Source organism: Peromyscus californicus, unplaced genomic scaffold (genome assembly GCF_007827085.1).
Source record: "Peromyscus californicus insignis strain IS unplaced genomic scaffold, ASM782708v3 Scaffold_13__1_contigs__length_99412109, whole genome shotgun sequence".
In the NCBI taxonomy this organism is placed as follows: Eukaryota; Metazoa; Chordata; class Mammalia; order Rodentia; family Cricetidae; genus Peromyscus; species Peromyscus californicus.
The window spans coordinates 3,068,768-3,131,373 of record NW_026294424.1 but is presented as its reverse complement, the minus strand read 5'-3'; the positions used below and the strand labels follow the sequence as shown (position 1 = coordinate 3,131,373).

At 53.4% G+C, this 62,606-nt stretch overlaps 1 protein-coding gene across 2 annotated transcripts; it reads right to left on the bottom strand.

The window, feature by feature from the left end:
* Window positions 1–33,170: 33,170 nt before the first annotated feature.
* Window positions 33,171–62,350, bottom strand: Htra3 (HtrA serine peptidase 3). 2 transcript variants are annotated; one of them, XM_052736125.1, is made up of 9 exons: window positions 61,821–62,348; window positions 52,721–52,820; window positions 49,443–49,665; window positions 47,108–47,302; window positions 46,471–46,503; window positions 44,934–45,048; window positions 36,482–36,530; window positions 35,096–35,191; window positions 33,171–34,237 (listed from the first exon to the last, which is right to left on the bottom strand). In XM_052736125.1, the coding sequence occupies exons 1-9, from the start codon at window positions 62,221–62,223 to the stop codon at window positions 34,072–34,074; spliced, it is 1,380 nt and encodes a 459-aa protein (XP_052592085.1). In that variant the 5' UTR covers window positions 62,224–62,348; the 3' UTR covers window positions 33,171–34,071. The 2 variants fall into 2 exon arrangements, with proteins under 2 accessions (XP_052592085.1, XP_052592086.1); XM_052736126.1 differs by lacking the exons at window positions 33,171–34,237; window positions 35,096–35,191; window positions 36,482–36,530 and adding an exon at window positions 42,742–43,433 and having other exon boundaries at window positions 61,821–62,350.
* Between the last annotated feature and the right edge of the window lie 256 nt (window positions 62,351–62,606).

Sequence of the window (62,606 nt, the reverse complement as noted above, 5' to 3'; positions counted from 1 at the left end):
CTCAAAAAGCTGTGACGCCAAGCTCAGGCCTGGGGACAAGGGTCCTTTGTCTGCAGCAGGAACCCAACAGCCTTCAGCCAGCTGTTGGCTTCTGGTGTGTCTGGTCTCTATTTATGCACCTCCCGACAGAGATGCCTGCGGACCCCCTACTGTGGGGAGAGTTTCCTTCCCTGTCCTGCTCCAAATGCTGGTGTTTGCCACAGACCTGGCCCCGGCCTGCATACCACTTTCCCTGAGTGACCCCATGAGAAGGCTGTGGGAGCTAAAACCCTGGTTTCCCCTCCCTCAGCCCCTGCCACCCAGTTCCTACCCCCCTCAGTCCACCCTTACCCCCAGTCCCCTCTCTCACTCTGTTCAGTATGTGACATTTACACAGGAGGGGGCCCAGAGCTACTCAGCTCACAGTCTCCAGAGTTGAGCATTCCCTGTAGGGAAAGACTGTCCTCTTGGCTTCTCTAGTCAGCGCTTGGCCCTGGCGACTGGTCTGTACAGGCTGACATTGCTGTCAGCAGTGTGTAGTGTGTGGTCTTGTCTTCTCCTTCCCCCTGGTCGTCATGTGATGCTGGGTGGCAGAACTCTTGCTCTCTGGCTGTACCATCTCACGGTGTACCCATAGAGCCATTGGTCAGCCCTGCTTCTGCTGGTGGGTGTCAGGTTCCCATACCGTGCTGTGGGGCCTATCAGGTCAGTCAGCACTTGGCCTCCCTGTACATGTTGACTGGGCCTCAGTGTCCCATACATACATTAAGCAAACCTTTCCTGGCGGCCTGCCTGCCACACCAGTCGGCCCCTTCCCAGCACCTCTGTACCCCAAATGCTTTTCCTTCATAGCCTCAGGCAACATTCTCCCCTACCCCCAATGTGACCCAGTTTCCCCATGTACTGAATAAGGCATTTGCACTCACAGCTCTGGGACCAGCATCTAGCTGTAGCCATTTCAACACGGCTTCGTTTTCAAATCTTAGAGTAAGTGCTTTATGTAAAATGCCAAAGTCAAGACAAACAGTCCCTTCCAGATGCTCACTCCAGACAGAAAAGCTTGTCTTTGTGTGGACGTTTCACTCCAGGGTTTTTCCCAGGTGACTTCCCTACTCCTGCAGAAGCTCCTGGTAGGGCAGAGACTTGTGCCACCGCAAGAGCATCTCCAAGGGTAGGAGTCTTCTACCCACAACTACATAAAGTCCAACTACCTCCCCTTTGAAAGCAGGGAATGTGAGCAGACTGTCTCCACCTTTGTCTCCCGAGACCAGATTTGAATAAACCATCTCCTGCACCACCACTGTCCCGGGATTTGTTCCAGTTAGAGGTTGAGAGTCATAGGACCATATGACTTGGTTACAGGACCCATGAGAAAATGTCAAGTCCATACTATGTGCTCAGTAAACTGCAGCTGCTGCAATTGCCATGCGGGGACTCTATGGAGACAGACTGGTACAGGGAGGGGACCCAAGAGCTGGTGAGGTAAACCTCACTCTTGGCATAAGCTCAGGGTGGCAGGAATCCTAGTGGGGACAGCCAGGTCTGTCTGCCTGTCTGGTTGGGGGGTGGTGGTGAGGATTCATTAAGGTCTGATCCGCCTGTCTAGTATGACCAGGCCTGCGGGCCACGTACAGCTGTATCTGCAGGCCAGATACTGCTTGGTCTTCCTCCCCAATGTGGCCGCGTCTGCCTGCCTAATATGACTAGGTCTGTGGGCCCAGAGGAGCTAGATGTGCCTCCCAGTATGGACAGGTCTTTCTACCTCACATAGCTGAGTCTATGGGCCCTGTACTTCCCACAGCCTCCAGGCTTGCCTGTCTCATATGACCAGGTGTGCCGGTCCAGTAAGGCTGAGTTTGCCTGCCAAATATGGCCGGGTCTGCCTCTCCAGCACTACCAGGTCTTCCTGCCTACCACAGCCAGGGCCAGCTCTACAGGTCTAGTATGGCTGGATCTGCTGGGCCAGTGTGGCCAAGTCTGTCTGCCTAGTAAGGCTGGGCCTACAGACCTGGTAAGACTGACTAGTACAGCTGGGTCTGCAGGCCTGGTGTGGCTTAGTGTGCATCCAGTCCAGATAGAGCGTCCTGTCTAGTGCAGCTGGGTTTATGGACCTGGTACACCTGGGACCCTGCACAGCCATGTATTCTTATTGAGTGTGGCTAAGTATACAGACTCTGTACAGTTGTGTCTGTCTGTCTGTCTGTCTTCCCACTACAGCCAAGCCTGCCTGCCAACCATTGCCATGTCTGTGGGCACAGTAAAGCCAGGCCTACAGGCTCTGCAGAGCCAGCTTGTGGGCTTGGTACCTGCAGAGATCAAGCTTCCTGGCTTGCCTGAGCCTGCAGAGGCCACTGGCATTACGCAGGTTGGGGTTCTGTATCTGGCCCAGAGGTGAGGCAGCCTGGACCAGCCTGTGTAGAACCCAGGGGTTTGTAGTGAGTCTTTCTCTGTCCAGCCAGCCAGCTTCCAAATAATGTCATGGAGATGGCTTAATTATGAAAGCTCAGCCTAGAGGCTTGTTCCTCACCAGCTCTTATAACTTACATTAACCCATTTATATTCATCTCTATTTTGCCTCATGGTTTTCTAACTTTTTGTTCATTCTGTATGCCCGACTCTCTGTTTCTTGTTGGCGTCCCTTGCACCCCCAGATCTATCCCCTACTTCCTCTTTCTCTGCCCTGAAGTCCCACCTACACCTCCTGCCTAGCTATTGGCCAGTCAGCTCTTTATTAAACCAATCACAGCAGTACATTCTCACACAGTGTAGACAAATGCCCCACAACAGTGGTTGGCTCTGCTTGTGGGAGTGTTGAGAGGCCTCATCCAAAGTTTGCAAGTTGGACTGTGATATCGGAAGTTTCTCAAAACATCCCTTCTCTCAGCCTCACAGCTGTTTTTCTTTAATGCACATATGTGGGTGTGTACACACACACACACACACACACACACACACACACACACCACACACACACACTCACGCCCCAAACCAAAACAAGAGGCCAGGACTTAGACGCCTCCAGTTGCCCCACCCCCGCCGGCACACACTTGCCAACAGCTGCTCTGAGACACCTCAGCCAGAGAGCCCTGCCTCCCCCTTGGCTTGACTTCACTGTGCAAAGGGTGAGGCCATGTCTCTACCCTGAAATCCCATAAGGTCCTTCCCCAACAGAGCAGCAGCTGGGCCGGTTCAGAACCTTTGCACAGAGTGTTGCTTACTTCTATCATGGCTCTTGCCTCTGTTCACCACCCCCCCCCCTCTTCCCATCCTAAACTGTTCCCTGTCCAACCCCTGGGCCACATCTCCATGCCTCTTTAACCAGAGTCTACAGTAGTTCTTGAGGCTTGGTAATGAGTTGGTAGTCCCTGCCCTCTTCCTCCAGGGAGCCCTCCAGAGCCATTCAGTAATGGGGCCTCCTTTGCGTCCTGGTCAGAGCATTGCTGGAGTATCTGCTCTTCCTCTGCCATTCCCCTATGTGGGCACCGGCTCAAGACCCTCCCAGTTCAGTCAGCTTGAATCTCCATCACTAGTAGCCCCATCCTCACATCATGATGGTTAATATTGGCTGCCAACCCGACAAGATCTAGAATCATCCATGAGACAAGCCTTAGGGCATGCCTATGAGGGATTTTCTTGACTAGGTTACTTGAAAGAGGAAGACACACCCTGGGACAGGGGTGGTGCCTTCTGTCAGTGGCCCAGATGTAAGGAGATCTGAGGGAAAAGCTACTGGGTGCTGATGTTCCTGCTTCTCTGGAGTGTTCATCTGCCTTGGTTACTACTCCTGCTGTATCCTTTGCTGACATCAAAACCCGATTTCCTCAGCTGATTCACTTTCCACTAGGAATCTTCAACACCTTCAGCACCAGATTCGGACAGCTGAGATATGCAGCCTGGGGGACTAAGCAAATGCTGGCTTCTCAGCCTCAACACCGTGCAACCCTTGTTGGGCTACCCAGCCCACATCGTGTATATCAATCTAATACATTCCCCTGTGAGATGCATTTATTCTGTGGGTTCCATTCCCCTGGAGAATCCTGGCTAAGACACACGTGCTCTGTGGGCCCCTGCCTGATCTGGCCTGATGTGAATGCCACAAACTAGACTGAAGAAGAGTCCTGCTCTCGTCGAGGCTGCAGGCCAGTGGGCAGCAGGGAGACTTAAGATTAAAAACAAAACAAAACAACAGGAAATGAGGAAATAGACAGAGAAGGGAGGCGGCTGAAGCAGCCAGTGAGGCAGTCCACCAGACCTGCGTGTTGGCTCAGAGCCACAGACATGGTGACAAGGTTCCCAGATCTTCTGCAGGTCCAGCCCTCAGGACTCTGGGACCACAAAAGAAAAGAGTCATCCAGCTGTTCAGCTGGAGCAATTGAAGGGGTGGAGCGGGTAGTGCTTAGATGAGACCACTCCCAGACTGCTGCCCCTTCTGGGATGGATCCACAAGGCATCTGGGAGCACCTTTCAGGTCCTTCACCTCAGGAATAGATGGCTTCCCATACTAGGGTCCCAGATGATGGGATGAAACCCTTCTCTCCACCCTTCCTACTCAGAAGCTTCTGGGATGCCTCTATTTATCTGCCTGCAGACCTCAGGGCAGCACCCTCCCACCCCACGCTGCCCAAGCCCAAGTCTGATTTTTGCTTTTTATCAACATCCCCCCCTCCTGCTGGGTAATAGTGTTCCAGTGGGTGACTCACTAAAGGGCACCGGCATGTCAGACTGGGAAGGCCTGGTATGGACCTTGTCCACCATGCAGAACTGGGCAGCAGGCCCTGCCCTCCCCCATCTCTCCATCTGCCACAGAGCTTGTTCACAGGGATCCAGTTGCTGCCTGTCTTAGTTAAGGTTCCTATTGCTTTGTTGAAACACTGTGACCAAAGTAAGTTGAGGAGGGAAGCGCATATCACTTTTCATTATTGAAGGAAGTCAGGACAGGAACTCAAACAGGGCAGCATCCTGGAGACAGGAGCTGATGCAGAGGCCATGGAAGGGTGCTGCTTACAGGCTTGCTCTTCATAGCTTGCTCAGCCTGCTTTCATATAGAACCCAGGACCCTCCTGCCCAGGGATGGCACCACCCATAATGGACTGGGCCCTCCCCCATCAATCATTAATTAAAATGCCCTAACAGCTTGCCTACAGCCCAATCTTGTGGAGGTATTTTCTTAAGGTTCCCTCCTCTCGGATGACTTTAAATTGTTTCAAGCTGACCTAAAAAGCACACCACCCAAGGCGGGGAACTTTATGCCACTTTTCTCCATGCTCAGGCTGCCATCTCCTTACCCTTTCTCCTGGTGATTCCAGCTTAGGGGTCTCCTCCTCTAGGGAGGCTTCCTTGAGCATCCCCCACACCCCCTATGCCCTGATCTTTCCTTCAGACTGACCTTGGACTGCATGTCTCTTTCTGTGATGTTCAGTTTAGCAAGTGTCTCAAGCACATAGTGCTGGCCAGGTTCCACTTAGCCACTAAGAAGGACTTATTCTTACTTCCCCAGGGTCTTCCTCACTGCCACCAGAAGTGCAGAGGAGGACAGCTCTGGGTCACACTCCAGCTGTCTGGAGTCAGCTCAGATGGATAACCTGGCTACCGAATCTCATGGCCTCAAGATGGTGACCCTTGCCAGGCCATGCCTGTCTCCGTGGGCCTCTGTCTGCTTGGCTCAAAGGAGAATGGTGTGTGGAATGCAGGATTTCTCCCTGAAGTACGCTACATGGGAGGAAACTGAGGCACAGGCAGTGTGCATGGTCCTTGCCTGTCACTGGAGGCTGAGTCCAGCCTGGAGCTGGCACACACCAAATCCAGTCCTGGCTGCAGCTGTCACTTGGCTGCTGGCTGGTGTGAGGCCATCACCAAGCCTTGCAGCTTTCAGCCTTGCATGAAGATTCAGGTGAGAATTAAGCCCTTGAAGGCAGTGAGTCCAGGCTGTAACATCCCCAGGCATCTGTTCCAATGCAGGTCCAATTTGGTAGATCTGAGGGTGTGACCTGAGAGTCTCCTTTCCAACGAGCTCTGAGGTGACAGAGTGCTGCCAACCTTGGATTCCACCCTGGGAAGCAAGGATGGTCCAAGAAACACCCAGCACGGGCCAAAGGGTTCATGAGCCACATCCCTGACCCTTGAGCCACCGAGGCAGTCAATAGAGACTAATTTTGCACCGACTGGGTCTTTGTCCCACCTTCCTCCAAGAACGGAGAGGGCAGACAGCCAAGGGTCCAGATGGTAGGTGCTTCATTGTCAATTCAGGATTAAGAACCTTAAAGGGGGTGCTGGAGAGATGGCTCAGAGGTCAAGAGCACTGACTGCTCTTCCAGAGGTCCTGAGTTCAATTCCCAGCAACCACACGGTGGCTCACAACCATCCGTAATGAGATCTGGTGCCCTCTTCTGGCCTGCAGGCATACATAAATAAATCTTAAAAAAAAAAAAAAAAAAAAAAAAAAAAGAACCTTAAAGGGGATAAACCAACTTAAAACAGGATTGCCATGCGGGATTAAGTGAAGCAAGTTTGAACTCTTGAAGTCTACAGCTCAAAAATCAGAGGGCCTTGAGTGCCAACCAAGAGCTACCCATGCAGAGCCACGTTGGAAGAGCCGCCTCCTTTATAGTAGCAGGTCTCTGAAGCGGGCGATCTCCAGTCTGGAGGCTGGAATAAATTCCCCTCCACAGCCCAAGTGTGTAGTCACAGAGGCTGAGACAGGCACAAGTCCCCTCAACGTGAAGTCACATCCAGTCCTGGAGGCTAGCAGAAGCCTCAGGTGCTGGAGAGGGGTTGGGGTTTGTCCCTGGTGACTCTTCTTTCCTCCTCCATTGAATTCTAATGTGCCCTGTGCTAGCTGGACCCTGACCGGCCTGAGTGAAGAATAGGACCAACCAGGGAAGAGCCCCGAGATCACCGAAAGTTGCTAAAAGTTAGTTCACAGTCAGGTGGTGGGGTCTGTCTCCGCAGATGCTTGTTAAGTGTTGGCATCATTTTTGGTAGTCCCTACAGACAACCTGCCATGTCCCCCTTCCTTCCTTCCCTTCCTGCTTCCTTCAGCCTGGGATTTTTGAGTCTTCCAGCTGCTGCAGCAACAGTTATCGTTCAGGGCTTGAGCCTGCTGCCTGCCTGTCAGAAAGCTCTGAGGCGTCATCTGTACCTTCCACCAGGGTGTTAGGGAGTAGCGGCTTGTGCTCGCCTGGGAAAGGATCAGGGCAGACATGGAGCTTCGCAAAGAAACTGGATCTGCCTGGGACTCAAGGAGAAAGCAAAGCTGTCAGCCGTTGTCAGAACTGGAGACTCGGCCAGAAATATGGAGGGAACGATGAAGCCAAAGGAAGATGGGCCGAGACAGCGCCCTGCCCCTCCCCCACGCCCAGGGATGTTTATTCCGACCAGGGGACGGGGGGGGGGGGGGGGGGGGGGGGGGGGGGGGGGGACGGACACCAGAATGTTATCTTGTTCTCAGAGTACAAATGGGTCTTGGCCCTCATTCTTGCAGGCTTCGTGCAGAAAAACATCCGTGCTGGCTTCACATCTGGTTGAAAGCAGGACCAAGTCCCCAGCAGAAGGCAGGATGGCCAGTACATCCAGCCAGTGCAGCTGTGCAGGGCTGTGTGCAAAGCCAGAAACACATGGTTGTATCCCGGAGGCTCCCTTAGGATCCATTGATGGAGGCTAGGCCAAGAGGCCGGAACCAGGTCATGCACTCTGTGTAGAGAAAGGTCCCCATCCCCTACCCGGGACTACCATCCCTGCACACTCGGGCCTGACCCTTGGCTCTGGCGTCACTCCCGTCCCAACACACACATGTGTTTCCTTTTAGCTTGTTTTAAACTCCTATTTGCTGTGCAGCCATTCTGAGTCCCAATTCTTTTGTCTTTTAGATTTTTAATTTTATTTTATATGTATGAGTGTTTTGACTGAATATATATATATGTGTACCACTTGAGTGCCTGGTGCCCATGGGGCCCAGAAGAGGACATCAGATCCCTTCAACTGGATTTATAGATGGCTGTGAGCCACCATTTGGGTGGTAGCAATCAAACCCGGGTCCTCCGGAAGAGCAGCAGGTGCTCTAAACCGTGGAGCCATCTCTATAGCCCCTGAGTCCTAGTTCTTTATATGTGACCTCTTCAATCAAAGGAGTTGTACAATCCCCTGTTAGACTGTCCCCCACCCACCTACTCTAATTATCCATCTTGGGGGCAACAGTCCCCTTTAAAATGGAATTATTTGGGAATTTACCTTCATGTTCCTGATAACATCCCTGCGTTTCTGTTAATCAAGTTTGCAGCTTAGCATGCCGATGACTTCCACGTGGTGACCATGACACCCTCTCCTTCCATACCTGCTCCCTACCACTTCACCCCCCCCAACACAAGGACAAGCTGACCCTGTCATCTGCAACAGACTGACCCAATACACTGTGGCTTCTTCTCCTTTCTTAACTTTTTAACTCCATGAAGATTTTTACTTTTACTTACTTAATTATTAATTAATTTAATGCTTATAGTTATTTTATGGTGCTGGTACTGGGTAAGGTGCCTAGGGCTTTGTGCATGCTAGGCAAGTGTTCTACCCCTACAGATGTCAATGACCTTTATGACTTTATTATATGTGTATGTTTAATGCCAGTTCCACTCGGAACTCTGTCTGCTGCCTCCTGTGGACACAGGGTGTGCTCTGCATCTTCCTTGGCTTTGGTGACTCTCCTGTTTTGATGGAGCTCAGCACTGACTCCAGTAAAGGTCAGGGGAGGTGCAATAGCTGTAGCCTGATAATGTGCACGTCCTAGTCTCAGGCTCAATGAACAGTTGGGCTGGGTACAAAATTCTCATTTAGAAATCATGTGCAGGAAAGGGTAGGAGAGGCCCGTCGTGCAGGGGTTTATCCATCACCTTCTCTTGACCATAACTAGTAGCAACTCAAAGCCACTCTAATTCCCAAATCTTTATACATACATGGCCCCTCCTCCTGTTACTATTCTTAGGCAAGCAAGTTGGCTCAGGTAGTAAAAGTGCTTGTCATGCAAGACTGACAACCAAGTTTAATCCCTAGAACCCACAATGGACTCCTAAAAGTTATCTTTTGACTTCCACATGTGTGCTGTGGCACACACACACACACACACACACACACACACACACACACACAATTAGTAATGAATAGAAAAATTTAATATTTTATTTTTAAATTGTGTGTGTGTGTGTATGTGTGCATGTGTGTGTACATTCATACAAGTTCCTGTAGAGATCAAAAGAGGGCATTAGATCTCCCTAGAGCTGAAGTTACATAGATGGATGTGAGCTGCCCAGCTTGGGAGCTGGGAACTGAATTCTGGTCCTCTGCAACAGCCATGTGCTCTCACCTTCTACGACATCTCTCTAGCCCTATAACATTTTTTTAAGGATTAAAATAAACAATGTCTTGAAAAGTCTTATTTAGTGCGCATGTCTGCTTGCTCTGGATGAGAGAAGTTTGACACGTGCTCACTAACAGAACTATGTAGTGGCGTCGTTTACCTTAAAACATCATCCAGTGAAGGGCTGGCGGTGTGTCACTGTGGAAGGGGGGGGGGGTAGATACACAGTTTCTTACTGTCACAGTGTCCTCTGTGTTTGCTGTGAGACTTGGATGAGCTGTAGATGCTAAGCCAAATGCCTGGAGCCCAGCTGGTGCTGCTTCAGGGCTGCCTTCTGCAGCACAGCCCCTTAGCCTGCCTGCAGCAGGTGGTCTTCTCAGTACACCTGCCCCTAGCCCTTCCTGCACCGGCACCCTGGCACCCTCGGTGCTGAACCAGCTCCTGATCCACACAGTAAGAGCGGGCTGGGAGCATCTCTTCCCAGGCCTTTGCTGTCCCCACCCAGAGCTGCTCACTAAATGTTTCCCTGCACAGCACAGAGAGGCACAGAACAGTGCTTCTGAAGCAACAGGGAACAGAAAGCAGGAGGACTGAGCAGGCGCTGGTGGCTGTGCCAAGGAGGCTCAGGTGATGGTGGGCTCCAGTGAAGCCCTGACTGGATTCCTGGTCTTCAGTGTAGGCATCAGAGGGAGAGGGGGAGGGAGAGGGGGAGGGAGAGGGGGAGGGGAGAGCTCATGCTGCAGTACCAAGGGCTTCTGTAAGCTGAGAGCTGGGAACTGGGAAAAGTACTTCCCTTCCTTGGCAGGCTGAGCTCCTGTGTGAGCAGCACCTCACTGTGGGGTGGGGAGACCCTCTTACTGAAGAGCTCCAACTTGAGTGCTCATCTGATTGGCAGGTTCTTCTGCGGTCTGGGGCCCCCTGCTTTGTAGCTCAGGGTTAACATGTGGTGCATGTGGTGAAGAAGCAGCTGGGTCCCTGTACCTTTGGGGCAGGAGCTGAGTCTCTTCCCTCTTTACAATCTCTAGTGACTGGAGAGATCTGTCCCCAGCAGAGCCCCATCTTGTCTTGGAGTGTGGATAGGGGAGATCCAAAGTGACAGAGAGGAATGGCCTCAGCCCAGCTGAATCTCAAGGCTAAATTCACCCCAGATCCTGTGCCTTGCTCTAAGAAACTAGGGGTGCAGGAGGAAGCTGCTAGGGGTCCTCGAGCCTCAGAGGCCTCATGCTGCAGGTCACCCTCTAAGGGGACACAGACTCCTTCCCCCCATCTCCTTTGGGTTTGAAGTGGAGCAGTCCAGTATAAAGGCTCAGGTTACATATAACGTTATCATAAACACACTGGAGACTACCTTGGGGGCTTTGTCACCTAGGGCCTTGGTGACCTTGTCTGTAGGGGGAAAGAGACTGTGAGGATTAAGATGAAATGTGGCTTGATGAACACTCAGTGGCTCCGGGGAGTTTTCATATTTGTTGTCACTCATACCACTAGCTGTCAAGTTGTCTGCAAAGGAACCCAGGCCCATGGTGACCTGGACACAACACACAAATCCCTTGAGTCTCTGCTTGGGGCAGGCTCCAGACTTTCCTCTGAGAATCCAGAGCCCTCTGCAGGCTGCAGGTCCTGTGACACCAGTCTGGCATCAAGACACTATGGGATGCTGGAGAGAGCCTGCCAGGCACCTCTGGTTCTCATTAGGACGCATCGTCTCCCCTGCCATGGCCCTGTCGGGAAGTGTCTCACTTCTCACTGTCCCCTGGGGACCTCACAGCCAAGTCCAGTGTGCTTGCCAGAGTCAAGCGAAGGAGTCCATGGCTTCCAGAAAGGAGGTGGCAAGAAGCCCAACCTGTCTGTTCTGGCTCTCAGAACAGGCATGAACATGGATTTCGGCAATGGAGCTAGGTAGTCTGGACCATACATGCACAGGTGGAGTCGGTGGTGGTGGTGGGGAAATTTCCTCTCCTGTGGACCCCTATGCATAGCTGGAGGGGGACAGCTGATGTGTCAGGATTCCTGGGGAAGGAGACAGCCCTTTTCCCAGAGCCAGTGCTGGGTGGTATTGATTTACTAGATGTGTGGCTGGGGGAGCCAAGGAATCCTGATGGTTTCTGGGTGTCTAGAATGGGATTAATGGATGGAGATTGCTGTCAGGTCACTGGGTACCTAGTGAGGTCTTAGCACTGGCTCTGGGAAAAGGGCTGTCTCCCAAAGGCTGCCTGGGACACCAAGATTGCTCCCTTCACCTCTCCTCTTGGGCTCTTTGCCCTGACTTTCCCTTCCTGAGTATGCTCCAGCTTTGCTTCACCACTTCCAAGGCTCCTGCACTGTGAGCCAATGCGCAGCCTGGTCCTGCATTTTTGGGGGGGTGCTTCTGGGTGCATGCTGGGTCTGTATGAGCTGTGATGAGAGCCAGAGACCGGGTGACTCCACAGCTGTTTGTACTCACAGGTCTGGAGAACAAAGGAGACAGCTGCATGCAGCTGCAGGGGCCTTTCTTCCTGGCTTGCAGGTGGCTGGCTGCATCCTAGTCTTGTCCTGGGCAGAACCAGGGCAAGAATGTGCTGGAGTCTTCTTCCATGGTGCACAGCTGGGCGAACAAGATGGCTCAGTGGGTAGAAGTATGTCCCAGACGCCTGATGACCTGACTTCAATTCCCTGAACCCACACAAAAAGCAGGATGTGGTAGTGTGCACCTGTCATCCCAGCACTCCTACTGTGAAATGGCAAATGGAGACACCTGGAATCACCTGGAAATTCTCAAGCCAGCCAGGAGAACACAGCGTAGCAAATACAGGAAAGATCCTACTTCTACAAGGTAGGAGAGAACTGACTCCCAAAAGTTGGTCTCCATACATGTTGCGTGTCATGTATGTGCCCCCCCACATATATCAATAAATAATAATAATAATAATAATAATAATAATAATAATGTGATGGGGATTGGATAGGACACCAGGGTGGAGTCTCATGATTTCATCTTGGTGGCTTTGTAAGAAGAGGGCACACATACACACACACTGCCATAATATCTTAAGCTACTTCTAGACTTTCCCAACAAGAAGGCCATCACCAGATGTTGCCTTTGACCTTGAGCCAGGACTGAGAACCAAAAAAACAAATAAATCTCTTTTGTAAGTAAGTCTTCAGTCTTGGGTATTTCACTATAATGAGGGAAAACAGGCTAATACAGATGTTTTCCCCATCGTATGGATCCACCCTCATGACCTCACCACCTCCTGTTTTTATTGTCCATTTGACATACTCTAGAGTCAGGTGGGAAGAGAGGGCCTCAATTGAAGATTGGCCTGTGACCATGTTTACGAGAGACTGATTGATGATTAATACAGGCGGGCCCAGCCCACTGTGGGCAGGACCATCCCTAGGCTGGTGGCACTTGGGCTGTAGACAAAAGCTGGTGACGCCTGAGCCAGTTAGCAGTCCTGTAAGCATCGTTCTTCCATGGTTCCCGCTTCCAGGCTCCCGTCTTCAATTCCTGCCTTGACTTTCCTCTTTCCCCAGTGATGGATCGTGACATAGAAGTATAAGCCAAACAAATCCTTTCCTCCCCAAGTTGCTTTTGGTCAGAATGTTCTTTATCACAGCAAATGAAAGCAAACTAGGGCACCCCTAGGTGCCCCACCCCCTAGCACCGTCCCATCCAGAAAGGATGCAACATAAAATTCTAGAGGAACATAGACCTTTTTTTTTTTTTCCCAGACAGGGTTTTTCTGTGTAGTTTTGGTGCTTCTCCTGGATCTCACTCTGTAGACCAGGCTAGCCTCAAACTCACAGAGATCTGCCTGACTCTGCCTCCCCAGTGCTGGAATTAAAGGCGAGCGCCACCACCGCCCGGGGGGATGGAGACTCTTTATCTATAGTGGCAGTTGAACTCAGGGGACCCTGTCTGGCCTAGAGCAGCATACCCTCAGGGATAACAGATGCAACTAGAAGGCACATCATGCAAAAGATGTCCAATGGACTGTTAGCACCCCTCCTCGAAATCAGAAGAAAAGTCGTCAATAAATAGTAATAACAATAATAATAATAATAATAATAATAATAATAATGGTGTCAAAGAAATCCACACCCCCCATGCAGTTCTGCTCAGGTGGGGACTAGTCAGTCACAGGCCAGGAAGGGAAGGCATCCATGGGCCCTCCTGGCATCTTTTGGCTCTGAGCAGGTGGATCCCACTATGATGAGCAAATATGTGGTGGAAAAATGGGAGAGAAAGAGAAGCAGAGTGGTTCATGTGCCGTGGAAAGAGGCCGAAAGGAAGAAATGAAGGTGATGAGGAGTAGGCTGATGTGGGAGGCCTGCTTGTCACCTGGGGCCATGGTGATGTCTGGGCTAGGCTGCTGCCAAGGGCCATGTCTGGGTCCCCAGTCCTACCACAGCCAGTGTCTAAGTCGATGTCTGTGGCTCCTGTTGCAACCTAAAGCCATGTGGTTGCCCAAGGTTTGATCAGCCACCTGGGACCAGGTTAGTGCCCAAGGGCCATGCTGTAGCTGGGACCATACAGATCTGAGTGGCACATACTACTACCAGGTGCCAGGGTGAAATCCAGGCCAGGGCTGCAGCTAGGGGCAATGTCTGGGTCCATGTCCCTATTGCAGCCAGGGTCTGTATTGATGTCTGTGGCCCCTGTTGTCATTGAGGACCATACTGATTCCAGAGGTCTGGGCCACCACCTGGGACCATGTTGGTATCCAGAGGCCATGCTGCCGCTGGGGCTGTGCCAATCTAGGTGGCCTTTGCCACCACCTAGGGCCCTGGTGACATCCAGACCTGGGCTGCTGCTGAGAATGATGTCTGGATCTGTGGTCCTACCTCAGCCAGGGTCTGTGTTGAAGTCCGTGGCCCATGTTGCCACCAAAGGCCACATGGAAGCCTGGAGTCTGGACTGCAACCTGTGGCCTTGGTGTTTGGGGGCCATGCTGCAGCCAGGACCATACAGATCTGGGTGGCCTGTGCTGCCACCCGAGGCCATAGTGTCATCCAGACCCAGGCTGCTGCTGAGGGCCGTGTCTGGGCCCCATAGCAGCCAGGATCTGGGCTGACATATGTGGCTCCTCTTGCCACCAAGGACCATGTGGATGCCCAGGGTCAGGTCAGCCATCTGAGTCCATGTAAGTGTCTGGGGGCCATGATGCAGCTGGGGCCATGCCCATCTGAATGGCCTGCACTGCCACCTGGGGCAATGGTGACATCCAGACCCGGCTGCTGCTGAAGGCCATGTCTGGGTCTGTGGTCCTACTGTGGTTGGGGTCTGTGCTGAAGTCTGAGTCCTATTTTGCCACCAAAGGTCTCACAGAAGCCCAGGGGTTGGGACCACAACCTGTGGCACTGTGGGTGGCCAGGGGCAAAACCGCTGCCAGAGCCATCCTGATCTGAGTAACCAGTGCTTCCACCCGGAGCCAGGATGTCATTTGGGCCCAAGCTGCTGCTGAGGCCATGTCTGGGTCTGTGGTCCAGCTGCAGCTGCGGTCTGTGTTGATGTTTGTGGCCCGTGTCACCTGAGGGGGCCCTCGGAACCGTGTGTGATGAAGTCAGAGGGCCATGCTGAGTCAGGCCTGCCCTTTGCTGGCCCAGGAAAAGCTGGCCCTGCCTCTCGATAAACACTACAGCAAGAAAGCTGGCCCCAACCCTCATAGGAGAGCTGGACCCTGCACTTGGGAAAAATGGCCCCACCCCTCACCACAGGAGATGGAGAACCAGAACTGACCCTGATATCATGGCATTGGGGAGCTGGCTCTACCCCCTTGCCTGAGGCAGGTGGCCCCAGTGGCCCAGACTGACCAGCTCAGCTGCCACCCAGGCCCACAACCAAGTCTTGGGTTGGCCTACCCTAACATCGACCCCATCGAGGACCTGCTGGAGCTCATGAAGGGACTGGTCCTGTGGAATAATACCCACAGGATCCTCATGACTTGGGGCAGCCATGGGATATCCCAGAGAAGTTCTGGTGAGGATCCAGTGATGATGATGTACCAGAAACCAGAGGCCTTGGGCCAGACCAGTGACTGGTTGCAATGAACATTTGCTAGTAAAGCTGATGGGACAGAAGGGTGACACACTGCTCCCAATGCTGCTGGGACGAGTGAAGAGGTGTTGGAGAGGAAGGAAAGAAGAAGTGAAGAGGTTTTTTTGTTTGTTGTTTGTTTATTTTGTTCTTGTTTGCTTTGTTTTATTTTGATTTGTTTTTTGTTTGTTTGTTTGTTTATCGAGACAGGGTTTCTCTGTGTAGTTTTGGTGTCTGTCCTGGATCTCGATCTGTAGACCAGGCTGGCCTTGAACTCACAGAGATCTGCCTGGCTCTGCCTCCTGATTGTTGGGTTTAAAGATGTGTGCCATTGCCGCCTGGCTTGATTTGATTTTTTAAGATTTTCTTTTGGGGGACACTGTGGGGGTGAGGGGAGGATGTGAGGGGACCAGGAGGTAAGTGGAATTGGGGTGCATGATGTGAAATTTCCAAAGAATCAATAAAGAAATTATATTTAAAAAAATAATAGTGTCTATGTAATAGAGGACCGTGCCCATCTTTGTGCCAACACATCTGAAAACCACAATTAAATTTGTTTCAATACAAGGCAGGAAGAGACCTATTGAAACAAAGGAACCTGGGCCCATGAGGCAGCCGTGGGCCTGGGCTAGCAGGAAAGGGAAGAGAAAGAGAGTAAACTCCAGGTGATTCCAGGCCACACAGCTCATTCACACGCCACTATTCCCACAATGCAGAAACTTCTGCCACACCGTGGTCCTCTGATGCAGATCCTTCCATGGTGGCTCTCAGACAAGAACACTGTGACATCTACTGGGTTCATCTGGACTCTTGATCACATGGTCAGAAGGGAAAGAATTGATTCTGTAACCTAGTGTCTGGGTGTGTGTTGATCCTGATTCAGGCATGGCTGGATCCACCGTATTCAGTTATCCACCCCTCAGCACCAGCCCAGCTACAAAAGTGGCAAACACCAGCCCTCCCTGTCTCTGGACACACCTAGTTGGCAGTGGGGAAGACATTTGGTTCCCAGGGCCCACACAGTGGCCATCACTGGGACAACACCCTGGGGAATTCAGTCCTTGACCTTGCCATGTGTGAGCTGGCCCACTGTGTCCTGACAACATTCTGCCAGCCATGGGGCAGGTCTTGGAGACCTCTGCAGAAAGCATCTGTAGTTTTGGGATGGGAGGTGGCTTTAAAAGTCCTGAAGCACCAGGATAGGCCCCAGTGTTCTGTTGAAAGGGACACGAAGTTCTCATTCCTTGTTCTGGACATCGGGGGGGGGGGGGGGGGGGGGGGGGGGGGGGGAGGGGGGGGGGGGGTGGGGGGGGGGGGGGGGGGGGGGGGGGGGGGGGGGTGGGGGGGGGGGGGGGGGGGGGGTGGGGGGGGTGGGGGGGGGGGGTGGGGGGGGGGGGGGGGGGGGGGGGGGGTGGGGGTGGGGGGGGGGGGGGGGGAGGGGGGGGGGGGGGGGGGGGGGGGGGGGGGTGGGGGGGGTGGGGGGGGGGGGGGGGGGGGTGGGGGGTGGTGGGGGGGGGGGAGGGGGGGGGGGGGGGGTGGTGGGGTGGGGGGGGGGGGGGGGGTGGGGGGGGGGGGGGTGGGGGGGGGAGGGGGGGGGGGGGGGGGGGGGGGGGGGGGGGGGTGGGGGGGGGGGTGGGGGGGGGGGGGGTGGGGGGTGGGGGGGGGGGGGGTGGGGGGGGGGGGGGGGGGGGGGTGGGGGGGGTGGTGGTGGGGTGGGGGGGGGGGAGGGGGGGGGGGGGGTGGGGGGGTGGTGGGGGGGGTGGGGGGGGGTGGGGGGGGGGGGGGGGGGGGGGGGGGGGGGGTGGGGGGGGGAGGGGGGGGGGGGGGGGGGGGGGGGGGGGGGGGGGGTGGGGGGGGGGGTGGGGGGGGGGTGGGGGGGGGGGTGGGGGGGTGGGGGTGGGGGGGGGTGGGGGGGGGGGGGGGGGGTGGGGTGGGGGGGGGGGGGGGGGGGGGGGGGGGGGGGGGTGGGGGGGGGGGGGAGAGGCTCAGAGACAGGGAGGAGGAAACATGTTGTCAGTTGGCAACCGGACAGGGCCTGTGCAGGCTACTGGAGAGGTGAGCAATGTGGTTATGTGCATGGGAGACCAGCATGTGTGTGGGAGCATGCAAGTCACAACACAGGACAGTCTTCTTTCAAGGCCTCTGCCAGGACTGCAAGGTGAACCCAGGTCATAGGATGCCCCTGCAGACACCTTCCTTTCTCCCCACATGGGTTCTTTCTATGGATCTTGGTTCTGCAGCCTTCTTGATTTTGTGTCTGCTGGTATCCATGGGAGGTGGAAGCCCATGGTCTCTGGCTCTGCTGCTGCAGCTCTGAAGTCTGCTTGCCTGTGGCCTGGGTGTCTCAGGTTGAGTTTGAGTGCCCATGACACCTCGGACTAGGAGCATTTTGCTGTAACCAAGTGACTTTTAGTGTCCCCATAGTATGACTTTTACTTCCCATAGCTTCCTTGGACTGTCTAGCTGGCAGGATACCAGGTGTGCTGATGGGGTCTGGGGCTCTCCTACCCACATCCTGTCTCACAGCACAGGCCAAGCTGTGTCTTAAGAGGAAGGAGCTGGATGGAGTCTCCTAGGCCCTCTCCATGCTCCTGTCTGGGGAACTGCTTCTCTCCAAGGCTGCTTTCTACACAGCCAGGTTCTGCATCTGTGCCTTGACACAGAGCACCAGCCGCTGCCTCATTGACTCTAGGGACCTTAGCAATGTCCAGCTGGTCAGTCCAGGCAGAGTTCCCATCTGATGGCCATGTTCTGGAACACTAGGAGAGTGTGTGCAGCTGCAGGCAGCCAGCTGTGTGGTTCAGCTGTGGGGCTCCCCGTGGACAGGGAAGAGGAGAAAGTAGAGTATGCAGCCCTGCCTTGCTGAGTGCGGATGTGTGGCATCTGCCCCAGGTGGCCTCGGTGACTGCCGAGATCAGGCTGTGCCCCGAGTTACCCCATATTGGGTAAAACAGCAGTTTCTCAGACTGTGCCCTGCCCCTAGACTCCACTTTACAAGCAGCTTTTGACTCCATTTTGAAGATGGAGGATGACTGGGCATCTGAGTGGACCCACAAATGACATCTCTATCTGGCATCACCTATGCAGCCCAGATTGGTAATTGATTTATTCTTGAGAGTAGGAAGAAACCAAAAAGTTATCAGGGTGAATTGAGACTGTGCAAGCATGGGAATGTGTTAAAATCTCATGGTGGGGAATCAGGCCCAAGAATGTATCAGACACAGAAGATCAAAGAAAGGGTGTAACTCCCTTTTCCGGGCCCCGTAAAGAAGTGGGCACCTAGCATTGCGATGGTAATGACTCCGTACCATCCTCACATGACATCTGTGTGTAGCTCTTAGGCAGAGAACTCCCTGACTGCCCTGGTGGCTTCAGCGCTGCACGTTCCCTGCTGTTCATGCAGCTTGTTCAACCGTCATTCACCCAACCACCTACTCACCTGTCTGGACCTGAACCTACCATTCCTGCTCCAGACGCAGGTCGGGCCTTTCCTAGGTGGACTCAACTCTGCTTCTTCCTCCCAACCTCAGCCCTGCAGTCTACACTCCCCACCTCAGCTCTGCATCTACACTCTCCACCTCAGCCCTGCATCTACACTCCCCACCTCAGCCCTGCAGCCTGGCATCTACAGTAGCAGCTTCCCTGCAGCAGGTTCTAGCCTCGGCTCCTTTGCTCTCTTTCCACATAGAATCCATCTGTGTTTCTGCCAGCCCACTTCTGAAACCTCTTGAGCACTGCCCTAGCCTCTCTACCTTTCATCCATCCTGTACCCCACGGATACACATACAGATAAAGGTTTGTTTACTGAGTGGTGTGTGACATGAGAGCTGATATTAGTAATTAAGATGAGAATAAATAAATGTGGCATTTATGTATGAAATTTCCAAACAATAAAAACATATTGTGAGCAAACAACAAAAGTTGAAGACGAACAAACCTGCATTTCCTTGGTCAGCTTACCAAAGGAGGCAGGATTATCTGCAAACTGCTGTAACTTGGGACTTTGCTATTATTCAATCAATTCTGACATCGTGAGGAGACGTAAATGTGTTTATGTTTCTGGAACTGTGTGCTATGGCAGACTCTCTGGTCCCTGAGCTGTGGATTCCTGGATCCAATGGGTGTGGAAACTGAGGCCTGAGAGATTCATTCAATGCCTCAGGCTACTGAATGGATTTGGGATCAGGCCATGTTCCAGGGAGAGCCAGGCCATGTCCTTCTGTTTCCAGTCATGCCCGCTCTTTTGTGACACCGAGGGTCCCATGACCTCCTGACATCCTGTCAATGACCACTGAGTCTAGAGGAGCCTTTCTCATGGTGAAAAACCCAAGTGGGGCTCCGAGACTGCCTGTCTTGGGTGGCCTGGCAGCCCCAGGTGGAGGCCTGAGCTGAGGCAGCGAGCACCAAGGTGGCACACACTCTTGGGATGACATTGCACTTTTAGCCTGCTTCAAGGTACATATCTGCTGTCCCCAGGTCACTGCTGGGACCTAGCTGCCTGGAGTTCTTAATGAGACAGTGCTGGATGGGGAGCAGAGAACAGGGCTGAGGTCTGGAAGATCAACGCCCTTTTCAAAATGGAGGAGGCGAGCCATCGCTCCCAGGATTCCTGTAGCATCCGCATTCTGGATTCAGACTCCTGCTGACCTGTGCTTCTGAGTTTCACCAGCAGGCTGGCATTCTTATGCTCTTCTGATTTTTAGTGGGGGTTGGGGGCGACAATATTTAGTTAAATACAATTCATTCATTTTTTTTTTTTATGTTAGAAGTAACCTGTTTTCATCTTATATAACTGAACAAGATGGCCGTTGATGTGTGTAAAGCCCATGGCATGGAGCAGGTGTATTTGAGAGACTGCTCCATGTTGCGACAGAGAATTTAGAAAATGAAGACAATGAGAAGCTGTTCCACAGAGGCACGCACCGTGTGACCTGTGGCCTGGGTTTTCAAGTGTCCCACGAGGAGGGACAATTTCAAGGCTGCAGGAGGAGTGTCCCAGTTGGAGATTCTTTTTAAAATTCTAAGACCCCATGGTCCTAGATTCTAAGGATTCCAGGAAATCCATCCCTGCCCTCTGCTCTGCCCCCACCCAGGTATGCTAGGCCATCTGCCACCTCCTGGCTACAAAGGGACAGGACTCCACTGGCCTCAGAAGTCCTGTCACGAGGTTTTCTCTCTCACAGGAGCTCCAGTTTAGTGCATAGTAGTACCCTGCATGGCTTTGGCTTTGGAGGTGGGGGGCCTGAGTCCTTGCCTAGTAGGCCTCAATGGCTAGGCAGATCTCCATTTCCCAGCTCATCCCTCCCACCCCACCATCCTGTTCAACTGGACCTCAACAAAAAAAAAAAAAAGTGTGGGCGGGCTAGGAACAGGAGAGCCCCACCTCAGGGTTTCCCACTTCCAGGAGTGTCCTGAGACTCATGGGTTCAACTGGACCCACGCTGTCTGAGCTGCTGGCTGCCTGGCTTGGGGAAGGGCCACCCTGTGAGCTGCAGAATGTTGAACTTACCTCTTCTCACGGGATGCCAACAGCATCACTGTGTGACAACCAGTCACAGCTCTGGACATCTCCGGGCTTTCCCTGGGGGACATTGCGGCTGCTGAGGAATCTTGACGAGGTCCTCGCATACTGGCTGCTTTTTCCTCTTTGCGATCTGTTCCGGTTCACAGCATGTGTCAAGCATTTGCCAAGCAGCACCTGGGGACCAGTGCTCATCTCCAGGTGTGCTGCAGCCAGCAATGCCTTATTAAAATAACCATAGCTGTATTGGTCAGGCTTCTCGGAAGTAACGGAATTTATAGAATGGATCTCTGTACTGTATATAGTAAGAGGATGTATTAGAACGACTTACAGGCTGCAGTCCAGCTAATCCAGTAATGGCTGGCCAGGAACAGAAAACCCAAGAGTCCAGTAGTTGTTTAGTCCTTGAGGCTGGATGTCTCAGCTGGTCTTTGGTATATGCTGGAATTCCAAAGAAGCAGGCTCTGATGCCGGTGAAGGAACGCACTTGCTAGTGAGGGAAAGAATAAGCAGGCAAAGAGGGAGAGATTCCTCCTTCCGTGTCCTTTATATAGGCTGCCAGCAGAACGGGTGGTCCAGACTAAAGGTGGATCTTCCCACCTCCAAAGATCTGGATTAGGGGTGGATCTTCCTGCCACAAAAGATCCAGATTAGAAGTGGGTCTTCCCGCTCCAAATGACTTAATTAAGAAAAAAAAATCCTTCGCTGGGCAGTGGTAGCGCACACCTTTAATCCTAGCACTGGGGAGGCAGAGGTGGGTGGATCTCTTGGAGTTTGAGGTCAGCCTGGTCTACAGAGCAAGTTCCGGAACAGCCAAGGCTACGCAGAAAAACCTTGTCTTGAAAAAAAAAATTATCCCTCACAGATATGCCCAGTCATTTGGGTTTCAGTTAATTCCAGATATAGTCAGGTTGACAACCAAGAACAGCCATCACAAAAGCAAACGAAGATGAGGTTCTCAGGGCATCTACCAACAGAGCACTGAGGGTGCCAACAGGGGAAACAAGGCCAAAAAAAAGAAGAAAAAAAGCCCCAGGGAAAGCACTGTGAAGCACGATGATAAGACAGACCTGCCCCAGGAGGAAGCTGGCTCTGTGTCCTCGTGCTGGTATTGCATAGGTACAAGGGGCTGCTGCTCCAATCTCATGCATTTAGCTGACTCTTGAGACTCAAGTCCCTTAGTGCCTGGCACCCATAAGGACTGAGCCACGACACTGAGTCAGTGCCAAGCACGTGTGAGATGGTGGCTGGCTGAGTGTTCACCAGCCATCCTCAGAGCTTTTTTTTTTTTAACTGTATTTTATTTGTGTGTGTGTGTGTGTGTGTGTGTGTGTGTGTATGTGTGTGTGTGCATGCATGTAGCTCACAGCACACGTATAGACAACCTGCAAGAGTCAGTTCTCTCCTTCCACAGTGGGCCTGGGGAATCAAACTCAGGTGGTCAGGCTTGACAGCAATCACCTTTACCCCCTGAGCCTTCCTACTGGCCCCATTTTCACTGCACAGGTTTTGAAGTGTCAGGGAACAAGATAGGCATGTTCTCACTGTTCCCATTACTCATGACAAGTGGGGGGGGGATATAAGGCTGGGGAGTGGTTATCTGTGTTGTTATCATATCTGCATGCAATGGAAATCTGGGCATAGCTAACAATGTCTAGGGAGAGATCGAATGTCACATAGTGTATGACAGAGAGCAGGTGAAGCCTGTTTGGATAATGCTCTCAGTGCAACAAGATGCCTATGTAGACAAAACCCTGAGAAATCAAGATGCTATGTAAAGGAAGAGGTATCCCATGTTCATGGACAGAAAGACTTAGTGTCCTCAGACCATCAGCTTGGTCACCTTTACCTGTAGATTCGAGGTTAACCCAGCCAAAGCCCCAGCAAGTTACTGCGTGGCTGTATCAAAGCCACAGACAAGGCAGGCCTGCACTCAGACGGCCCTGTGCATTGTGTGACAGCACACGCCGTTGTTTGTGCCGTTATGAGCAGTCCTAATTTTTTTTTCCTCTGTGCTTATGTGACTTTTATGCCATGAACATGTGTTACTTTTAACATTTGAGAAGAGTAGTAAATGTTATTTTTTTAAGGAAAAAAAAAATGCAGAAAGAACAGAAAGCAGGCCCAAGAGGGGGCCGGGCAGATGAGTTTAGCAGCCGAATCTTTTCAGAGTAGCCTGGATGGGGCCCAGGAGTGTCACTAAGGCGGCTGCCACACGTCTCCTTCCTGGAGTCTGGCAGCCCCTCCTGTCCAGAGTTCTGACAGGGAGGTATCCTGGGGTCCGGGCCCCTCTGTGATTCTCATCTGTGGAGATGGAAGGCCTGGGCAGCTTCCCATTTTCCATGGCCTAGATGGGTTGGGGGGATTATTTCTCCAGCTGGGGTCCTTTATTTTAAAATGCTCATAAGATGAACGATGGAACAGAGATTAAGAAATTCAACTACAATGTCTCAGAGTCATGGCCTCCTGTCTGCAGAGCCCACAGTGGGAAGGCCCTGAGGAGGCCCAGGATGTGCAGGAGATCCTCTCACACTCTGTTCAGTCCTCAACGCCTGGCTTACAAGGGCTACATCTCGCAGGAAGCTGCCTCTGATTTACTGAGCCCACAAAGCTTGCTCCCTCACTAATCTTCCACCTACCCCAACTTGGGTGCCTGGGCTTCTTTTCCCTGGCAGGGAGGTCTGTAAAGGAAGGGGACTGAGCTGGACATGAGGCCAAGTGACTTTTTTGTTGCTTCCTGGTTCTGGAATAGGCTATGAGTAGACTCCCCAAAAGTTGACCAGGGACGAGATGATCCCAGGAAGCCCTAGTTGGGCAGCGAAGTGACTCAGGGAGTGGAAAAGGGCCAGTCACACACAATGTACCTGGGTCTCTCTGGACACTGTGTGGGACACGCCTCTAGTGACCACAGAAGACATCATACACCGTTGTCCACCTGTGACAGAAAGCCACCATGGGCACTGCTTCCCTATCACAGGACATACCCCAGGCTAAGTCTTGCTCCTGTGTCCTCTGACCCCTCAGGAACACTGAACTGTACCCAACATCCTATCGAAAAACAGCATTTGTTGAATGGCCTGCTGAGGAGCCCGGGAGTGACTAGGTAGGTGAGGCCACCCAACTTTTCTCTTTGGGCCCAGAGCAGACACTTGGGGAAGTTGGAAGAAGAGCACAGAGTCAGGGAGATCTGTGTCAGCTCCTCCCAGCCCTGGAGGTGACAAAGGTGTGCATTCATTTATTCAACATGTATTTATTGTCGTCTGCATCTGGCCGTCCCCAAGCAAAGCCAGCCCGAAGCTGGCAAAGGCACAGGAGCCCCAGCTCTAGAGAGAGGCCTCTGCTCATGGTACGGAAGGCCAGGGCTGAGGACAGGTGTGGCCAGTACAACCCGGGCTTTGGAATCCTATAGACTGAGGCTCGAGGTTCAGCTCTGCCATCTTTGTGTTACACACTCAGGAAAGTACCTTTGCCTGAGTGTGTCTCCTCCTTTGTAAAAATAGAAGACAAAAATGGTTCCAGGGTCACTTGAGGATTTGATGATATCATGGACAACAGTGTTTTCAGTACAATGCCTTCCACATGTGAGTGGTCAACACAGCGTTGCCCTGGCAACAGTGGTTAGATGGGCTCCTTGTGCCCAGAATTGGTGTCCCAAAGCAAAGAGTGCTAGATCACCATGCTGAAGGAAGCAGCCAGAAGGTCTCAGGGGTGGGATTAAGAGTGGCTAGGGTGTTCTGTACGTGTCAGCCTTGGCCTCCACTGCCGAGGTAAACATAGCTGTTATGCTTGAGTGGGGACGTTCACACACAGCTGGCTGGCAGCTGAGTGTTTCCTTCCCAGCTTGGAGGAGAGGAGCAGGCAGCGGCCACACCAGGTGCAGTCTCAGCCAGAACCACCCCTCACGTAGTTGAGGCTACAGTCACGAGGTGGTCACGGTAGTCCTTGAAGAGCACAGTGGGGTCAGGTGCCTGTCCAGTGCTCCGCAGTAGACACAGCTTGCTCCAGCAAGGTGGCTGCAGAGAAAGCATGTGGAGGGTGGGATTCCCTGAGCACGAGCCAGAGGGGACAACCAGCTTACCTAAAGTCACCCTCCCCTCCACAGAAACTGAGTCCAGCTGGGCAGGGGCCTGGTTAGCAGCTGGGGACATGTGGCTCCCACTGGCGTGGCTCTTCATGTCTCCGTGAACATGTCTAGGACAGATTCAAGAAACAGGATCGCTAAACCCAAAGGAACAGGTGCAGAAACCCCCTGCAAGGCAAATGGGGTACTCCAAGCAGGGAGGAAGGGTGCCCCATGTGCCCACAGCCAACCATGACAGACAAGGTGTCTCTTCAGGGCCCTGACTTCCCAGTGCAGACTGATCGGCTCAGTGTTGGAACTTTGGTTTCCAAGCTCTGAAAGTGAGATCTCATGCCTTTCACCTTGCAGATGGGGAAACTGGGGCTCAGGAATGGGAACATGGTAGCTACCTCCTTCCTTAGAGTCCCTGCTGGCCCAGTCTGATTGTCTGGCTACTCTGGGTATCTGTACTTGGTGCATGGAAGATGTTCCCATCTTAGGTCAATGGAGGCCAGCGGCAGCACAATAGGAGGATGGGCAGAGTGCAATTTAACAGCCACCCCTGCCCATTTCCATGGTGTAAATGTTCCTGCTACTGCCAGTTCCAAGCTGCCCACTGAATGTCCGGGAGCATGGCATTGGAAAGATACACACAACCTGTGTCTGGTGGGCACCACTCTGAATGTTCTCTCTCTCTCTCTCTCTCTCTCTCTCTCTCTCTCTCTCTCTCTCTCTCTCTCTCTCAACAAACCTTTTTTGTTGTTTTTAATTTTTTTTATTTTTATTTTAGGTGCATTGGTGTTTTGCCATGGATGTCCAGTCCCCTGGAACTGGAGTTACAGACAGTTGTGAGCTGCCATGTGGGTGCTGGGAATTGAACCTGGGTCCTCTGGAAGAGCAGCCAGTGCTCTTTCCCCAGCCCCAATGTCCTCTCTTATAGTAGCCCCACTTGTACTCAACTGTTTCTGTTTTAAAGATAGTAAGAGGGGCCAGGAGTGGTGGCACACACCTTTAATCCCAGCACTTGGGAGACAGAGGCTGGTGGGTCTCTGGGAGTTCTAGGCCGACGTAGTCTACACAGTGAGGTCCAGACCAGCTAGGGTTACACAGAGAGACACTGTCAACAAGACAACAAGCTGGGACACTATGGGTGCCTTACCCCACATGTGGTTCCTCTGGGGTAGTAAACTGTTCACAAAAGGGAGCTTAGGCTGAGTGGGAGCCCCTCTCCATATGTGGTGCCCACTGAGCTCTCTCAGTCTACACCTACCTCACCATTCTCTGGCAAACTTGGGACCTTCACGGAAAACTCTGCAGGCTGTTTTCCTCAGAGGAGAGCTGTGGACCTGCCTGGTGCACAACCTTCAAAGCATCAGGGCGCCTATCACAACTGCCACCGTCTAGGCTCAGTAGGGGACCACCCAGGGTCCCACAGCCAGTTCCAGGCCACTTACTAGAAGCTCAGAATGAGAAATCTGGGTGACTTGTTTCCCATGGCGGCCACTTATTAGGACCCAGTCACAGGATGAGTATGACATCGCCAAGCCTTAGCCCCTTCTAGAAACATAGGGAAGGATGCTATACACCCAGGGTTCATCGTGGTGTAAGTAAACAGGGTGCCATGAGTGGTCCTGTTTTCTTAGAGACACCTCGACACAATGGAGCCAGGAAAGGCATCTGTGGTTAGCTGAGCTGAACCCTATGCCACTCAGGAGAGAAATTTGCTGCAAGACAGGATGAAGAACACATTGTGACTGGAAGCCCTGGGAGGCAAAAGGTGAAGGAATAGGTGGGTAAGATAGTCCTCCAGTGAGGATCCTGTGGGGATTGTACCCTGCTGTGGAGCTCTGGGGTCTTTTAGGCCAGTTGCTGAAATGCTGCTGTGGTGGTTTAGTTATGAACATCCCCACAAGGGTCATGTGCTGAGGGCCTGAACCCCACCTGTGGTGCTACTGAATGGCAGATGGATAATGAGGAAGCTGATCTTCAGTGGAGTCACTAATGGACTAGGCCCTGAGGAGATGGGGGCTGGTTGGATGAAGTAGGTCAATGGAAGCATGACTTTGAAGGGTGTGTCTGTTCCTGGTACTTGGTGGTCGTGATGATGGTGTTGCTGCGGCTGCTGCTGGTACTGATGATAGTGATGATGGGGATGCTGGTTGGTGATGGTGATAATGTGATGGTAACAATGATGGTGATGATAATAGTTATGGTGGTAATGGTAATTGCTAACATTTGGGAACACCAAGAACGAGGCAGCTTGGTTTAATTTCACCTGAATTAGCCCATTTAATCGTTAGAAAAGCCTCTAAGGTGTGCACTTTTATGGCTCCCTACATGAGCCCATCATGTCCAAGTGGTTCCAGGTAGAGAGCAGCTCATGTGGGGAGTTGAGGTTCAGGGGCAGAGAGGAGAGGGTACCTGTATAATCTTACCCTCACTCCCATGAGGCGGGGTTGCTATCTGCTTTCCAGGCCTAAACCCAGACCTAGAGAGAGTGAACAGCTTGCCCGAGATCAGCGGAGACCAGGCAGGACTCAGGTAGGTTCAAACTCAGAGCATTCAAGAACACATAGGCCAAGTGTTGAGGATGCAAAGCTGTCTGATCTGCTGGGGAGACAAATTCACCACATGACCAGTAAAGGACAGGGAAGCCCTCCAGCCAAGGGGTCAAAGGAAGGCCTATTAGAGGAGGTGACATTTAGTCCTGGGGAGAAGAGATCTACATTCAAAGCATGGTTATATGGAAGCCAGTGGGCAGAGCCATGCACACATGTGCGGCTCTCAAGCCCTCATCCAGGTCCTCCAAGCTCCCAGACCCACCACTGGCCAGGCAGGGCTGTGGCCCTGGCAGCTGCCTCACACAGGCCTATTTTTAGGTCAAGTTCAGCAATGAAAGCAAACACATTGTCAAGATTGTGGCCAGCTTGGATCCCACCCACGAGCAAGCCTCTCCATGACACCAAAAGACAAAGTAGGTCTGTGTTGGGGTGACAAGGACTTCTGGCAAAAGCTTCGGCTTTCCAGTGGTTGGAGGCCAGATCCCAGCCCAGCCCTTGGGTGAACCGGAAGCATCAAGGCCTCCTCCACATCCAGTATAAAAATGCACATAAAGAATGTGGCCATTCATCTTGTGAAATGGCCATTTCCCACCGGTGTGACCATGGTGACAGGGGAGTGGGCAGAGAAGCTGGGGTGGGGTGGGGGTGGGGCAGGGATGGGGATGGGTGGGTCCTGCTTGCTGACGTGTGTTTGCTTCAGACCCTTCGATGCTGCTTCATCACTAGTTAGTAGCTGTCAGCCGTTGGATGGGGGTCTTGCAGGACCTGTGGACCACTTCACCGTGACAGTTCCAATAGCCTCCAACGACTTTCCACCTGTCCCCTGTGTGAGAGATGTATATACATCCCTCTGTATCACTGCCCATTCTATAGCTATGAAAGTTAAAGATCAGAGCGGGCAGGTTGTCCAGGATTTGAATTCAAGTCTGTTAGGGTTTGGATCTTCAATGTTCCTCAAAGGCCCGTGGTTTCCAGGCTCTGGGAGATAGCAGAACATTCAGGAATTGGAGCCTAGAGGGAGGAAATTGGTCATTGGAAGTGTGCCCTTTAAGAGAAAATTGAGACACCAGCTGCCCCCACTCCTGGCTACGAGGATGTAAACAACCCTTCCGCCATGCACTCCTGGGGTGCTGATGAGTGCCACCACAGGCCCAGTGCAACAGGGCCTATTGACATGGGCTGGAATTTCCAAAACCGTGAGCCCAAACAAATCCTCCCTTCCCACAACTGCAACACTTCCCAGCAATGAAAGTCCAAAGCAGCTTTGTCTGCCCACAGCTCCCCTCCCATCTGTCCAAGGACGAGCTCACACATCACTCCTGAGAGCATCCTATCTACCTGGCTGGGTTAGATGCTTCCTCTAACCATCTAACCTCTAACCTCTAACCAGTTTGAAGAGAGGTCATACTGAGACAATACCCCCACCAGACAGAGTCCTTTCAGCCAAAGATGATGTGTGGTCCTCTCTACTGTCCCTTGGGTCCAGACATGGCAACTTCCTCAGGACAGACATGGTATGCAAGCTGGAAGAACCAGGGGGTGAATGTGGCCTTTCATTCTCCAAGGAAGGACACCAAGACCCAAGGTGGGATGCATCGGCCATGCAAGGTGGAAGGAAGTCAGCCTTGGGTTCCTGGGTCAAAGTGACCTAGGCAGCAGTCCTCATGCTGCTGTATCTCAGGCATGCTGCCATGGGGCTGTCGGGCCTGGAGGGTTGGTCTCCACACGTGGCCATGATGCAAGCTGTGCCCCGCCCCCTACCATGAGCTCCAGACTGAAGACCAGCCCTCTCCTGGCCTGAGCACATGCAGGGCTGCCCTAGTGATTGATGTCATATATTGATGTCATAGCTTGGTTCCCCTCACTCATGCTGTCTGCACAATGGCTGAGCCAGTGTTCCAGGGGTGGCTTCTTTTTCCTTCTTAAAATTGTGGTTAAAAAAAAAAAAAAACTACGTAACATGAGCTGGACGGTGGTGGTATATGCCTTTAATCCCAGCACTGGGGAGGTAGAGGCAAGCGGATCTTTGAGTTTGATGCCAGCCTGGTCTACAGAATGAGTTCCAGGGCAGCCAGGACTACATGAAGAAAAACCCTGTCTCGAAAAACCAAAACCAAAACCAACCAAACAAACAAACAAAAAATCCAACCACACACACATAACATAAAATGTCTTATGCTCACCATTTTAAAGGCAATGTTCAGTGACATTCCAAAGTACTTGCTAGGAGCATGTGGTCACCTCTTGGCAGGGGGAAGGAAGGGCTGGGAAGAAGGAGAGGAGGATGAAAGAGAGAGAAAGAGAGAGACAGAGACAGACAGACAGAGACAGGGAGAGGCCAAGAGCTGAGTACCAAGGACCTGGCCCCGATACCTAGTTTCTCCAGCAGGCACCACCTCCCAAAAGTAGCACCACCAGCTGGGGACTCAACATTCAAACACAAGCATGTGGGGGACATTTCACAGTCAAACCCTGACAGGGTGAGCACATCGTGCGCCTGGTGCCTGGTCAGGACTTGTTTTTCCAGCCATCTGCCGTGGATGCCTGTGCTGTTTCCAGGAAGTGGTTTTTGGGACTCCGTCAGGGAATCTGTCAGCTGCTAAGGAGAAAATTCAAGAACAGTCCATTCGTGGTCAATGTCCAGAAAATCAACAGAGGTCTCTACGCACCTGTGTGTGGGCCGGGTCTCTGGTGCCCCTAGCTCTGCATGGTGTGACTCTGCACACGTGGTGTATTTAGAGACATAGCATAAGTAGATGTGTGTGTGTGCACAGCTGGGTGTCTGTGCACAGCTGGGTGTCTGTGCATGGTGTGTGTGTGTGTGTGTGTGTGTGTGTGTGTGTGTGTGTGTGTGTCTGTGTGTGATGCTGAGCATACATGCCATGACAGTTATATGGCAGTCACAGACAACTTGTAGGAGTTAGTTCTCCTCTTCCACTGAATGGGTCCCAGGGATTAAACTCCAGTCATGATATGGCAGGTGCCTTTACTTGTTGAACCATCCTGCCAGCTCCCCCCTCCTTTTTTTTTTTTTTTTTTCCGAGACAGAGTTTCTCTGTGTAGTTTTGGTGCCTGTCCTGGCTCTCGTTCTGTAGACCAGGCTGGCCTTGAACTCACAGAGATCCGCCTGGCTCTGCCTCCCGAGTGCTGGGATTAAAGGCGTGTGCCACCACCATCCGGCTCTTTCTCCCCCTTTTAAACAACCTCTAAAGAAATATGAAAGCCACTGATGGCTCCTTGCATACCTATCCTAATAAAAGGGGTTGGGGACCGTCTAAGGCGGGTCAGACTCTGGCGACAGGTAACCTGACAGGGAAAATGCCCGAGCATTCTCAGAATCCTGGGCAGATGGGTTCATGGAGTTCCAGAAGAACACTGGGTTTGGGGGCAAAGTCTGCATCCCTTGCATGTCAGACACAGGCACAGAGAGTCTGACAAGAAGTCCTGGTCCCCTTCAGAGATCGAAGCTGCTGGTCAGCACTGCTGAGGAGCACATGGGGTGCTGTTCTCACAGCTGTGTTAGAGCTGGTGTTATTGAATGTGTGGGTCACAGCTTATACCCCGGGCTTGGTTCAGCCACCCATCACTGATAAGTCAATTCAAAGTTATGATGGTAAACAGAAAAGGGAGATTTCTTCAATGTGGCCACATTGGAAGATGGGCTTGAGAGGATTGTCACTAAATGTCTTTGTCCCACTCCCAGGGACCTGGGAGGTTTTAGTCAGGGGACTCACTGGACAAAGGCCAGAATTGGGAAAGAGCAACTGCAGACTCCAGGAAGGCCTGAAGACCAAGAGCCCTGGTCTGTGTGAGAAAGGACAGTGACAGTAGGCAAGACAGACGGCTGGGGACTAGGTGGTAACTGTGTACTGCTCAGGTTGGGGTTGGGGTGGGGGGCACAGCCCAAGGCCCCTACTTCCCTCAGCTGGGTCTTGGTCACCCATGTGGCAGGAAGGACATGATGAGTCCTGAGGGTCTGGTACAAGGCCACCCTGTGCTCCTTACTGAGGAGCAGTTTGGCCTGTAGCAGCTGCTGCCGTGGCTAGTTACCTGAGGGATGGGCAGAACCTGGCCAGGTCACCTGGAGATCAGCCATCCATTCATGTATGACCTGGAACAATGCTCTTCCTCTCAGGGCCTCAGTTTTCCCCATATCCAGCAGGGCACTGAAAGGCAGGGCCCCGTGCTGATTAGTCTGTTTGTGAATGGAGTTCCGAGCTGCAATGGGGTAGCCTTGTGAACACCCCTGTTTATAGTCTCAAGGGACACACGACGGAGGGCGGGTAGGAACTTAGCTGTTGGGGCTTCACGGGGACCCAAAGAGTTGCACAATGCTCTGGCGGCAGCTGGCCGACTCTGGAAAAGTTGTTTTTCACAGACTGCAGCTGGCTGAGCAGCTGAGGGTCAGCCCATTTGGCTGGGAGGGGTCAGGGACCACTCTCCCAAGGCTGGGTGAGGAAGGGGCTGCTATGGCCACCCACACAGGGCCCTGGGGTGTGGGGGCTGGACCCCAGCATTTGGTGAGCCCTCTCTAAGAGTTCCTGGCCATCTCTGAGGGTGTGAGTTGTGTGACCATGACCTCACTGAATACCATAGCTCAGAGCTGAAGGCCAGTGGGTCAGAATCCAGACAGTCAGCTCAGAAACTCCACCTTCAGCCTCCCATTTCATATAAAGTCAACCAGAGGCCAGAGAAGAGAGCAGTAAGGTAGGAACAGGAAGAGAGGAGATATGGCAAGGGGTTGGGAAATGTTGGTACAGCCATGCTGGGGTAACCTGTGCCTGGGTCTCAAAGCCGAGGGGGTGGCAAGTGGGTCAGCAGCTGCTCTCCTTACGAAGTTACTTACAAAGTTGTCCCTTTCTAGTCTGTTCTGCCTGGGCACAGAAGTAGACCCCCACCTTCCCTTCTAGTTAGTCACACAGCACACAGCCAGCCAGCCTCCACAGCTGACAAAAATGAGGACATCTGTCTCCAGGGGGTCCCAGGACAAGACACTGATGCTGCTCCGGATGTCTGAGGCTGGGGAACAAGAGCCCTAGAGTGGGTGACTCAAAAGGCCTGCAGTTTATGCTAATGAAGCAGCCAGAGTCATACAGCTGTGCAGACCCTGCCCTTGTGTGCAGACTGAGCTAGAAGGTCCCAGAGCCTTCTGAACTCTATGGTACAGAGCAGCATGGTGGTGGGTCTCCTGCCCCACAGCCCTACCACCAAGCCCTTCTGAGAATCTCCTCTTGGAAAATTCGGACTGTGTCCTGCTCCCAGCCACTGTGGGCTATGGGTAGTATTGGTGAACAGAAAGAAAAAAGAGGGGGTGGACAGAGACAGAGCTCAGCCACATGGCCGAGTATGCATGGAAAGGCTTGGGTACTCGCTGGGGGCCACAAGCCCTTCTAACCACTGTGGTCTGCCACAGCAGCCAGCAGCTGGGTAGTGTCAGGAGGGAAAGGTAAAACCTCAAAGCTGGATGTGAAGGCATGGTCCCCAGAGGCCCGACTTAAGGCTGCCCACAGCATCAGGCAGCCCTGGGACCTGGTGTGTTCCATTCCACTCGTGGCTGACACTGCATACACATGGAAAGGCCGCTTACAGGTCTCAGATTGACACCAGATACTAGGTGTGGAGTCCCAGGAAGACCTCGGCTGGGGGCAGGGGGGTGTGTGTGCAAACACCTCTCTGGGTGACAGCCATGTGCTTGTAAACTTTAATTTCGTACAGTAGAGAAACATACAGTACAAGCAACCAGGGAGTGGGGGTAATTTTACAGCAAAGCTCACAAATACACTTGAAACACTAGGGAGAACCAAGATGCCCTCGGGAGCCTGCTGGCTGCTGGGTGGCAGTCTTCAGAGATGGCTGGCGCACCCAGAACTGCATGTAGAGGTGAAGTGGCTCAGTCCTTGCACCTCAGGCAGGTGCCAGCTCCCTCTTTGGCCACCACATGGTCACCTTGGGAGAATGAGCTCTCAGGATTGGAGACTGTGTGATCATGACACTCTGCTTCCCAGCTGCCTGGGCCAGCACAGGGCTCGGCTCAGCAGTGAGGGGCATTTACCTGCTCTGGGTCAGGACCCTGGATTCTCCAGGGGACAGCTGTAGGGTCTGCCCCCGAGGGATGCTGGGTGGCAGGGCAAGCAGCCCCTGTCTTACCATGAGGGGGTGCTGAGGCAGATGGAAACCAGATGGGGTCAGGAAAGCACTTGTGAGGGAAGAGGTCTAGGCACTGGGATGTAAGGGAGGTGGGATGGGAGTCAGGCAGGTGGGCCTTCCTGAGGGGAGAGGTGGGAAGCTGGGGGAAGGGCAGACTTCCAGGGAAGTTTCTAGGAGCTTCTAAATTCAGAGAACTCAGAAGATGACACCAGGAGCGTTTGGTCCAGGGGACACTGTGCTTCCTCCATTGGAACTGGAATTCAGAGTCGAGGCTGAGATACAGACTTCTGGTTAGGCCCAGTCTTGGATTCAGCCCCGGATGCAGAGAGGAGCCTGCTGAACCTGCTGAGGTGCTGAGGTGAGCAGTGCTTCATCCTGATCTCATGAAGGTTGGGACTCTGCCTTCTGTAGGCTTTGGCATGGCACTGGAGGAAAGTAGCCTCACATCACCACCTCAGGTGCGATGCTGAAGAGGAGGTCATCGTTCCCCCGCCGCACCTCCAACAGGAGTGGGGACTCATTCAAGACTGCCTCCTGCAGCTCACTGGAGTCCACCAAGGGGCGTCCATTGACTTTGACGATGATGTCGCCATCTTGGATGCCTCCTCTGCCAACCAGGAGAAAGACCCTCAGCATGCACATATGAAATAATTTTGAGAAATAACACACCAATGGAAAGCTAGTGGCATATGGTGGCCAGTGATGTTCAAACTCCAGAAGGAGGAGTAGGGCCACCTCCCCACAGCAGTCTACTTGCCAATGGGGCCCCTCAGATCCAAGAGCCACAGTTCAAAGCCACTGATATGACCTACCCATCATGGCATGGATGAGATAGAAGTCAGGATGCCAGGACATGATCACATGGGGCACATGGCCTCAACTTGTGGTGTCCCAAGACTTAACATTGCTTTGTTTGTTTGGATTTTGGTTTTTATTGAGACAGGGTCCCATGTGGCTTAGGCTGGGTTTCTATCTAGCTGAGTCTGGCTTTGAACTCCCAATCCTTCCAATTCTCTCTCCCAAATACTGAGGGTACAGACTTGTGCCACTATAACAGGTCTGTACCTAACATTTCGGTGTTTCTTAAAAAACAAAGACTTTATCTCATTTTGCCGTGACAAAGTCTCTGGGATGGGGAGTCTGCAGAACTGTGTCCTTTCTACAGATATGAAAACTGAGGCCCCAGCTCCTTCTGGAGAGAGGGAGGCTTGGAGACAGCTTTTGGCCCAAGCAGAGACTCTTCAGCCTCTGCTTCGTAAAGGAAAGATCCCTCTGCTCCAAGGACAGGCGTGGCCAATGCTCTCGGGGACAGTTCATCCCTCCCATGGCTCAGCAGAGAGGCCAAACTCCACAGCTCCTTGCCAGGAACTTGCAGGTCGCGTAAGGTCCCGGTGAGGAGGCCCAGCCCAGGCCCCAGCACACACCGACCCCATGTCTGAGTGTTGCCTCTGCTGGCGGAGCATACCTCTGAGAAGGTGAGTTGGGAATGACCTCTTGCACATATATCCCGCTGCTGACCGCTGGAAAGTCTGGGTTGGCGGCCTTCAGTTCCTCCACCAAACTGGAAAGGCAGTTTTGTGTCAGCCTCTGTCTCCAGCCCAGCTCCCTGGCACGTGGCTGCCCCTTTCTGCCACTCCCCAAGCCAGACAAACAGCCTCCTGTGGGCTCTCGGAGCACCCTGAGCCCCATGAGCTGGGGCTGTTTAGTGGCCACAGCTGGTTACCAGTGTGGAAAGGGGACAGCTAGATGGGAGGACAGGTCCTAAAGGGTGGCAGAGGGAGTGCAGATGGGTGGGTGGAGGGACAGAAGGGCTCTGGGTGGAAAGGTGGGGAATGATTCAGACATGGAGTGGACGGAGAAGACTGGACAGATGGTAAGTGGATGGATGGTTGGGGAAGCAGACAATTAAAAGATGAGTTGGTCTACTGGTCGTAAGTGTAGATCGTTTACAGTTTGCTCCCTAGATTGACAGCTACTGAAGCAGGAAGTGTGAGTTGGGGTGGTTGGTGGATATCCCCGAGTTAGCCCCAGAACGTCACAATGTAGTGCAGCTTCTTTCAATACCCTGGGCTGGACTTCCCCCTCCCTCCTCCCCAGCTCCCTCCTTTATCACTTTCATCCTGTATTTCCAGGCAGCTGCCCTGTTCTGAACCTCTACCAGGGCCAGACAGAGCCAAGAGGTGGGTGGGAACATAGCCATCTCCTTAGAACTCACAGTCAAAGTGGCAGGCAGGGTGGGAAGGCTGCCTGACAAGCCATTCCAACACTGTGGGGCACCACAGTGCTAAAGGAAAGTGGGGTGTACAAAGTGAAGAGGCTCTTCTACATGAGTGGCCTGTGGAGATGGAGAAATGTCCACCAGGACCTCAGAACATGACCATGTTTGGAAACAAGGTCTTTGCCACCCTAGTTGGTCAGGGATCTTGAGATAAAGACATGGATCTGGGCAGCTGTTATATCCAGTGACTGGCAGTTTGGGGTTCACACAGGGTGAAGGAGTGCCCACAGCCAGGAGGAGTCAGGAGACACAGAAAGGACGCACCCTGGAACCTCAGAGAGTGGGGCCTGTGGGACTTCAGTCTCTGGCCTTCAGAACGCTCAAGTAATATATTTTGGTTGTTTTAAACCACCCAGTTTTAATTACTTATTATGGAACCCCAGGAAGCAAATTCTGGAGGCTTCCTGGAGGAAAGGGGCATCTGAATAGAGTTGTGAAGGAGCAAAAGGAATCCATTAGGCAGTGGTAGTGGTCTGACCCCTCTAGCACCTGCCAGCAGCGGGGCATAGTGGTCAGTATATGGAAGGGGTTCATGGGATGATGGGACAGAGGGATGTCACCAGTGGCATTCACCTTGGCGTGATGGTCCGCATCCGGATGCCAATGAAGCGCTTCTTCCAGTCTGGAAACGGAACACAGTGGGTTCAATTAGGCTACATGGGCTACAAGGTCACTGCCCTTGAGAAGGGAACCTACAGGAGACTCAGTGGGATGGGAAACCAGGAGCAATTTTGCTTATGAGCAGGGGCCTGGGGCTACCCTGTCCTTCTGACTGCCCTCTGGAGCTGAGACATATCTGGCTCTAATCTGCTCCCGGCAGGTGGCTTCAGTTCCCCCTGACCCTTCATCTGACCCCTCACCTTTGCCCCCAGCTGAGCTCCTTCCTCACTCCAGCTCCTCCAGCTTCCCCACCACTGATGCCCCAGTGTCCTTACTGGGGCAGGAACTCATATCTCTCTCTGCCCTCTCTGTATATGCACTGTCACGTGACGATGCCCGGAGAGCACTGGTCACAGTGAGGTACGGTTCTCAAGGGCCTCCCCAAACCTCTCCTCCCCCACTTCCCTGCTCCCACCCCTGATGTTCTAGTGGTGAAACCACTGGAAAGGAACCCAAGGCAAGGCTTGACACATTTCAAGCTTTCACTTCACTAAAATTCCCTGGGCACGGTGGAATTAAACCAGAAATCAACAGTAGGAAGAGTCTGTGGAACCCGAATGCATAGGAAGTGACAAGAAGCCGTTTTCAGAGATGAGAGCAGAAGGAGAAATGAGAGAATATTTTCAACTACATGAATGAAAATATTCCTAACTAAAACTTCCAGGGCACAGAGGCTGTTCTCAGAAGCAAAGAACACAGCTAAACACCCATGTCAGGAAGAAAGGACTCAGGCAGGCAGGATGGCTCAGCAGGTAAAGGTGTTTGTGGTACAAGTCTGGTGACTTGATCTCGATCCCCAGAACCCATATAAAGAAGGAAGGAGAGATCTGACCCCACCAAGCTGTCCTCTGAACCTCTACATGCATGCCATGGCATGCACCCCCCCTTCTGTGGCAACAACACAAATTTTAAAGAGATTTACTTATTTTTGCTTTATATACATGAGTACTTTGTCTGTATGTATTATGTGCATCACATGTATGCAATGTCCACGGAGGCCAGAAGAGGGAATCAGATCCCCTGGAAATGGAGTTACAGCTGCCATGTGGGTGCTGGGAACTGAACCCAGGTCCTCTGCAAGATCAGTGAGTTCTTTTAACTGCTGTGCCATCTTTCTAGCCCCCATAATATTTTTTTAATTTAAAATGGAAAGTCTCAAACCAGTGGCTTCTGATTCCTTTTAAAAACAAGAAAAGGTAGCAGATGAAACTCAAAGGAAGTAGAAGACAGGACTATGAACCAAAGAGCCACAAAACAGCCCAGCAGAGATAGAAATGAACCCAAAGCCAGGCCTCTGAAAACAATAAAATGGATAAATCCTTACCCAGTGTGATCATGAGAAAAAGACAGATCGTTACCAATGTCGAGAATTAGAGACAAGGTGTCACTGTAGACCCTCAGACCTCACAAGGCTGCTAGAGGAGCTATCCAGTGCTTTGTGGCCATGCATTCCACCACTGAGGGTCTGGAAAGCCCCAAACACTTACGTCCATTCAAGAAGAAATGAATGGCCGGAAGCCCTCCATCTAGTAAAGAAGTTAATGAGTGGTTAAAAAATCTTCCCACAAAGAGCTCAGATCCAGATGATGTCGCTGCTGAAACCAGTAGTTTAAGGAAGAAACAGCCCAGGTTCTGCAGATGCCTCCAGGGGACTCAAAGTGACCCTGGTGTCTCCTGACCAAACCCAGAAACTATGTCAACAACCTCTTGTCTTGATAGGGACAAAACTGCTCCAAAGGCTTACAGCAAATCAGATCCAACACACCAAATGTATAATCCATCACAGCTTCGAGATTTAGTCCAGGAATTCACAGGATGGTTTAACATTAAAAGATCAGCCTGACCTAGTGGCACAGGTCTGTCACCCCAGCTACTCCAGAGGCTGAGCCAGGACAGTGGCAAGTTCAAGACCTGCCTGAGGTACAAAGCGAGTTCAAGGCCAACCTGGGTGATGTACTGAAATCCTAACTCAAAATAAAGTTAGAAGAGGGCTGGGAATATGACTCAATGGTAGAACACTTGTCTACCTTGGATTTGACCTGAATTCAGTCCCCAATACTTAAAAAAATATGAATCAGCTAATGTGAGTTATAGTATACACTAAAAAGGGGGAAAAACCATACTGTGACCTAAGCAGACACACAGAAAGCACTGGGCAGAATCTCACATTGTATGCCTATGAGAATCCAGAAACAGAAGGGAAGCTTTTCAACTTGATTAAAAATAAAAATAAAATAAAAATAAAAATAATAACTTTAGCCAGCAGTATGCCTACTGGCATGAGACTGAATGCCTCTTTCTGTGGGGACTGGACAAGGAAGGACATTCCCAAAAACTTTATTCAATATTTTAGTCAATTTTGGGAGTGAGGTTGGGCCATTCAGATAGAAAATGAAAGGACTGTCTTTATTCATAGACCACACAATCATCTACAATAAAAAAAAACCCAGTGAAATCTATTAAGAAACTACTAGAACCCCTGAGTTATCAAGTATTCAACATACCAAAGTCAAATTTGCTTGTAGATTCTGGTAGCAGGCCATCAGAAATTGGCCAGTAAACTGTATACTCAGTATAACATACGCTGAGAAGAGCCAGATGCTGTGATCCCGGATCTGAGGGTGCAACACTGTTAAAATGCCAATCCCCCACAAAGTCTTGGACAGATACATTGTGGCTCCAATCGAAATACCATCAGGCTTTTAATTTTCCTCCATAGAAATCGAAAAGCTGATTCTCACCTGTTTCTGGAACCAAGGAGCTCAGAGATAATGAGGAACAGGGAGTGGGAGGGCTCAGAGCACCTGACCTCAGGACTTCCTGGGAGAGCCATGGGCGCGAAGCCATGTGGCCCTGGGACAAGAGTGAACAGCTTCATTTGTGGTAAAGTTGGGAAACCACTTGGGTGGAAAAAGGAAAGTCCTTTGAGAAGATGGTGCCGGAATAATCCATTATCCAGAGCAAATGATGAATGAGTAGCAACAATGCCCCGGGGAGTAGGGCTGGAAGGCTCTGGATTCTACCTGAATCACAGATGCATGCGGCTGGAGTTCTGAGGCCGGTGGGAGGGTCTGTGGTGTGGCTGGAGTAGCACCATAGTGAGCTAGGGCTCAGGTGGCTGGTGATGCTGGGTGATGGAGTATTTGTGGGGCCAATGCAGATCTACCCAGGAGGGAGGGCCTAGGGACTTGCAGATGGGTGGCAGAAGGTCATAGGACTCAGGGAGGATGAGGGGGTGCCCTTAACTGAGGGATCAGCAGGTGGGGTTTCAGTACAGTGCCTCTGATAACAAGTGTTTATGTGATGTCCCATAAACACTTGTACATTCAGCTCATGCAAGAACAAGAAGAGGCCGGGAGGTGAGGTGGGAAGTACAGGGCTTCACTGTGGATGCCACCTAAATCCAGGAACCTGCATCAGGACAGGATGAAGCCCAAGCTTGGGTATCCAAGATGCCCCTCCTTTGACACCTCCACTCAGCCTGGAGCCTAAGGCCACGTTTAAAAAGCACAAAGCTTCAGCTTTCCGTGGGTGTGGAGCAGGGGCGAGGCTCTGTTGACTCTAAGGCTGGGGCAATTATATCTGTCAGCCTTCCATCCTGCCCAGTCTCTGTGGGAAAAATCACTTCCGTAAGGCACGTGCAGCCCAACTGGAAAGAGAGGAGCACTGGTGGGAATCTTCACTTTGCCCCCCAAGTATCCCCCACTTTAGTGAGCATCAGCAACAGAATCCCAAGATAGAGAAAGGAGGGTCCCTGAGAATGTTCTGGACGTAGAGAGCAGTGGCTACGGTATGTACCACTAAGCCGTTCTGGTCACCGTCACACACACCCTCCAAACAGTGTCAAGGGCAAAGGTCCAGCCAGGGGCTTCACACATTCTGAGACAGGTTGGAGGGCGCCTGCCCCTGAGGGTAAGCAGGGGACACAGATGACATTATTCCCATACGGGTTCCTTAGTGTAAGCAGATCTTCATGATTCTGGTTTCTTCCTTCTTTAAACAGGGTAAGCGTTTAGGAGAAGGTCATTCGGTCGCTGGAATGACAGCTGACAGGCCCTTTCGCTCCACAGCCTTGAACAGGGGCTATAAGCCAAGCAAAGGCTTCTTTGGCGGCCCATATGGCTGTTGTGCACACCCCACAGTCCTTGGGGGTGGGGGCGGGGCCTCCACTCCAGCTGCAAGAACCTCTGCCACCACAGCTGCCTCTGGAGCCAGGAGGAAGTCTCACTCCCGCCAGTCCAGCTCCAGACAGCTCTGGGATGCCTCACTCCAGCCTCGAGAAACCTTGGTGACCTCCACACAACCCTGTCCACAGATGCTTCAGCCCTGGCAGCAGCAGTCTTCAACAAGTTCAGGGGTGGGGTGGGGCGGCACCTCCCTGGTGACTGTGGGAGCTGTCCATCACAAGCTACTTGTGATGGGCAGAAAAGCGGCTGTGCTCATGAGAGGCTTGTGATTGGTGGACAGGAAGCGGTACTGTGATTGGTAGAATCCTACCATGCTCTTTCTAGCTATATAAGGACACATCCCTCAGCCCCTATAAAGGCTTCTTACTGACTGGTCTTTTGCCTACTTCTGATCTTTTGTCAACTGGTTGCACAAAAAGCAGACAAAAAACCCCAAGCTCCCAGCCCGGTTGGCAGCAGCAAGGAGAGTTCCAGAGAGCCACTGAGAGCTATAGACCCTGCCATCCAAAGCTCAGAGCTGTAGCCCCAAAGGGAACTGAGAGTTCCAGAGACCCACCAAAGAGGTACAGTCCCCGACACCCAAAGCTCAGAGCTGTAGCCCCAAAGGGAGCTGAGAGTTCCAGAGAGCCACCAAAGAGGTACAGACCCTGACACCTGAAGCTCTGGAGAGTTCCAGAGATCAACAGAGGAAGACTCTGAAAGAAGATGGCCAAGAAACAATACTACAGACTGAAAGACCATGAAGCGCTCAATGAGGGTGCAGAGATTCAGTCTCTAGACAGGGAGAGTGGTGGCAAGGAGAGAGCTGAGGAGCAGAGGGTCTCCACAGCCGGTGCTCTGCAGAGCTGTAATTCTTGGAATGTTGGAGGTCCAGTGTGAGCCCCCATGTCTCAGGAATATCGATAAGGGAGCTGCCTTTGGCTTGTCTGTGATTTCTCCCAGGTCGGGGACAGACACCCAGCCAGCTGTCAATGACAGCTCCTCAGTATTTGGTCCCCTCCCCTTCAGCACATAAGCCTCTCCCTGGCTCCTATACCGCCTCTTTCTTTTTGGTAAACTGGTGTCTTGTTTGGTAAACCTTCGAACAAAGCCTGACTCAACCGTGAGAAGGTGGCTATCCCCTGATGTCTCTTTGCCTCCTCTCAGCCACTGACCCCCACCCAACAGCCAATGTGTCCTACTTTCCATTACTCCTTCCCCAAGGCCCCACGATACCTAGCCCATGTCGGTCCCCTGCTCTGAAATCTCCTCAGTACCACCCCACAGACTGGCCTCCAGGAATGTTGGGCTCTCCTGCACTGCCCACAGCTGGGATAGGCACCTCCCCATCTCCTGAGCTCCTCTGCTCCCCATTTTTCCTACCCAGGCCCATCATTCAGAAGTCATATCATTCCAAGGTCCGCTAGGTTTCCCTCCCCGCTAGAGGGAAGGCTCAGAGGGCTGTGTGCACACTTTTGAGCAGGCAGGGCAGCTCAGCCACTCATACATTTGCTGTGACTGCCCAGCCTTGGGAAGGAGCTGAGGTTAGGACAGACCTCTGGGTCCAAGGCTAGCCCATCCCTAGTTGTCAAGGTTCCCAGAGCTGTTCCCGGAAGGATGCAGAGAAGCAAACTTGCTCTGCTGTCAGTGGCTCAGGGCCCAGCCCAAGCTCCTCTCCAGCCCCTGCTTCAGCAAGTGGCGGATCCCATGTACTCCCTAGGTCCACCCACCTCCTCATCTGGACTCCAAACATGGGAGCTCCCCAAAGGGAATCTGTGACCTGTGGAGGTAGGGGTGTGCCTTGTCCATTGCCTGCCTCTCCTGTCATCCTGAAGCTCCTGGCTCACAGCCAAGGGGACAGCTCCCCTAAACAGTACTGCTCTGGTCACTCAGGAATCTGAAAACACCCAGAGGCCCCTGCACTAAGCCCTGGATGAGAAAAGAGATATACTCGATGCTTCCCTGATTTAGTAAAAGTAACATGTTAAAGAACTTAGATTAGCTGGGTTCAGGTCATCCAATGTTTTTATTTCAAAAAGGAAAAGCATAAATAAGCACAATTTTCAGAAGGACTTTAAATCAACAGACTCCACTTAGCTAAGCCTTGTCAGACCATCAGGTGGTAGATACTGTCCTTAGGTAGGGATGGGGTGAGCATTTCCCCAGAACCCAGGGTAAGTGACTGGACACTTGTGACTAGGACAATTGCTCTCCAACAGAGGAGCAGATCTGGCCCCAGTGAGTTCTTATCTGAGAGTGGAAATGGGAATGAGGGGACAGGAGGCCACTGGGCCATGTCCAGCACCACAGTCACCCACAGGCCGGTCTATGTGGATGGAACTCTGATCTCATAAATAGGAAAAACTGGAAAGCCCTGGTCACTAGAGAAAGGGCCAAGGCTACCAACGGAGCTGAGGTGGAACCCTGGGCTAGTTCTGAGCTTTCTAACAGCAGAGGGAAAAGGTGGCTAGTTCCCATTGTTCACCAGAGGTGCCTCGAATTCTTGGGAGAGACAGGCTCTGTCTGTTCCTGTCATCTTCACACAGGGCCACTCGGAACAGAACAAGGCTCCTCAATTGCAGTTCTCCGTGGGACCGGTCTCTGCTGTACTGGGGTCCGTGTGTGTGGCTCGCAGGGCCGCAGAGGGAGGGGCAGGCAGGAGGAAGGCCCCTACTCTCAGTGCGGTGCTCGTGAGAGGGCTGGGGGGGACAGGGAGGCAGTGTGAGAGGGTATGGGCAGCAGGAGCTGGTGGGGGGTGGGCGGTGTGTGATACAGCAATTGGCAGCTCACTGGGCTGAAAACGGGAAGGTGAGGGCCACCAGGAGCCTGAGAGCAGAAGCGGGGCCCTTTTCTGGACAGTGGCCATGATCACTAACTAAAAAGATTAGCATGCTCTCACTTGGAAAGCCGCCTTGTCCTTGGCAAGTCCTCTCCCTAGAGGGATGCAGATGGCCACACAAAAGGGCAAGAGGGACCGGAAATGCCTGTTTCAACTGGAATGAGGGGATAGGGGCTGGCAGGAGGTGACTCCCAAGGATTGGGTTCTTTGCTTTTGCTCCCTTGGAACAGAAGATACCCTACTAGGCTGACTGTATAGGCTGAAAAGAGTACTTAGGGATGCGTAGATGAATGGGTGGAAGCATAAATGGATAGGAGGAAGAAGGATAGGTGGATGAATGGATTGATGAATCCATGGATGGGTGGATTGATGGGTGCATGAATGGATGGGTGGGTGTGTGAGAGAATGGATGAATGACTGGGTGTGTATACAAGTAGATGAGTAGATAGAAGGAAGGGTAAGAGGATGATTGGTTAAATTAATGAATGGGTAGATTTGTGAGCAGATTAGGGGGAACAGAGGAGTGAGTGGACATGTGGATAGATGGATAAATGGATATAATGATGGACAGATGAATGGGTAGACTGGTGGATGGGTGAATGAGTGAATGGGAAGGTAGGTGGATGGATAGATGAATGGATGTATGGATAAATAAATGAACAAGTGAGTAGACAGTAAATGGCTGGCTGGCTGAATGAATGGATGGATAAATGAATGAGTGAGTGAATGTATAAATTGGTGGATGGATAGATGGGAAGATGAATGGGCAGGCGAATGAATGTATAGATTAGTGGGTAGAGTGGTAGATAGGTTGATGGATGAATGAATGAATTGGTGGTAAATAGCTGAGTGGGTAGGTGAGTGGATAAATAGGCAAATGGATGAATGGAAGAAACACAAAATAGAATGAATGGATGGGTGGATTGGCACACAGATGAATGGGTAGATTGGGGAATGGGTAAATAGATGAATTCATAGATGGAGGGTTGGATGAGTGGGTAGATGAATGGTGGATGGATGGGTGGGTGGACAGGAGGACAGCAGGAAGAAAACACTATTTTCTGCTAACTAAGAAGAGTCCCAGGAGTCCAAGTTTGGATGGTGGGACCTGGGAAGAAATTTGTCTGGAGGAGCAGGGGGTGAATGTGGCCATGAGCTGAGTGAGAGGCATAGAGGAAGGCCCTAAGAGAGGCTGGGGATGAGATACCCTGGGGTCTCCTGGTTTGGGGATGGTGAAGGACCTAGTCTAGGGGTAAACATGGCTTAGGTAGCCCCTGCAGATGGGCCCTGGCTAGCCTGAGCTGGGCTGGACCTTGTCCTGGGGGGCCCTGCCTTACCTGCCCCCTAATGAGTTCTTTACCTTTCACGTGCTTGTTTTGGAACTCGGAGAGGAAGCGGGTGATGCGATCTGAGGGGATGGCAAAGGAGATGCCAGCTGCAACCTTGAGTGTGTTGATGCCGATGACTTCACCATCCTGAGGAGGGTGAGCAGAGTGTGGGGGTTACTCGGGGGCGTGCAGGCAAACTACCAACTGCTCTGAGCTGGGTGTGAGAGCACTCTTTCCAGAGGCAGAGCCAGCCATTGGTGCCCCACTGAGATGCCCCAAGCAGCCCCCAGCTACCCTGGAAAGATGGCTCTCTAGGTCACATTGGGGTCAGTGACACTACCCCCACCCTGTGTAACTTCCAAGTCCTGGGAACTTCTGTTCTACCCTGGAGAAGGCTTTTGGGGAAGTTATTGGGTTGAGCCTGCTCTACTAGCCCCTGCCCCTCTGCCCTAGGAGGGAGGCAGTGCCCACAGCACCTAGAACACCATCTACTCCCATCAGAGACCTGGACCCCTTCTATCCCTTCCTTTTGAAAGCAGAGACCAGTGAGTGGGGCCAGGGCAGCAGCCTGTAATCTGTTTTGAGCTCGGTTCCCACCCTGCCCAGCTTCATGGGGCCAGTGCCAACAGAAGGAGCTGGCCCAGTCAACGGGACCCACTCCTGGGTAGGACCCCTCCCAAAAGCTGCCTGGCCATGGGAGGCCTGCTGGACGTTTTCCCTAGACAACCCGGCCAGGGCACTACCAGCTTGTCAGGGAAGCTCTCTGTGGCCTAGGGCAGAAACTTAAGCTAGGCCCTACCACATGAGCCTCTCTCCCTCAACAGCTTTGCCTGGAAAATACTGAGTGGGGAAAAGACGGCCACCTACCCAAGTGGCCTTAGTGCCAGCTAGACACAGCCCCAGCCCATGAAGTGCCCCACTGCTGTCTTCTCCCACCCTGGCAGTGCCCCATGTGCTGTGTCTTATCCTTGGCATCCCCCCCCCTCCCCGCACCTATCCCTTCACCTCCACACCCTCACTAAATGCTCCCATCTCCAGGAAACCCTCCCTGGCCTGTCTCAGTGGTGGGGCCTGTATCCCTTCAGCGCCTCCTCAGGTACTCCTGGAGCACGTGGGCCCATCAAGTCTGGACACTATCCACTCTATGGATAAGTTTCCTTGGGACAGGCTGCACTAAGTCTTCAAAGTCTGGGGTCCAAGCTGAACCTCCTGCCCTATTCTGGAAAAATCTCAGCCAGGATGAAGCTGAGCCCGACTCTCGAAGGGAAGATAACATAGCTCATGGGGATGGTCTCTCCTCTCACCCTAAATCATAACTGAGGACAGCTAAGCCCAGAGTAGTAGGAGCCTGATCTGCGCCCCCATTGCCCAGTGCCACGCAGTCACACATGGTCCCAGCCTGGCAGCTGTTTTCAGTTGTCCCTGAGGGTTCTAGGTAGCACAGGCCTGGTGCTCAGGTCTTCCTGGGCCTCCAGCCCGCAACACTGCTGACCTCTGGACCAAGGGCCTTGTCCCTACCTCTAGCCTGTGCCTCAGAAAACCAGACACTCCACTTTAGCGGACACTTACCAGGTTCACCAGGGGTCCGCCAGAGTTCCCATACTGCAAAGGGGAAACACTGTATTAGCTGTGCCATGAACCCCCTGATGGTCCCCCAAGCTCCTTCCCCATCACTGACTCCAGCCAGTGACAAGATGGGCCACTGGAATTGACTTCCACTGCCTTGGTGTTCAACCCACAGGCATCAGCAAGCAGCTGTCTCACTGACCCTCTGCTCTCTGCACAAACCATGCACTTCTGTGTCTCCACAACTCATCAGCTGCTAGGTACTTGCAGAACAGGCAGTATCTGAGGTTTGGTAGTCTCTACAGACATGAATGGCTCCAGCAACCAGTCATGGCACACACAGGAGTACATACCAAGGCACCCAGGCTTTGGGCTGTGTGAATGTAGTGGTGCCTTCCAACATCACCTTAATCCTAGTAAAGTCAAACTGTGTGGGGCAGACTAAGACCTTCCAGGGGTGTGACTGGGCCACCCCCATCTCGGCAGCTGTCCAAGGTGGCCCATCTCTTGGAGGCAGTCACTGGGTGAATGCTCTACATGAGATAATGAAAGGCATTCCTAGACAATGGTGTGCTGTTTGATGGGACAGGGAACAAGCTGGTCAGAGGTCACTGAGGTCAGCCTTGCCCACAGGACTCACATTGATGATGGCATCTGTCTGGATATAGTCCATGTCTGAGTCCCGGAGGCCCAGCTCCTTGCCATCCCGCTGGGCAGTGCTGACAATGCCCGTAGTCACAGTGTTCTGCAGGGCAAAGGGGCTGCCAATGGCCACCACAAACTCGCCGGGCCGCAGGTCCGCTGAGTGACCCAGAAGCAACACAGGGAGCTTTTTCTGGAAGGAGAAGAGGGGACAGCGGCTCAGACCACAGAGAGGGATCCTGACAGGCCCCTGGTCTCTGGAGAGGAAGGAGGCCATTCACAGCCCAGAGACCAGGCTGGGGCAAGTCGCCAGTGTGAACTGAAGGCAGACTGGGGTTGGAGCCCACAGAACCAAGGCTTATCTGAGGAGGCCATAAACGGCTGTCACGGGGAAGTACACAGAGCATCCAGGCCGGGGCCAGGCCTCTGACATCCTTGAGCCCAGGGGTTTGTGAGGATTTTGTTTGTTTTATGAGACAAGATCTTTCTATGCATCTAACTGACCTAGAACTCTGTAGACCAGGCTGCCCTCAAACTCACAGAGATCCAGCTGCCTCTGTCTCCCAAGTGCTGGGATTAAAGGCATGCGCCACTGCCCAGCTAAGCCTGAGATTTAGTGGCGACAGTTTACTCTGCAGGTCAACTGAAAGCTACCCAATGCCCTGAGGTTTGGTGTGCTGCACCCCACAGAGGCACCCCATGGTGGGATATGTAGCTCCCTGGAGCCCTAACAAGGGCCTGGGAAACCTAGTTTGGAATCTTTGATATCTCAATATAGACACACAAGGGAACCGAGGCCAGGGAAGGGAACACTCTGCCCCACCATCTCAGCACACTAAGTACCTAAACACTGTTTCATACAGGGCTAGTGGAGCCCATCTGTCTGTGAACTCAGTTATCCATCCCTGTGGCTGCTGTGGTCTGAGAGAGTAGGTGTATATGAATATCTGGTTTGGGGAGCTGCAGGGCACAGGTTCTGAGCTTCAGAGGCTCCAGGAGGGTGTGTGTGTGTATGTGTGTGTGTGTGTGTGTGTGTGTGTGTGTGTGTGTGTGTGTGTGTGGTGTTGAGGCACACACACCATACTTCTGCTACCAATGAAAGCCAGACATGCTCTGTCTGTCACCTCAGGGCAATGTTCTTGGTCTATCTCTACAGCAATCATTTATGCTTTTAACACCAGGGAAACTGTGGAAGAGCTGTGCTGCCTTACAGCTTCCTGCAGCTGCCCATGGTTGAGCATTCAGCCTCTCCTAGCCTGGAGACTCTGAGCACAGCAGAGCTGCATGCTGGCCATAGAGAAGCTGGGCCTTCCCAGTGTGAAGAGTTCTTGTTGCTTCAGCCCTTCAGTCTGTCCCACCCACCCTCAGTTTCTGTGCTACCATGAAGAAGAAATGCACCCAGACTCGGCCCATGACAGGACTCACAACTACAGAGGGTCTGTATCAGGGTTGGCCATTATGGATCCTCCACCTTGGCAGTGAACTCTGCAAACACCGGTCACCACGGACACCGAGAACCTGCATCCAGGAGGAAGCTAGGCTCCACATAGCCACACCAGCTGGCTCACAGACATCTAGAGGGAACTGTGTGCCTGAGCTTGACTGAAGACACAGTGACATGTTTGATGGTGGGTGCAGGGAACGCAGAAAACCCCCACGGCCATCCCAGAGCCATGCAACGGTACCACTGGGTACAATATAAACCAGTTTGAGGATGGTTTGCATCTAGATTAGCCCTGCCACTGTCAGCTGTGATCTTAGGTGTGTGATCTAACCCTTCTGAGCCTTGATTTTCCCTCAGATTCCAAGTGATGAGAATTCGAATCTTCCCAAGGCTCCGTTTCTCCCTGTAAGAGTCTAGGTGATGAGGGTTCTCCCACCCTGGCCTGTGCCACAAACAGGAAGAACACCACCTGGGCTTCTAGAAGCTGCTGGGGACCATAAAGGGTCGTGTGGTAGCCAGAGTAAGTGTGGGCACAGAGGTAGAAAGTGGAGCCTGACTTCCCTGGTCTGTCAGCCCCCAAGGACAGGGAACCCCAGATGTGGGCCCGGCTAGAACAATAAAGAGGTGGAGAGGTGTGGGATGCTGGCCCCCTCCCTCCTGTGTCCCGCTTGCTCCTAGTGTTGGCACCTTGGGCAAGGGCAATTCAGAGGCTCCAGGTCTGATGTGGCCAATGGCCCTGGGACTCAGAGCTCTGCTATCCTCTGGGAAGGCTGAGCTAGTGCAGATGTGCAGGCTGGGGAGGGCACTGCTGGGACAGGCTGGGGAGGGCATTGCTGTGCGGGCTGGGGAGGGCACTGCTGTGCAGGCGCAGGCACCCCATCCCGCTCACCTTGGGGTGGATTACGATAGTGGCGATATCGGACTTCTTGTCAATGTCCTGGATGGTGGCCTCATAGGCATCCCCATTCTGCAGCTGCACCTTCAGCTGCTGCCGGCCTGAGGCGGTGCTGGAGCTGGAGACCACGTGGGCATTGGTGACAATCAAACCAGCCTCTGACATGATGAAGCCCGAACCACTGGACAGCGGCACATTCCGGCCAAACAGAGGGTGCCTGCACAGGGAAGCAGAGGAACACTCAGGCCAAGGCCTTGGCCTGGGGGAGTCAGGATGGTGGAGGATGCAGAATCATGTGAGGCGAAAGAACAGGTTGGGGGAACCGCTCCCTCCACAACCTGGGTTTGAACTGAGGCTGTCACTGTGGGTGCGGCCTTGGCAACACTGAGGCTGGACGAAGTTCATGGCCGTGAAGATGTGACCATCACCTCTGATCTGCAGTTTGCTGTACTGATATGTTCACAGTACCTGTTGACATGTTAGCATGCACCAGCCCACAGTGGCGCCAATGCCTGCCAGCAGGGCCCTGGAGACAAACAGCCGAGACTCCAACTGCCAGTCCAACCTCACCCGTGACCTAGATGCCCTCAGGCAGGCTCTATAAACCCTCTGAGCCTCTGTCTTCCCATCTGGGAAATGGGCTGTCTGCTTAAGGAGTCTTGACCCTACTTTCAGGATGGGAGGGGGCAGAAGGTTGGTGCAGCTTGGGACCTTCCTCAGGGTGACACACAACAGTATACAGGCCCTGAGGACCCTAAGCAGATGAAGGAGCCCAAGTGTCTAGCACTCTGGAGCCTGTGACAGTCTTTTCAAAATGTCACCTCAGCCGGGCGGCAGTGGCACACACTTTTAATCCCAGTACTCGGGAGGCAGAGGCAGAGTCAGGCAGATCTTTGTGAGTTCAAGGCCAGCCTGGTCTATAGCGCGAGATCTAGGACAGGCACCAAAACTACACAGAGAAACCCTGTCTTGAAAAACAAAACAAAACAAAAAAGTCATCTCAGCCTGGCAAGAACAGGGAAAGCAACAAACATCCTAAGTGCTTCCTGAAGCCAGGGACAAGTTCATTCAAAGTTCATGGGAGACTTGTGGGTCAGTGTTCCCCAAACAGATGTGATCAAGTCCTGACCACCGCTCCATGGGTGTGACCTCATCTGGAAGTGGGTCTCTGCAGATGTGACAGAGCTGTGACGTTTTGATGGAATAGGGGCCCTATGTTCGAGCATCAGTATCTTGAGAAGACAGGAAGCTGGAAGAGGCACAAGGGGGGCATGGGAGACGGGTGGGGAGGAGGTACCCCAACCCGAGGACATCCAGAACCACTAGAAGTTGTAAGCTAGCCCAGGATCCGAGTGGGATGCCCTGCAGACATCTGATCTTAGACCTCAACCTCCAGAGCAGGGAGGCAACATGTCCCATTGTTTAATCCTCCAGTCTGCGGGGCTCTGTGACTTAGTCCTAGGTAACCTGCTGTGCAAAGCTCTCCGGGAGACTGAGGCCCAGAGATGTGTGGCACTACTTGCCAGGGTCAGGCAGGAGGCAGAGCAGAGCAGGGTTCCCACCATGCCAAGCTGCTTAGGGCAGAGTCTGTCTCCATCTACCAGCCATAGCTCTCTAAGAAGCATGGCAGGGTGGCTAAACCCAGCTCTTCTCAAGACTGCAGACAGGGCCCAAGAGAGCCCTGCACCTACATCCCACAGGTCAAGGGTTGTGGCTGAAAGGCTCTGTGATGCCTGCCCTACCAGGGCCCTACCCACCCATGAGGCTTTGGCTCCATGAGCCAGACATCACTACTGCCCAGCTGCCTTAGCCTGTGATTAACCAGCTCAGGGTTAGTGCCCCAGGCCCCCTCAACATACACAGTCCCTCCTTAGCCCCCTTCAGCTGAGACAGCCTCTTAGTGCACCCATTTGTAATTTCCTCAATGATGTGCCTCAGATTTTACCCCAGGGAAAAAGGGCAGGGGAAAATCGGATATGGCAGGGCGGTGCTTCTGCTCCAGGGTCAGACAGGCTGGAGTCAAACCTCAGCTCCAGGTGGATGTGATGTGGTGTGTGTGTGTGTGTGTGTGTGTGTGTGTGTGTGTGTGTGTGTTTGTGTGTGTGTGTGTGTGTGTGTGTGTGTGTGTTTGTGTGTGTGTATGTGTGTGTGTGTGTGTGTGTGTGTGTGTGTGTGTGTGTGTGTGTAAAGGCCTTGGGAGGCATAGGTCTATAAGTTGTCAATCATAGCAGGGACCTGGCAGGCAGAAGGGTCCCACAGTCCCACGGGGCCTGAGTCCCCATCTGGCTCTCTTTTCCAAAAGCCCCAGGATGGCTTAAGAAAACAGTCTCAGAGCCAACATGGTTCAGAGCTCAGGCTAGACCCTGGATGAGTACTGTTCATCCTCCTCCCCGGCCATATACCCCCACCCCCCAACACACACACCTTGCCTGTGAGGCTCTTGCCACTGTTAGTGGGCAGGAGGTTGAGTAGTCTGACACTTCACTGGCCATGGAGCACAGAGGGAGGGGATGGTGATTGACATCAGTAACCAGGCAGCTCCATACCAGAGTCAGACTAATAAGCTGGTCACCAGCTTCCCTGATCCCTATCAGGTGGGCTCCTGTCTGGCTCCACCATTCCAGCTGGCTCCCTCCACTCAGCTGCAGGGCGAGAAGGGTGGAGACTGTTGTGTCTAGAGTCCTGAGGCTCCCGCCACAACCGGCTTCTCTCTAGGGGGTCTAAACTGAGACCTCGGGACCGGATGTGAGTGATGGGACCTTGGCTGTTGTGTCTGGAAGGCAGGGCCTCCTCATCCAGCACAGACGTCTCTGGGAGAGAGTACTGGGTGTGGGAGGAAGAGAGGAGGCTCCTCCCCTATCCGTAAAGAGGGATCTTGCCAGGAAGCTAGACCACACATCACACAGTGGGCTTCCTCTCCCATAGACAAACCTGCTTCCCTGTCCACCCACCTCCACTCAATCAGTCCTCCCTCCCCTCCGCATCTAGCTACGAGCTCGCACATCCTCCCTTACGCCTGATTCAGAACACTTGTCCTGTTGAGCTGGTGCCTCAGTGGGACTGTCCACTGTTTCTCTGTATCTCCTAGACTCCTAAGGACTCACTTTAGGCTAACCTTCAGCCCCCGGGTACATCAAGTTTCAATAGTTGCTACTCATCCCACCCCACCTGTTGCTATGCCTCGAGCTGCTGGAATCAGGTCGAGTTTGGGTGGCAGGGCAGCTGGGAATGAAATGCTGGGAAGCTGCAGAGCAACTTGGGGCCCCACGCACCTCAGGAAGAGCTCTATATGGACCACGGCGGGTGCGATCTTCTCCACCACATCAGCGATGAAGTTGAACTTGTACCGCGGGCTGGTCAGCTGGTGGAGACCTGCGCTGGCGGCAAGGACCAAGGGTGTCAGTGAGATCTGCTGGCTCCCAGCAGCCCCGAGGCCCAGGGTGGTAGAGGCCCTGCTGCAGACCCCTCCCTGGATTCAAAGCCCGTGTCAACATGCTCTGTATCCCATTCCCCAGAAGTGCAGGGATGCCCAGACATCTGGGGTAGTGGTTCCTGCCCTGGAGAATGGGACTGCCCTGGAGAACTAGGACTTTTGGGAGTTGAGCTTCTGCACATTTTCCCCACTGGACTCTTGGGGGTTGAGCAGGAGTCACAGAGAGGTTTGGATCTTAGCTCCAGGAAGCACAGGACTGATGCTGAGGACCAGCGCCCCTGGGTTCCTGCCTGCTCCCATGTAAAGAAGTTGGAGAGCGAACCATTTGCCTTTCTCTGCCTGAGGACCAGCGTACTGATAGTTAAGGGCACAGTGGAAGTCCCTGAGCCACCCCCTCTGTGAGGCCCTTCCTCATTGGCCAGGCTATAGATTCCTGGGTGGACAGAGCATCCCGCCTTTGTCTGACTTGGCCACAGCCCAGGCCTACTTACCAGGCAGCTCACAAACCTCCCCAAAACCTTAATCACTGGCTCAGATTCCTGCCGCCATCAGCTACGGGGTTGTGGCCTGCCAGGACCACAGGCCTGAGGCATGCGGGTGGCACAAGACCGTACTGAGACCTCCAGACACCATGCTCCTTGGCACTGCTTCTGTGGGGTCCGTGGGCTCTGAAATGAGCACAGGCCTGGGAGCTGCACACAACTGGGCTCAGCTGGACCCGCTGTCTTCTAGCTGTGGACCTGTGGCAAGTCACTTACCCTCTCTGGGCCTTGACTTTGCCATCTGACAAGTGGGACTGAAGGTGACCTCTCATGGGGCCTGGGTGAACTGATAAGAATGTAAATGGTGACATTCCCTTTCCCAGGAAGCCACCACTCACCCTGGTACTTGGTGATGTGAAAGGGCCCTGTATGGGCTGAGCTTCCACCTCATAAAACTGGTTTTCCACACCATCAAACAGGATGGAAAATAACATGTCCACAGCAGCAGCCATGAGAGGGGTACAGACCACAGCCTGTGCTCTGAAAAAATTGTGGGCCAACACTGTCCCCACATACAGCCCGGCAATGTCCCTGACTCCCAGAGTGGCAGCCGGGGTGGGGCGGGGGGGGGGAAATGGAGCCTCAAATGTAAAGATGGGGAATGGAGGCTTACGAAACAATTCCTAGCCAGGCCTCCTGTGCAGTTTACCCAGTCACACTCGCCCACAGCCTTCGTGAGGCCAGCCCTGGCATCCATCGGCAGTGAGGGACAGCAAGTGACCAGCCAGGGAGGAGACGTGTGAACAGGGGTGAGACAGATGGAACCTGGGGTGAGATGGGACATGCAGAGGGCTCCTGGACTCCTGTATGGCCAAAGCCACCTGCTGCCCCTGACTGGCAGGAAGTGATCAGAGAAGTTGTCTAAGTGGGTTGAGACCTGGGCCCAGTGTGCCTTTGACTGAGGAGGAAGGAACACTGCCCTTCTCACAGACAGCATGGAGAACAAACACCCTGTCTGCCTCACTGCCCAGTTCATCCTGGGGCTCGGCACTTCCAGGACCTGCAGACCCCTCCCCAGGCTCTGGGCCTGCCAGGCCCAGTGTGGGTAGTGGTAGAACTGAGGCAGGAGTCAAGGCCTCCCAGTCCCTGTGTCCCCAGGCTGTTGGGAGCTGACCTGGAGGTTCAAGCCAGTTAGCAGACCCACCACGGGGTTGCTCCAAGCTCCTAGGCCACTTGTTATTCCAGAGTGAGGACCTGACCTTCGGAAGGACCTTGTCAGCTAGGTTCTGCACGGTAGGTAACTGGGGAGATGGCAAGGCCTGGAGCAAGGGCCCAGGACAGCACGATCTGCTTTCAGCTGGCTTTTCATGCTCAGGACCTCAGAGCAACCAAAGAGATAGTATACATGGTCCCCATTCCCCAGCACTAGCGCTCCAGCACAGAGACATGTTTGGCTCACCCCACAGCCCAGAGGTGATAGTCCTCCTGGAAGGAGGGAGGAGGAGGCAAAGCCAGAACTTGCTCAGCCCAGACACCAGCTTAGAACCCCCCTACCCCAGAGCAGCAGACACGGCCCATTTTACAGCCCAGAAAACTGAGGTTGAGTATGAATGCCATCTTAGAATGGAAGGCCTAGTCCTGCGCCAGGTCAGGGAACCCTGCAGCTCGCCAGGCATGGCCCTTTAATCCGGGCCCCGCTCTCAGATGAGTCACCATGAGTCACCCAGAGGGCCCCAAGCCCCCACCACAGCCTTCCCACATGAACTGGCTTGGCTGGGCCAGGAAACAGCTCTGTTTATTTGGGGTTTCTTAACAGCCCCACCCCCATGCCAGGCGGAGCCAAGTTCTGAAGGTCTGAGTCTCAGCACACTCAGCTGTTGGCTCTTTTTTTTTTTTTTTTTTTGACTTTTTGTTGTTTTTCAAAAATAAACAGAATCTGAAGGCCCGGAAGTTTTGTTCCAAAGCCCGACACAGAACACAGCCCTCAGGGCCAGGTGTCTGGGGGTTCCTAGGAGAGGAAGGGCTGTAAGAAGTAACCCTCGGAGGGAAGCTGGCCTCGGGGCTCCATCTCCGACATGCCTGCCTAAGTGACAGTGGGTGACCCTCAAGCAGGATGGTGTGTGAACTGTGCACAGTCGTAACTGCCATGGGAGAGATGAAGAAACGACAGCACAGAACGGGAAAGAGAATGACCACGACACACCACGGGGACACCGTCACAGAAGCTGTACACTCCACGGTTCCATCGGCATTATCAACAGGGATCCGTATCCGTACCCACATCCCCTGGAGTTGTGCAGTGTGCAACACGCACGACTGTGTGCGTTAGCCCGAAACCAGCACACAGTCCGGCAGGTAAAGGAGCCTGGTTCTGATCCCCATTTCTGGCTCTTCAACGGTGTCCCCGAACTCTGCCACTTCTTAACAGAAAGATCCCACAAGTCTCCCGAGTCCACTGTGCCTCAGTTCCCTTACGGGGGGGGGACAGCAGTGACATCCCTCCCTGGGTCACCAGCCAGTTGAGGTTATGAATTTGCAGGCTTGGTGTGATGTGAGGCCTAATGGGGGACAGCAAATAAATCCAGGCATAGCACGTGTTTGCTGTGCAGTTGGTGCCGGACGACTGAATGCAGCATTGAGCACCCCACACTCGCCGATTTTTACTGCCCCTCCCCACTCAGTCACAGGTGGAAGGGCATTCCATAAGGGGATCTGGGAATCTCTGTGCACGGAGCCTAGCCTCACAGCCCAGGCAGGCAGCACCTCCTCCCGAGGTTGGCTCAGTCAGCAGAGCCTGGAATTTCACAGCCAGAGGCACAGCCGGGCTGGCCCCAAGCCAGAAACAGGTCAAGGCTGGGCTCTTCTGGAAGCTAACCAGCTGTTAACACCCTCCCGAGGAGCAGCACAGAGCTGGGATGTACCTAGGTTTAGGGATCTGGCTGTGTGCCTCGGGCAGGCCACCTGATCTCTCTAAGCTTTGTTTCCCAACCTATAAATCAGCCACTGTATCAGCATTGGAGAGCCCAGTGAGGCCGACTCTGGGCCTGGTGCCCTGTGCCCGGTGTGCTGTGCTTGATACCTTGCACCTGGGCTGGTACCCTGGGCTGTGGCTGCGAGGGAGAGGTGGTGTGTGGTCTGTGTGCCCCAAGCTGGACAGCGGCTCTCCCCATCTTTTGTTCCCTAGGCAGAACCTGGATCTGAGGGCCGCAGACAGCAGCAGGACTCCCTGGGAACCACAGAGGGATCTTGATGTTTGTGGCCAGGGGGACATGGGTCACTTAGGGACAGGCAAGCTTTTAGGAGGAGGACAAACAGGAAAGCTGCGACAGGGCTGAAGCTGTAGGGGCTGTGTGTTCCACTCTCGCTGCTTACTTCCAGGGCCAGCACAGCCCGGGTACCCAAGCACTGAGGATACTGTAGGATGTGACCCCCTTGGATCGCATATCAGATATTTACATTACAATTCATCACAGTAGCAAAATTACAGCTATGGAGTAGCAATGAAAAAATATGGATGGGGGTCACCACAACATGAGGAACTGTGTTAAAGCATTAGGGAGGTTGAGAAACAGTGCTCTAGAGAGACTCTCTGTGAGGGTACAAGTGTGACCTTAGGGTTGGTGCCCTGTTGGCCTGGGCCTTGAGGAATGGGGGATCGGTACACTTGGTGAAGGGACTGTGTGACATTGTGAGCAGGAGCCTGGGACTGGAGCTGGGACAGGAGCTGAGGCTACGGAGTAGACAGGGTCTGGATAGTTAGGTCCTGGGGTCTCTACTGGAGGGTGGTGCTGGTACCACAGATATACAGGCACAGCTTGTGGTGCCCCAGGCCTGTTGTGTAGTGGAGGCATACATGCCCGGCCATGCTTCCACAGCCCCAAGAAGAGGGGCTTGTGACTGCATTCTGTTTCTTGTGACTTAGTTACCTCCTCACCAGTGTCCTCCAGAGTGGCCACCTCCTCATCGTATGTCAGATCAACAATAGGGAGTCAGGAGGACCATGGCTCGGGGCAAGCTCTCCCTTACTCTGAGAGCCCTAGGGTGGCACACTATACAGCATCAGAACCTGCCCTTGTACCCTAACATTATCCCCCACGATGAGCTCAAAGCTTCAGAGGTTATAGCAGGAGTCCGGACACCTGACCCTAGGAGTTCTGGTAGCCACCTCCCGCAAAGCAGCAGGTTGTAGATGTCCTAGCCAGCCTGCTGCGCCATCTGCACAGGTCTGAGGCCTACAGCGAAGGCCAGGGAGGCCACCTGCCTCACTGTGTCCAGAAAGCCTATAGGCCAGTGAACACACACAGACTTTTGGTGGTGTAGGGCACAAGGGTCAGCAGTCAGACCAGCATGGTGAGTGCCACTCTGTCGAGGCAGCATGATCCCCACACAGCTCCTCTGCATGGCCACCTCTGCATGCCCGGGAGGTAAATGAAGAAAGGGACCTGGGTTTGACAGTGCTTCTGGACTCACAGGTCATGGAGCTCCTCCTTGTCCCGGGCCATGACACACAATCTTATCGATCATGAAATACATGTATGAAACCACTATACAGCATCAGAACCTGCCCTTCTTCCTGGTTAGTCTCAGATGCTGAACTCTGAGCCTCTAGAAGCTTCTAAGAAGAGTGAACACAAAAGCCACCCAAAGCTCTTAAATAACAGGCTGGGAGAGGCCAGCAGGGCCTCCTTGCACATTAAAAGCTGCCTGTTAAATCTGTGTGGGGACTGCCCCAAAGCCCCCCAGTTGCGAGTTCCAGAAATAAGTAGGTGTCTACTGTCACAAAGGGGCTGTGGGACAGGGACTCTGGGAAACCTGCAAGCAAACCCCCAAGTGCAGGTCATCCTAGCAAAGGGACCCTTCCCTTGAGAATGCTTTTCTCATATGCAGGTGGGACCCAACGTTTTCCGTCATTCCCACTGGAACCATCTAATAGGGACCAGGAGAGCTACAGGGACCCGTGGGCCCAGATATTCAGAGAACACCAGCTACTGTGTGCAACCAGGTGCTGGGCCCACCGCTGTCATGAGGCCCAGAGTGAGCAAGCAGGAGAGAGAAGACAGGTCAATGGACATCTAAGCCCAGAAGAGGAACCCTACTAGGTGAGGATGAGAGAGGGAACTGTGGGTGGTGGGCAGAACATGTGCAAAGGCCCTGAGGTGGGGGAGGGGGAGGGAAAACAATAAGGTGGCCAGAGGGTGAGAAGGTCGCAGAAGATGGCAATGGAGGTGTGTGTGTGGGGGGGGTGGTGGTGGGGGTGTGGGTATGTGTGTGTGTCAGATGGAAGACACAGGGCCTGAGAGTCCAGGTAAGTGTGGGGGGTGACTTGGAGGGGGTCTTGTTGGTAACATGCAGGACAGACTGACCAGGGACACCTGGCTGCCAGGTAAAATGATATAGTGCGATAAGGAAGGTAGAAGCCAGCAGAAGCCAATGGTGGCTTGGTCTCCCTCTGCTACCCAATCTGTTCTGAAACCCCCATGCCACATGACCCTCAAGTGGGGCTCACCAGCTCTCCCCGCCCCCGAGACATTCATGAGCCCGGAGCATCTGGGCGTTGTGGTTTGTGGTCAGGGTGGTTAGTGACCGCACTCACAGTGGACAGGAGGCAATGACAGGTGCAGTGGCAACAGAGGCTGAGACATCAACGTCCTGGGGCGGTGCTGTCAGCTGAGCTGGGAGGACCAGTCAGAGACAGCCAGGCTGCCTCGGCCAATCTCCATCTGCACGGAGTGAGCCCGGCACTCGCACTAGTGTGCGAAACTTCTGAGCAGCCAGAGACAGCCGCAGAGAAGCAGCAGCAGCAGAGAGGCACAGGGTGCTTCTGTGAATCATGTCCGTGGAGTAAGCGGCAACCTGGACCACCCAGGTCAGAGTGTGCAATGGACCAAGTGTCAGGCTCAAGGTCACTGGCCGTGTCTAGCTGTAACCATCCCCTCTGACTATCAGACTACTGAGACAATGGGCCCTGAGAAACTGAAATTCCCCCAGGAATCTCACTCTGGGAGGAGAAGGCTGCAGCCAGTGAGAGGGATGCATCAGGCCACCTTGCAGGAGAGACCGGAGTGGAGACTGATGGGTCAAGGATGGGTGGGAGATGCTTGGTTGTATATACTTCTGTCCCTCTATTTACACCTAAATCTCGAGTCAGGACCCCTAGATGGACTTGGGGAGCTGTCACCGGACCTCTTTGCTCCTCTTCCCAATGTGGCCACATTGTTTTAGTTGGACCTTTGAGGATGGGTGGTAGAGCCTGGCTTGTTAACATCCCCGGTAATGTGCCCTCCTTCCCTGGCTTCAATTCCTGCCAGCTCATTGGCACCTTGAGTTTTGACGGTGGCCAGTGCGCTAGACCAGATCTTGGTCTCCGCTCCGCCCAGGCCTCTCCACCCTCCCCATCTTTGCTAGGGAGCCCCGTTCACTGTCCCAACTCAGCACCTCTCCTGGGGCCTCACTGCACAGCAGCCACAGTGCACCCAGCCCAGGAAGTAACACTGGGCCCCAGCGTGCACTGCGCTGGGACTAAATCTTCCTTGCACGGGTCTCTCCCAGGCCTGTCATCAGACCATTTATGGGTGAGTACCCAGAATACAATGAAACGATGTAACTAAGGACAGTGGGTCTAGGAACCCCGGGGTCCCGCCAACACCCACAGACTCTCAGCCACTTCTGCCGCACTTAGTAATGGATACCTACCTAACCCTCAGGCTGACTTCCTCCTCTCTCCTTGCTCTGTGCCCTCCAGGGTCTAAAAGTCTCAAGTGCACTAACAGGGTCTGCTTCATGCCACACTCTGTTACCAATCAAGGGACAGCCAGGCACAGAAAGGATTTTTCACAAATGGCTCAGTCTGCAAAGAAGAAAGCCCACCTCCGTCCCTGCCCATCTCTGCCCACAGCCTGATGCTAACAGTATCAGCCACATGGGAGACCAGGGGAAAGGTACACCAAATACAACCAAGATGGTAGCAGAAGAGCAGAGGAGAGCCCGTGCCTGGCCACCCCGAACCCTCTGCACCTCAGACAGCAAGGCCCAAGATGGGCACACAGAACCAGCACCCAGCACACCCTGGGTGTCCATGTAATGTATTACACTGCCCAAAGAGAGCACTGGGCTGCTGTCCCTCACGTGAACCTACCCATACCAACATACAGTCCCTCCAAAATGTAGGTTTAGACCCTATAAGACCCTTCCACTTGTGAGTGGGGACTAAGGCCTTTGTAAGCAGTACCACACCCCCTTGGGTCTCTCACCCATGTCACGTGCTTGCCTCCTGCCCCACCATGGCATTTGAGCGCACAGTAGCCTCCCCTTGGGGGATCAGGGCTGGGTCTCAACCACAGGCTTCCAGGTCCCAGACTATGAGACATGAATGTTTTGTTTGTTATAACCTGCTTAGTCTCCCATAAAACAGATAAGGATGTCCTCCTCCCAACTCTCCTGAAATGGCTTACTCATGTGGTCCACAGAATCCTACATGACACTTTCCAGTCTGGGCACCTGTGGCCACCGAGCCTGAGAGGAAGGCAGGTGTTCACCGGGAAAGAGCCGTGCCTGCCACTCCTTCTCTGGCCTCTGGCTGTCTAGAGCTCCTTCAGCCTTCTATACCTTCTCACCAGGAGAATGTTCAGCTCCCTAGCCTTTGGGGGGCACAGGACTTGAATGTTCAGAAGGCAACAGTTCTGTCTGGCAGGGCAAAGTCAGCCTCTGGCACTATGCTTACAGCCAAGTCCCATCCCTACCCAGCTCTGAGCTACCTGCCTAGATGACCTTCTGCCTGGTTCTCAGGTGTCCTCTGAGTGCCCAGCTGACCTCAGGCTAAGGACGCACAGGGGCTGTGCTGAGCTTGCATTGAGGATCAACCACTGAGTCCCCATCACACCAAGTGCAAAGCTTGGTACCCTAAACAATGCCCCAGACAAGAAGCAGATTGACAGTTTTTTTCTTGGATGTACAGGGTTCTGTTGTAAGGTCAGAAGTGACCAAGAGCCACCTGCCAACCAGAGGAGGCTGTCTTAGGAGTCTCCCCCTGAGCCTTGGGGCTGTGGCTTACACACTGGCTGTAGCCCCATTTTGCCTTCCAAAGACCACCTAGCTACAGACAGAAGAAAAGAAAACCCGAAGAGGAATTGAAGACAGAGACCAGAAAAGACTGCTTGCCACTCGCCAATCGTTCCCTTCTAAACCACTAGAGGACTATAAGAAACAGGAGAGTGGCAGGGTCAGAGCCCCACAGCCCACCAGACACTACCAAGCTGCCACACTAGGTCTCAATTCTAACTTGTTCTGTGGCTTTGGGGACAGCATTTACCTCTTGGGCCTCAGTTTCTCCATCTAGAAGGCTAGAAGACTGTCGGAACTGTTCCTAAAAGGCTGCCCAATGGCACTCCGTGAGCGGGCAGCATCCCCTTGGGCCTCAGTTTCCTCAGAACAAGCCTTTGGATTCCTGGTGGAGCTTACCCGAGGGGCAGGCGCCCTTCTGCAGCTGGCGCACTGGCGTCCCGGAGATCTGCAGGGCACGGCGGCTGGCGGCCTGCAGCGCGCACACGTCGGCATAGGTGTGCCCGTCCGTGCCACACACTGCGTGGGTCCAACGGCAGCGGCACACACCGCGCACGCACTCCAGGCTGTCGCCGCACGGCGAGTCCAGGGGGCTACCGCAGGGCTCGCCCTCGCTGGCAGCGCACACCAGGCAACAGTTGCAGAGGTCGGGCACATAGCCCCCGGGGCAGCGCGGGCTCGGGCAGCGCGACACGTCGCAGCGCGCAGGGCACGGCGCCGTCGGGGGTTCCCGGGCCAGCGCCAACACAGCCAGCGTGGCCAGCGCGGCCAGCGCGGCGGGAAGCAGCGCGCGCGCCTGCATCGTAAAGAGGCGGCGGCGCGAGACCCGCGGGAACACCGAGGCCCGGGCGGCTCAGGCGCACTCTGGCCCGGAGCGCAAAGACATGGTGCGGGGACTGACCCGGGCCTCTCTTTTGCCGACCGGCCTCAGGCTTTTAATGGCCAAGGCCGCCCGCCCTCGCTGGAAGGGGCGGCCCTGCCCGCCGTCAGCCCCGCCCCAGCCCCACGGGACCCCGCCCCGGCTGGTGGGGACCCACCCGGCGCCTCCTGCTCCCCCCCCCGCCTGCCTGGTGGGGGGGTGCACTTTGGGTGACAGGTCTGCGAGCCCATGGTGAAGGCCTGGGGAAGAGGAACTGCCACAGAGTATCCCAGTCCTAGTCAAAGACCTGACCACAACCCCAGAGA

Coding starts and splice junctions, on each gene's coding strand:
- Htra3 (XM_052736125.1), bottom strand. CDS start 62,223: ATGCAGGCGCGCGCGCTGCTTCCCGCCGCGCTGGCCGCGCTGGCCACG. Junction 52,821..61,820: donor GAAGGGCGCCTGCCCCTCGG/GTAAGCTCCACC, acceptor CCGCCAGCGCAG/GTCTCCACCAGCTGACCAGC. Junction 47,303..49,442: donor CTATCGTAATCCACCCCAAG/GTGAGCGGGATG, acceptor TTCTCCTTCCAG/AAAAAGCTCCCTGTGTTGCT.